Source organism: Platalea leucorodia, assembly GCF_965183815.1.
Source record: "Platalea leucorodia genome assembly, chromosome: 9".
Classification (NCBI taxonomy): domain Eukaryota; kingdom Metazoa; phylum Chordata; class Aves; order Pelecaniformes; family Threskiornithidae; genus Platalea; species Platalea leucorodia.
This window is the reverse complement of record NC_138831.1, coordinates 3,857,001-3,929,089: the sequence shown is the minus strand read 5'-3', so window position 1 is coordinate 3,929,089 and position 72,089 is coordinate 3,857,001. Positions and strand designations below refer to the sequence as shown.

At 41.1% G+C, this 72,089-nt stretch overlaps 1 protein-coding gene across 2 annotated transcripts; it reads right to left on the bottom strand.

The window, feature by feature from the left end:
• Positions 1–30,398: 30,398 nt before the first annotated feature.
• TXNRD3 (thioredoxin reductase 3) lies at positions 30,399–51,380 on the bottom strand. Of its 2 annotated transcripts, XM_082321204.1 has the most exons (16): positions 51,159–51,380; positions 44,307–44,367; positions 42,599–42,708; positions 42,284–42,397; positions 40,324–40,396; positions 39,295–39,414; positions 38,739–38,881; positions 37,194–37,309; positions 36,860–37,085; positions 36,538–36,630; positions 36,010–36,086; positions 34,967–35,123; positions 34,659–34,766; positions 33,631–33,726; positions 31,970–32,104; positions 30,399–31,675 (listed from the first exon to the last, which is right to left on the bottom strand). In XM_082321204.1, the coding sequence occupies exons 1-16, from the start codon at positions 51,279–51,281 to the stop codon at positions 31,613–31,615; spliced, it is 1,815 nt and encodes a 604-aa protein (XP_082177330.1). In that variant the 5' UTR covers positions 51,282–51,380; the 3' UTR covers positions 30,399–31,612. The 2 variants fall into 2 exon arrangements, with proteins under 2 accessions (XP_082177330.1, XP_082177331.1); XM_082321205.1 differs by lacking the exons at positions 42,599–42,708; positions 44,307–44,367.
• Between the last annotated feature and the right edge of the window lie 20,709 nt (positions 51,381–72,089).

Here is a 72,089-nt window from a genome sequence, read left to right as displayed (position 1 = left end):
CTCTTAAAAAATTTGATTTCTGCGTTAAGTTTCCATATCACACACAAATTGAACATTTTTTTGCTGTAAACACTATTGCTGGGAGATGTAATAGTAGCCATGTGCCTTTTCAGAAATACAGGATGCTTTACAAAAGCATAAAAATCTAATTAGATCTTCCCAACAGCATTCAGATTTGTCCTGTTGAATTTGACCCAAATTTCTTTAATACTTTAGAGAATACAGACCTAATATGCCAGTTCTTTGCAGGATAATCTCATGTTTGGCAATACAGATTCTAAGACTCATTTTATTTTGAGGGAGGGAGGGAAAGTCTGTGTTTGTAGTAGAGGATACGATATGAGCTGATGTAACCTGTGGTATTCTCCCAGTTGACTAGCTGAACTAGCTCTGAAATATGCTTTATTTCTGTCTCTGGCATAACAGAGGCATAAGAACTAAATTTGAGCTCTCAATCTTGGTCCTGAGGAGCAGGACAAATGAGGGATGGTTTTGCACCAGGACATGAGCCAAATATAGGCTCCTAAAGCAACACCTACACAGATGAAGTACGCTGCATCTCACGTGATGGAGAGGGACGGGTGCTCTCGTGACTGAGCACAGGTGAGGTGATGCCGGGGTCGGCACTGGTGTACACCGTCCATATCTTCAGTCTTTTAAATCAATATGAACGTTGCCAGTGGAAGGTAAGTGGAGGAGGGTAAAACAACTATGTCTCTGAATTTTTTTTCCTTATTACTCAAACTCTAGAAGCGAGAGCGCTGTATGCTCGAAGTGTTCTGTGACACAGGTATTATTTCTTTCAAAGACCAAGGGGAGGGAGAGAAAGAGACAAAGGAACAGAAAGAGACTGAAGGGTACTACTGAGAGCAGGGAGAAGTGTGTAAGATAACTAAGCCTGAAATGGAGAAGCACATTTCAGTAAAGCGTCACTATTACACAATTTGCTCACTAATTTCTTGCAATCAAAAGAACTGAAAAAATTTTTCCCACACAAAATCCATCCCAAATACTGTTTTACCACAGCAACATTTTTTTAAAAAGCCTATTAATTACTCATGAATCAAATTTCTTCCAATTGGCTATTTAAAATTAGACAACAAAAGTCACGTTAGGTAGATTTCTGTTTGGGGAAAAGTCAGAGGAACTCTTGTTTTAATGTTTCCAGTTGTAGAAGTTGGGCTGGCGACCTTCCTCTCACCCAGTTCTTTTCTGCTCCATTATCGGTTAACCAAATTTGAAAAGAGGAAGAAAGTTAGAGCAATCACCATGATTTACTCAGCCAGGAGCAGAACAGCAACCCATTAAAATTTCTGGCACAAACCTTCCTGTGAACACATTTGCATGTTTATTAGCTAAACTTTGCCTTCTGCAAGCACTCTTGTGAAAAAAACAACAAATCATTAGTACAAAATACAGTAGAAAACACATTTTTAAAGGCCAAAAAAGCTAAAGCGAACAGGAAATCTTTACTGCAAGAAATGTTTAAGAATTGGTTTGCCCTTCTGCAAGCGCTGAGGCCAGATGCCCAAGACACAAATTCTGTTAGAAGACAAGTCTGAGTCTTTGTCTTCAGAATTTGGACTAAAATTTGAAAATCCTAATTTGCAAATTCTAATGTGGATCTTCTCTGTCAAATGGAAATACTCTAAGAAGGAGAAGCAATGCAGTAGGAAGATATGATGCACACACTATGGAAACTAAGCCCAGATTCTGAAAGTTAGAGACATTTCATGATTTTAGATGAAATAACCCTATAAATACAGCTAAACGTTTTGCTGACCTTGGTCAGGTAATAGCTACTGAAGTAACTAGGGAAGAAGCTAAGTAATTAAGGAAGAAAACTCCAAACCTTAATTTGACCCTTTCCTTTTAGTGATTCATTTAATAATATTGATATAATAATATTGAAAATCTGATTTGGAAAAGCAACATACCATGTCATACCACGACTGTCTCTCTTCCTCAGCAGTAAATCACCACCCACCACTTTCAATGGATGAGGGCAGAGGAGAATTATTCACTTGCTTGTTAACAAGTACCATGTTTGTTCTCGTCCTTCTCCAGTGACTTCATGGAGTTTTCTTTAACTAGGAGAGCAAAGATGCTTACAGCCCCTGTCTCCAGGCCAAGCAATTGTTCTAAAGGCTCCCAAGTCACTTAACTGTTGGTGTTGACAGGAAGCTGGACATTTCTGCTCTGACAAGGGCTTTGTTTTAAGGTGTCTCAGTCCCTCGGGGCCAGAGGAGGCCACAGAAATGATCCAAGGGCTGGAACGCCTCTGCTGTGAGGACAGGCTGAGAGAGGTGGGGGTGTTCAGCCTGGAGAAGACAAGGCTGCGGGGAGACCTTATTGCGGCCTTTCAATGCTTAAAGGGGGCTCATAAAGATGGGGACAGACTTTTTAGCAGGGCCAATAGCGACAGGACAAGGGGTGATGGTTTTAAACTAAAAGAGGGTAGATTCAGACTAGGTATAAGGAAAAAATTTTTCATGATGAGGGTGGTGAGACACTGGAAGGGGTTGCCCAGAGAGGTGGTAGATGCCCCATCCTGGAAACATTCAAGGCCAGGCTGGATGGGGCTCTGAGCAACCTGATCTGGTTGAAGATGTCCCTGCCTGTGGCAGGGGGATGGACTGGATGGCCTTTAAAGGTCCCTGCCATCCCAAAGCGTTCTGTGATTCTATGACTCTCTTATGTCCTATCTTACAGGCCTCAAAAGACTGCTAATGGCTATGCACACAAGACTCCTCATTTCAATCTCGTATTTGCATTTTGCAAGAAGACTCTCAGGAAGTTTTGAGATTGCCCCAGGCCAGAGAGGGACCCGATCTATCACATTACAATCAATTTTAACAGAGGCAGGATGACAGTCTCAGCTTTTCTCTGCATGCTCCTGCCAAGATCGTAGTGCCTTCTGTTCTCTCAAAATCAGCTATTAAGACAAATCATATACATAAAAAAAACCCGGTCCTGCCAGCAATGTACTGTACATTTGTATTTCAAATGAATTCCTGTTACAGTCCTAGTGGATGCCATGGTCTTACTTCAGATATTGATTTGGTGGAGCAACAATAAAGCACGCAAACTTCTGGCCTGTATTAATTTGTATTATAACTCTTGGCCCAGTATCAGCTGACAATGGTCTACACCATGTTTTAAATCAATTACCTGAAGTAGTAATTGTCTGTTATCAGTAAGGGGAATTTAATAAACAAGACATACTTGATAAATCAATGCACAGACAAATCCAGACATCAACATATAAATTAATTTACATGACTTTACTAAAATGAGACTACTGGAATTAAAATATTTCAATTCACCAAATTAACATTACCAGTTCTTGTAACTTGGTATGTAAAATACAATTTTTGATCTTTAGACCTTTGCTTCTGGGGAGACAATTAGGTATTATAAGGAGGCTAGGCTGTAAAGCCCAGCCTATTTTCTTTTTTTCAGTAGTGTCTTAATAGAGTCAGTGAAATAAGACGACAAATTATGTTGTTATATCAGCTGAACAGCTTTTGTAATGTACCTCTGTTCCTACATACTTGAAATGTAGTGTTTTAACAACGGACTTTACTCTTCCACTCACCTGTAAATGAGCGCCACTGGAGCAGCAATGAGCACAGTTCTGCTTTCTCACCAGCTAAATCTGTTTCCTCTTCTGTGAAATCACTGCTGTTTTACATCATTGTGAATTAGGTCAGAAACAAGCCCAGCGACTGCTCATTCCAGCTAGTGAAACATATGAAGAGCGGCTGCAATGACAGATCCGTAATAATGCTTCTCATCTTCAGTCAATTAAATTTAGACCACGCAGAACTATAAGAAGTACACAGTGGAAAATTTTGGCAGAGTGACTGGCAAGCTGTAGCAGATCTAACAAACCTGAAGTCTTTTAAATTCATCTTTCCTGTGCACTTTAATCAAACGCTATAAAAAACCCAGCTGAACACAATAAAAATTTAAACAGTGAAGATCATTAAAACAGACACTTCCCGTTACCTCATGGTGACTTGCAGAAAAATCTTATCAATGTAAGATGCTCGTCCCCTATGTTGTAATCATAACTCACCTCGCCAGAAAACAAACAGCACCATAATGTCTGCATTCACTAAACTTGTGTACCAAAGGCAGATACGAGAGGAGACCAAACATGTTTTTATAAGTTACAAAAGAGGACAATTACTCCCACCGAAGGGGATAGGAGCTTTTGGAATGTGCTTTTGGACATAGGAGTGTCTTTTGAGAACTATTGAATGCATCTTCAAATGAAAACCATAAATTAAGTGTAATTATTATTTCTGGCAGCTTGCATGAGAAAAATAAAGCATTTATCCTGTCATTGAGGCTCACGATCTCAGTGCAGTCTCAGGACTTCTGATTTGTTCTTCTGGCACATCCGCACTGCTGTTAACACACACGTCCTTCCGCTTTTTCTCCACCACAATTTTTTTAAAAGTACCTAATTTTCCTTCAAGATTTCGTGGCTAAAATGTTTGTCTGTCCTTTGGCTGTGTTAGTTTTTGACAACTTCCCCAGCAAACCCCATCCCACAGTTGCAATTCTTTGCAAAGAGCATAGATTAACCCCCCCCTCGCTCCCTGCCCAACCACCAGCTCGACAGCAATCATCATACCCAAATTTTTCTCCTCTCCTCCCATCTTTGGCAACAAATCCAGACCCTTATGTCTCTGCCCTGCCTGTATACTAGCTATCTTTTATTATATTTATCCACGTGTTCTGCCTCAGAATTCCTGCCATTTTGTCTGGTCACATCTTTATGCTTGTCAGTCCACCTCGTATGCCCCTGGCTTTGCCTTCGTTAGGTGCATCCCCTGCCCCTTGCCTTTTATTCAATCAGCCCTACAAGACAGATCCTTTCTGTAAAAGCCACAGATGACTACTCTGCAAGATCTGGCTCACTAGTTATAGACTCGACATACATTTATCTGTTTATACAGCGGGTTCCAGAGGGCAGGGGCTTTTCTTCTGCGCCTTGTACGGAGCTTGCCATTTAAAATGCTGCCACTATCAGCCACATTACAATGACATCGGCAGCACCGCTTTGCTGCAATTAGGAGGGAAGCTTGCCAGCAGAGGATGGGGTTTAAACTCTTCTTGACAAAGAAAACAACATTGAAACGATCAGTTAAGTCTCTGTTTACAGAACCCAAAGGGGTATCTAGAAACCCCAGCTCAAACACAGATTGTCTATACAAGTGACATGTCATGTAATGGATGGTTTAGTTTGGCAAACAACCTGAGAGAAGTAAACGTGCTTCTATTAGCTGCAAAATTTTGCCTCATGTGAAACAAAGTGTATGACCTGAATTTAGAGGCAGGTTATTTTTGGAGAGATGGCACCTTTTTTTTTTTGATTTCTTGAAAATATTTTCAAGTATTACATCTGAAACACAGCGACATATATTACCATATTCTGCTTAGAAAAATAAAAAAAAATACTAAGGATGATATTAAAAGCTGGCAACACAAAATATTTACTAACCCACTTTCCTGCAGTATTTTTACTATGAGATCAGTCTGTCAGATAGCACAAAATCCAAGGTAACGTGTTTTTAATCTAGTAAATACATTTTTCAGGAGCAGGTTTTCACAAACCAGCCATCCTCTAATGGCCTCCCTCTAAGGCAGAGCGGACCCACTCTTACCCAGCCGCGACCATGAACCAGCTCATCCCAGCAGACACTCAGCAGGGAAGAAGCAGAGAAAGAGGATGATGGAGTTGTTCAAAGCAAAGGAATTCCTCTGGTGTCCCTGGTCAGTGGAATAACTTTCCAGGTTGTAATATTTGAAATAAAAAGTAGAACGCAAAATCTGTGCCCGGAAGAGGCCAGAAACATGTTTTTCACAGAACAATAATTATTCTTTCTTGGAAGGCAGGCCAGCTACCCTGCAGAGAGAAATAGGGTGAGACTACTCTGATTAGAGAAAACCAGATAAATTTAACATTTTTAGGTTTGACTCTGTATTAGACGACAGAAACAGCAAAAAACTTATGATTTTTTGCATTGTTTCTGACAAAACTTCAGAGGCTTTAATCAGCATTTCCCCCCTCAGGGTTTCTACAAACAGGTTTCATGCAGTATTTCTGGTGGAGTAGGATGCACAAGGTGCTCTGGAAACCTCCACCAGGCACATGCCCCTCAGCAGGCATCAGCAAATGCATCTTAAATCCGTATTTGAGAAACTAAATATAAAACCCCTGTTTTTCAGATCAGCAGCAGATTCTGTTGATAACAAAATAATTCATCCTGTGTGTTGCTTTACCTTTAGATAGCATAATACAGCATATTATGGAAGCTTGGGTTATCATCTCTCCTTTGTATAAGCCTGCTTACATTTACTGCACTGTTAGTTTCCCAGTATATCCTATAAGCCCGAGAACAGGTAGATAGGAGAATCCAGCAGGACTAACGATGTGTAAGACAATTTGAGGCTGTGGTCTGACCTCCTAGTCAGTGTTTTGAGAGAAGGTAGCTTATTAAGAGACCAAAAGCTACATCTTTAAGATAGGGTAATCTGACCTGAATTAAGACAGCCAAATTTAAACATTTTAATCAAGACGTTTACCTCTGATATCAAGTTTCAGAGAGGGTTCTGCATAGGGTTTGCATAAGTTTCGGTCCAACAGGCAAGCTGATGAAAGAGTTTGTATACCTTGATATTATTTCAGGAAAGTATCAAATCAATACATTTTTATATGGGCATATTTCTGATGAAAAAACTTAGAATGTACTCAGTCTCCTTTACCCCCAGGAACACCATCTGAATAGGTCAACTTTCAGCTAAGGTGTTAATTACTTCCTCAATACAAGCTGAAGCCATCTTTCTTTACATGAAGACTGGTTATTTGCTTAATAAAAAAAAAAACCCTACTAATATTTTTAACTGTCATTCTGGTGTTTTAAAGAAAGTCTCACCATCTCCTTGATTGCTTTCAGATCGTATTTGATGAGCAAGCACACAAGTTGCCATTATCTCCACATGGATTGAAACTCATCAACATTGCAAATATCAGTGGTAATACTAGAGATTATTCGAGTCATACATTGACCAGCATTGGACCTAATTCAGCAAAAAAGATGAAATATCTGAAAAATTCTTAAAACTGGAAACCATGCTCCAAGGAGACTCCTTTGTAGCTTATGTCATATAAGTTGTATCTAGACGGATGGAAAAAAATGCATTAGCATACAAGGAATTACCACCGCCAATATTGGTGAGGAAATAATGAAAAGATGATTGGTGTAAATCATTCAGAAATCTTATTACACAATTCTGATCCATATATTAGATTGACTGGCATTCCAGAGCTGAGAAGTACTAAGGTCAGAATTACTCTGGAGCACTGTATTTCTTTTCACATTGTATTGTAAACAGAAAGTGGAATTCTCATCCCACGGGAAATTCCAACATTTTGACATTTATTTTCAGTGCAAATAAAAAACATACTGAGTTGGAATCACTGAAACTCTTATACGCAATAGTATAGGAATATCAAAATAATGTAAATATCATAGAAGTTGAAATGAAAGGAATAAAATGCCAATATAAAATATTTCAACATTGTCAGAAAGAAATAAGGTAAAATTATTCATTTTGATATTTTCCCATCAAATTTAATCTAAATCAATGTATTCACTTAAGATGATTAATTTTTGATGGAATTGCATTGTCTGAATAGAAAAATGTATTTTTTTTCAGCTGGCTCTCATTATTAAAGATTGATCAGATTGTAAAAGCATTGGGAAAAAACCATTAAGAATTCAGCTTTTGCAAACTTATTATATCGAGAGTAATTTTGATTAAAGTTTCACAATCCACAAGAAGGAAAAGCAAATAGTCACAGTAATTGTCAATCACATTCAAAGGACTTACAGGTGGCTCTAAAGTGACTTCACAAAAGATAAGTAACTGAGGTGCTAACATGAAGACGACCATCTGAACGCAAGTTCCGTCTTCTTCCTCTGCAGGTCCTGTGGTTACACACCCTCGGCAGCAGCCCGTGCTTTGGTCACTTCTCCACTGTAATCCTGCATACGATGATTTAGCCCCTCTTTTATACCAGCTTGCCAGTGTCCAATTTACTGTCCTGTCAAGGAGCGGATATGCTTGTGTGTCCAACTTTCCATTTTCTACCATTTCAAATTTCGCTCCTGCACCTTGTTTCTGCGGCCTTACATATCACCTTGCTTCTCCCCCTCTGCTCTCATGGCGATCCCTTCATTCACTTCTCTTTTTCATCATCACTTACCTCCTTCTCTAGCTTTTCTGCTTTCTTACAAAATACTTCACAGAATTTGTGTTGTCACAGATGAAAAAAGTTCTTCCCTCTCCCCAGGAATAATCTCCTAACTCATTGACCTGTCTCTCATCCTACATTAAGCTTAAACACTTCAAGGCTCTTTGGGGAAAAAAACCACATTTATATAAATGGTATGGCTTCAGTAGTATTCAGAAAACAAAGAATAAATGAGCAGAAACTTTTTTCCGCGGGGAAGGCAACTTAATTCTATGCCAAGCTAATTAAAGGAACTCATGAAGATAAGGGATGCCTTCTGTTCAGATGTTGCTATATTTTTTTCTACAGCCTGTACTGCTTGTGTACATACCCTGTACATCCACTCACCAGCTGCAAATGGAGATCAAACCTCAAGTGTTTCAGTGTCCTTAGCTGATTTATTGTAATGGTTCTATCACTAATCCAGCAAAACGATGGTAAAATCAGTTTGAAACAACAGATTATCCTGGAATTGCTAATAAAGCAATAAGGAGGACAAATGAAAGAAATTAGTGTAATGTACTTGCTTGTTAACAAACTTCTGATGCTGTTGTGCATGGAGAAAATCTGGCTTGGAATCGCAGTTGGGCCTTTTCATATGTATTGAACCTTTCCCCATCTCATGCATCACTAAACTTCTTGCAGATGCTCAAGTGACTTACTCAAAGTACTACGAAAAGCCAAAACATCACTGAAAAGTGGCCTGCATTTCCAATTAGAAGCACTAAATTTGGCCCTTGGATGCAGTGGCTTTATGAATGATTTGGTATACTTTCCATACTAGAATCAGTAAATTTAACCTGTTACAGGCTTATGCGAAAGCATTTCTTCCTATATGGTCAGGGTTTCTCTGGTCAAATGTGCCAGTTTCCAAAGTTCTCTCTCAAGGAAGTTTTCTCCTCTCCTTAAGTCCATCTAATTACTCCTAGGTTGCCTTGCCTTGTTCCACCCTAAACAATTCCTGTTGGTATTTATATACCATAATTGTGGACATTTATCACCGGCAGTTCTCTAGGCAGTCTTGTGACTTGGACAGCAGAATGTAACTGGTGTTTAGCATTTGCTTTGCTTTGTGCATTTCCAAAGTGCTAAACAACCATTCATTACCTGCATTTGGCAGCTGCCCAAAAAACGTTAGCTTTTCGAGCCCTTTGTGAGGATGGGAACATTATTAAAGGGGTATTCTCAGAATCCTGGATATACATTTACTCCTGCGGCAATTAAAGTCTTTCTGAATATTTTCAGGCGGCTGAGAGGTGTAATTCCTTCTTCTTCATACCAGGTATGTTGCAGTGTTGCATCTCACCAGCCCTTTTGTGGACAAGCTGAAGGAGCCAGATAGCTATGGTCAGCGTGGTGTTGAATCCAAATGAAGAAGGTGGGCTGAGGGGGTACAGGTATCAGCTTAGGCTCCGGGCTGCCTTCACATGACTATGTGGTTCCAATTAGAGTGACCTCGAATCTGCCTAGAAAATATTAAGCAGGAACATCCATTGCTTACTTCATCCAAACATGCAGTCATGAACCTAGAACCCTTGCAGCAGGGCTGCTGATCATGTGGTAAACTGGAAATGTTCAGCAAAACCTTCAGAAGAAACCTTTAGGTAATCAGTCAGTTTTAGAAGACAAGGTTGCCTAACAACTTAAGACTTTGCATTTTGCAGAAACCATGTAATCTAAGCATATATTTTGTTGTCGGTTTTGAGTGAAATAGTTGAATGCCTTCTCAGGGAAAAGCTGTTCTTGTGTTTTAGTCATTAGAGAATGCCACGGTCTCTGTATATTTCCAGAGATACGAGATAAATCACAAAAGGAGAGAGCTCAGTGATCTATCATTACATTAGGTATTTTTCCCCATAAAAATCACCACCCAGTCTACTGGGTACTGTATTGGGGTAGGAATGGGCTCAGCAGACAAACTGCAAGTCCTGGCACACTCAGTGCTTAAAAAAACAAACCAAGCAGGTAAACAAAAAACAACACAACACACAAGAAAGCACAGAACACCAATAGAGGGCTGGGTGAATGCCTGGAACACTTTTTGGCCTGATGTGTTTTTCTGGTTTCACACTGCTGTCTTCCCATGCCTTGAGTGAAGCGTCATTATGTATTATTACCATTAATAACAATATATAACGACATTGCCATGATCAGCACACCAGAGAGAGGAAAGAAAAATCTAACAGACAATCTTCTCACAAGAACAAATAAGTCTAATAGGCTAAGGCCATGACTAAATTTAGCCTTAATTATAGATGATTTTTAGCGATCAAAGCATGGGCATTTTTCTCCTAGTACAAGCAGCATGGGCAATGCAGCTCTCTCATTTATGTGTTTAAAGGAGTGTGAGTTGTTAACAAAAGAGATCTGTGAAAAAGAGAGGATTTTACCCTGTTAACCTGACGACTCCAAAGATATTTGTATGTCCCTTTAAAAAGCAAAGCCAATGGGGCCAGTGCCTGGAAACAGTGAAAGACCAAAATTCCCAACTATTTGGGACGAGGGAAACTCAGACTTCAAGCACCCAGTAGGAATGAGGAAAAGTGAAAATGTAAACTTGCATTTCACACATCCTAGATGAAATCTTGACCACTGGGCCAGTTTCTTTCTGAGGACAAAATAATAAAAAAATCCATCTTGGACTTGAGGGTTTTTCCTGACAAATTTCAACACAGCTGGTATGCTCGTAGGAAACACTTAAGTTTTGCTAAGTCCATATCTCTTACTGACTGCTAATTTAGTTGAAAAATTTGCATCTCACTTAAGTTAAAATGTCCTTAGTTCCACCTCGGTGTTTTAATTTTATGCTCTGCCATAAACTTCAGTATAACTTTTGGGCAGGCATTTCATTTCCTACATACCCATGCTCTTCCTATGATGCTGTGATTTTCTCTCTCCCTAAACTTTTCGGGAAACGGAGTGTCTGTAATTGCAACTATAAATCATCTCTTCATCTTCACATCTCAGATTGCTACTACAGTAAAGCTCAGGACTACTCAGTACAAGAAAGCAAACATTTCCTGATGCCTGGAGAGATAGTCCTGTTCAGAGTTGTTGGTTTGAATATTATAAAAAGTTTTTAATATGCAACGATCACACAGATTGCACAACGTGACTCCCAGTACCTTTAGAATCCCAATAGGGTCACACCCATTCATCCAGAGCCATGTATAAGTCAGCAGAGTAATAAACTTCCCAACATTCATCTCGTCAAGAAGACGTAGTAAACTTATGTGAACTTCAGCTATGCACACAGCCAAGCATGTGAGAACAACACGCAATGCGTGAATGCCTGTTCACCTGCTGAATCATAACAAACTGACGGTTTTCAATAGCGACCCAGCGCTGCAAAATTAACTGCTATGGTGCAACTTCCTTTATCGATTCTGGATTTGATACTGGCTCCAGCAGGGGGAAGGGTCAGATAACAATTATTTAGGGCTCCACAGAGACCCCACAAAGCTGTGTTAGATAACGCAATGAGTCATTCAATGCACTTGCCCCTTAATCTCTGCCTGGGGCCACCACTAGGCTCCCACTAGCCCTGGCAACTGAATAGGGATTATTACACCTCTGAGTGTATGAGTGCACATGTATATGAGTACATGTATATAAGAAGGAAGAATGATTCTGTTTTTTTTCCTTTTGCTACATAGATAGTTCTCTCACCATTTTCTGGGAGAAAATATTTAAATCAATGGTGTGTCTGAAGAAGAAACTCACAGTACTGTGCAGTACATTTTAAAATAAAGCACTACTAAAAAGAAATGACAAATGATGAAACAGATCTGCCCTGTACTTGCAATCCACTTCTACACACTCATTTTAGTGAAAACAGATGATTTAATAACCTTTTCTTATAAACAGCATTACAGCTCTTACAGAATCCGGTTTGTATTTTGTAATTTCTCACATCCCATCAATACAATTCTTAAGTGGTTTTCAGAGGCAGAGCTAAACTCCGTTGCCCTCTAATACACCTTTACATACCCTCTGAGACTTCTGGTGCTGCAGAGTTATTACTGAGGGCAGAGTATGAATTGCAGTGGGAACTGCCGGGATAAGAGTACAGCATGAAATTTGTCTAGCAGGATTTTCACTGCTGCCCAAGGCACTGTAAGCAATACTGGCCAGATTTAACAGTCCGTGGCTGAATCTGCATGGCTGACTTTTTATTAATAAATCTAGCAGATATAGTAGTTACTGAGAACTAAACACAGATCTCACTAATTGTGCATCAGAACAGAGCCACACTTTAATAATACTTTGTTCTTAATTTACTGAAGAAGTTAGAACAGCAAAGCAACCTCTAAAATCCTGCTCTAAACCAGCTTTCACTTACTTTCTGCCACTCCACTCCTAAGGCAAAGCTACCAGTATTCACCTTGGATTTCTTCTGTTTGAGCAGCTGCATTATGTCTCTCCTCCTTAACTTTCCCTAGATTCACATTCGATTTTAATTTCTTGATCACAGAAGGATAGTAGTGTACTAAAATTCACTAAAGACACATAGGCCATCAAAGCTCTTTATAACTCACCTTTTCCTGCCTATCTTTCATTAAAATGTTAGTCAAGAACTCCATATTCAGCAAGGATTTGGGACAGCCACCTAAGCAGGCTTCAGTACTGTATGTGACTTGAGACAAGATACTTGCATTTTGCCTTTTTTTCAGCTTTTTAAATATAAATGAAAAGACTAACATTACAAAGCTAGATAAGAGAAGAATGGAGTCAGGCTTCCCAATTACTAATGTCTAGCCTAAAAACTGTCTTACTCTCCCAGATAACATATTCTACAACAAAGTAGAAAATAGAAATAATTCTACCTGGAAAGACTTAGAGAAATCCACAGCCTATGTTACTGTAAAATGCAGTGATGAGGGTTTTTTCTGCAAGTTCCTGGTTCCAATCTCTGCTCTGAATCACTGGAAAAGGGATTTGACTCTGATTCTACCGCCCACAGATCCGTATCAGAACCACGAGAACAGAACTATCAGAACCAGAGAGAGCAGACCAACCTGCTCTGGTTTGCTTTGGCAACTTAGCCTCTGGGAAGGAGATGGAGGTTTCTTTACCTCCGATGGTTAATTAAAAGAAGTTTGTCCACCTGTGGAGTGCCTTTGGTTCCTTGGGAATGAAAGATGCAGTTGGACATGCCAGATACTCCATAACACATGAGCTTCTTCTCCACCTGCTCCATGGCACTCCTGAATGTGCCCTGCCAAAAGATCAGAATAACAGCTTTTTGAAATGAAAACCGGACTTTGAAAGACAGCCTATTGCTCAGTGCTTCAGATCTTGATCTATAGGTTTGATACCGTAAACAAAGGGGAGGCACCATGCATAGTTGCAGGCACAAGCAACAGCGCAGGTCACCGTACCGTCCCGTCTTCCTGGGTGTTTCAAAAGGTTTGCACGCTAGCTGTCCAAGGCACCCAGTCACCAGAGACAAACATCGATGGAGTGCTAATCCAAAGTAAGCCTTGGCATTATGGATGAATGACATCTATTAACTGTTGTGCTGATGCTTTAACTGAAATTTTGCAACTCATTGAGCACACCAGTGGAAGTAATGCTTCCCTGGCCAGAATTAGAGCAGTACTGTAGTAAGCTTTTCTGTTGAAAAGGGAGATAAGAACTTCTTACAACAGAAAGAGAGAGCAGAAACTGTAGTCCGTACTGTGAGTGCTGTAACAATTTGTTCTACCTTTTCTATCTTAAATGTGGTCCTTTTTTGTATTTTTCCTCTCTGAGATACAAATGAGATAATGGAATAGTTGCTGTGTATCACTTGGTGATTCCCTAGAAACACATTAGAATAGCCTTTGGTAATTGACTCCACTGCAAAGCAAATGAAAGTATCTAAGAGTCACTATTATATTATACAAGAACCACAGTTTAGCAAGATTGGAATTATTTTATTAGACAGTAAAACATAGTCTATCTGGAAATGCTACCTGTTTTAAAATTCAGTCATTATCCAAAATGGTATTTTCTTTGTTACTTAGGAGATACAATATTTTCAAGGGTCTGAAGAGAAATAAATATTGCTTTTTCTTTTTTTTTTTAGGGAAACTCAAGCTATCTGATTTTCTTCCTTATGACTTGATTGTGGGAGAAATTATAAATTTAGTGTTGAAATAAAATGAAAATAAAACTAATAGGTGTTTGCCTGAGTATTTGCACCAGGTAAGTCTACTGGATGCCTGTGACTGCCGTTCACGCAAATACAGCTCTCTGTGATTAGCAGTATTCCCACAGATGTTTCAGTTTTCTTTTAATGCATCTTCACATAACCTTAAACAAACGCTCCTTACAATACAGAGGGACTCTGAACTTTTAGTGACACTTCTAAATCTCACAGCAATCTATGTAAATAAACAATTACACACTCAATCCTCTTGGCATACACAAATCAGCTATCAGGGTGCTACCTGACAGACAGGGTACTTCAGGAGACAAAACACATATGCTTCCACTAAAAATACAACTCTATTTGTAATATGAGCTAAGTGTTGGATTTAAACTTGAAGCATATTCAGAACACAACTAAAATCCCATTAAAATGGAAATGAATTTTCTGACTCCTATTCTTTTATCAAAACTGTCTTCTTTTCAGTTTCCCTCATCTTCGGCAAAGTTACAATTTAGTATTTGTAGCTTCTTATTTAGTCCAGCAGAATAAGGAGTATTAGCAAGGTGAAAGCTTATATTAATGCATAAGAGCCTGGGTATTTTCAATACTTTTAGGAAGAGAAACACAAGGCTACAACAGCACAGCTTCCTTTATAGTCAAGTCACAGCTTTTACAGAATAACTTCTGTAATGTGAGGTTCAAAAAAAAGGGATGCTAAAGTATTCAGTCAATTTGAGACTCTCAACGCTTCATTTGCCATAAACAGGTTCAGGTAACCGAGCAAGCAAGCAGCAGCAGCATAGAACCAGCAACTCTTCCTTTCCTATTCAAGTGCTCTTTATCTTTATATTCACACTTACCTGTCCCAGGTAAGATGAAATAGTTCTTGCATGTTTAGTCTGTGCTTTACAGGTTATCACCAAGTAGCCTGGAAATTTCAATCCTTTCTCCTGTTCTGCCACATGCTTCTTAGGTGTCTTCAAACTTCTCACTTCTTTTTCCTTAGAAAATTTTTCTAACCTCTTTCTCTCAATACATCATAAATAAAGTAAATAACAGAAGCAGGGGCTTTTCAAGGCCAACAACAGATCAAGCAAGATCGTTTTCAGGATAATTGTGCCTGCTTTAAATGAAGAAGATGCACTAAATGAACTTCAGAAGTCTTTCTGTTTTGGGTTTTTTTGGTTGGGTTTTTTTTGTTTGTTTGGTTGTTTTTTGTTTGTTTTTTTCCTATAGAAGGAAGAGGACCAATATTGACATTGCAACCAAAAGTCACTAAAAACTGTAAGACACCAATATAGATATATCTTATTATCTGCATTCATATATGCACACACCCACCATCATCTAATCTGGTTTCAGCTAGAAATCAGTATTTCTATTTTTTCCTCTGTCGAGAAAGTAAGAAAAAAGAGACAGCTGCACAGGACACCACAGCAGCTAAGGGCAGAAGTTGGAACAAACAGCGTTTTCAACAAGGTGCTGCGCGAAAGGGCAAAAGTAAAACCGCTACCTTGCTGTATAGGGTCTGATGTCCCACAGTATCCGAAGCAAATTGTTCCACTGGGGTAATTGTACAGAAGGTTGATGGTAGGCTGGAGCAAGGACACAGACAAAACTGTCAAATCCTGTCTGGGTGCAGAGGGAAGGCTTTAATCTTAGCCATGAATAAAGGAAAAACAAATAGCAAGGGAAAATTATAATGTAACGCTGAAGTTTCATTAAAGGAAAAGGATTACCTAAACCTATGCTAGCAAGCTTCCATTCAACTAGTCCTCTAGTGAAGAATGGGCCTTGTTATCTTCAAGTGAAGTCGTACAGTTCCACTTCATGCTAAAAACTTGCCCCAGCTGACACACTTAAATGGGTAGCAGCATATACTTTATACATTTTTAAGTACTGGAAAGTATTGGAAACTTTCAAACATTGATAGAAGTGTTGCAGATGATGATGCAGATGATGATGAAAAATCAAATCTAGTCAAAGATGGCTACGAGCTTGCTTTGTTGGTTGGGACCTTTCCCAGGCATTTAATTTGACAAATCTCCTACTCATCCAAAACTTCAGAGCTTTACCCAACCACACCTGTGTTAGGCTCCTTTCTGGAACAAGATCTTTCAGTGTTTTGCAGTTCCCATTAAATCCACAAACCTGTTGTCAGCTCCTAGCACTACTACTCTGCTGGATTTTCCACCTGCATTGTGTGGACTGGATTAGTGACCAACCCAGAACTGGATAAATCCGTTCAAACGCTTGGGTGCTGCAACGAGAACAGCAGCACAGCAGATTCTCCTTTGTCAGGCGTCAGTATTCTTCCACCACATAGGGCTGGAGCGCAGGCACAGCAAAGAAAATCATGAAACAACTGTCAAAGGTAGCTAACATCAATTACAATAGACTGCAGGGTAAATTGCACATGACTCTTTCAAAGCAAATCGCCTTCTCCTGTAAAGAAGCTCTTGTGTCATTTTTAAATTCTAATAATTTGCTGAGAACTCAAGATCAGGAAAAAAACCCCAAAACCCAATTATTTGCTACAGTTGGCCACTGGACTCGGACGCAGCTGTGGTATGGATGGGGCAATTACAATGACATGGCTTTTTCCCCTCCTGTCAGTAGAGATTATACTGCATTAGATGCTATTAAGAGGGTGGAGAGAACTAGAACGCTCCTAAGACAGTGATGTATTGTAGAGCAGGATGAGCTAATTTTAGACCATTTAAGCTCAGAAACTGGCAGCAGTTTTTCTGAGAGCTCAGTTAAGACTAATTTACCTTGAATCGTGTACTGAACTCATCCTGCAGATCACAAAAATGTAAAACTATCGTGTACTTAGAGGATAGAAAAATACTGTGCTAGTTCCTGCAGGTTACATAAAAATGCTTTTAGAAGCGGTAATGCCAAGAGGACATGACTTGCATTTTTAGACTTACGAATGCTCTTCCACGGTAATTAAAAATGACATATCCTATTAAATCACTTAGTACATACCTTAAAGCATATGATGCAGAGGTTTCTTGAAAAAGCCAATTACACAGTATAGCTCTGTACAAGGCCAATGCTTCAAAGCAATTTTCAGATTTTATGAGTTACGTATGTTCAGAAAGGGAGAAGCTTTTTTTTTTACTGCCAAGAAGATACACTGCAAATAAGATACAAGCCTCTTTACTTGATTTTTTTGTTGTTGTTGTGAATTAGAAGTCCATTGCGTATCGTAGCTTCAGCACAAATAGTCACAAATTATTAGGGAGACCTTTTAATGGGAGAGGCCCCTTTTTATACCCAACTTTTGTGTAAGTAAAGCAGCGGTAATGATTAAATGATGGATAGGATGTAGTTTTGGTATTGCTTGCCTATTCCCATCGAAGAACATTACTGCTAGAATTCATGGGCAGGTGAAGCCTCAAGTTTTTGCCATGTAGGTAGATACTGTATTAATCTTACAAGACTGCAGGTTCTGACTGTATATATCATATGAAACATTTAGGTTTCTTTCCGTTATCCCTGTTTAGCCAAGCACTGTTTTGCTCTGCTGACACTTAATGAAAACCAACCCTTGAGTAAGTCTTTCTTCCACAAAGAAATATTTTTCTTTCCTAAATTTGAAACAGTAGCAGTTTTAGAAAAGTAGTACACTGAAAACTCCTGGTTTGTCTGGACAAGGTAGGGTTTTTTTTTCTTCTGTTTCAGAAATACAAGGTACTAACTGTCAGACCAGAGGATACTGTCAACACAAGCCCAAAAGTTAACCTTCACAGCGTTAGGAGAAACGATCAAGTATGGTAAGATTCTTCTTGAAAGGCAGCAGACCTTGCTGGCAGTATGACACCAAACAGTGGGGCTGGAGTCTAGTAAAAACCCACATGCAAATGAGAAACAGAAATAGCGCCAAGATGATCTTTATCTTGTGAGCTGAGAAGGATCAAGTAGAGGTATCTCCCAACTTCAGCACCAAATCCGACCGTAGGAGTTGAAAAGCAGACCTTGTGTTAGCATTTTTAAACTCCTACTGAGCAGGGAGTACATGGCACCTCAAAAAATCCTCCTTTAACACTGAAGTTTGCAAGTTCATTATATAAATATTTTTCCTTAAGGAATCACCTCCTGTCCCTTGAAATTCAACCAAATATTTCATCTCCTCACCAATACCTGTAAAACATCTGCATTGTGTCCTTTGATGTAATCTCACTGCCTCATCCGAGGATTCAAAGATAAACAAAAATGAAGTATTTGGGTGGAAAAGGAGATGTGTGACAGCCTAGATATGTCCATAACACATGCAAACAGCCCTTTTTATTCCAGAATTTTGTTGTTTTTAATAAAAATAATATCAAATCACACAAGTTCAGATTAAATCCCAAGGAAGATAAAGGATACTTCCATCCAATAATTTTCCTGAGAACACCATTAGAAAACAGACAAAGCACCGGATAAAGGAAAAATTAATTTTTGCAATGACAAAAAAAATTAGAAGCTGAAGTTGGCTCTTCGCCAGAGGGCTTTTTAAACCTCTAAAGTAGTTTTAAAAATGCCTAAGACCTTTTTTCCTGCTGAAGATCACAACAAAATCATAGAGTCTTGACATTTTTGTAATGTTCAGCACTGGTTTTGACAGTAACAACCAGATGTTCCTGCTCATTAGCAAATGCAAAGTCTAGGCCAGCCTAAGAGTAAGTTTATCAGGAACACTTCCCCTCAGACATCTGAGAGGCAGAAGTTTATGGGAGAGATTCTTGGGAGATGACAGGCAATTAAAAACATTGACACCTTATTATAAGTGGTTGAGAAGATAATTGAAAAATACAAACATATCTGAGTTAGGGCACACTGAGTTCAATTTGTTGAGCAGCCAAATGCCTTCGCCGCTGAAGCTTAGTAACTTGCTATTGTCCCAGAAAATGAATCCTGGATGTTCTTTTGTAACAGCACTTTTGCAAGGTCAAATGTTAATATACAAAGGAGAAGAATCTGACTTGCTTAGCAGCTGGAGCTGAAGGAGAGGTTCTAGCAACATCCATATTCATAAGAAGTCAACATCATACATCATTTTGATTTCAAGTATTTATAGACTCACAGGAGCTTTATTTCTGAAAATTAAAGGAAAGGCAAATAGACTGAAGATCATTGATTCCAATACCTGCCCCTCCGCCCAGACCCTCTTCAAAAGCCGAGTACAGCTGAAGTGGTCATCTGGCATATGATAGCGGACACTGCTACAATTACATTTAGAATTAAAGCAGATCAATCTAAAAGAATGATAGCTATCTAAAATAGTGTCACTGTTGCCTCGTAAAAATGTGAGGTAGATGAAAAAGTGCAACCCATGGACTTTAGCACATACCCGTTTCATTTCAGGGTCCTTGGAAGAAGACTAGAGTATGATGAACAGGCGCACAAAAGGATGGTACTCCGATGGACCAAACGAGCTGAAATAGCGTATTCCCTGTGCTTTCATAGCAGATGTGACATTGAATAAAAAACAATTAAGTTTCAATATGCTGACAGGAAGCTATGCTCATACACCAGATGTTCATGTGCTGAAGTTGTGTTTTATTTAAAAATAACATTGGTAATACCAGATCTGTGCAAACTACAGTGGAATATGTAACAGCACACTTTAAAAGGCCTTATGATACCCTTTTGTGATGGCAATAGAACTTGCTTCTGTCTCCGTCAATAATTTTTCCCATCTTCCCAAATTCCAGCACAGGACTCCGTAAACTGTTACATGCCAAAATCACCACATGAAAAATAGCTGCAGTGCACAAAATTGTCTGAATCATTACTTGGTCTTTGAAACCAAATATCTTAATTACCAAGAGTCCAATCCACAACTCTCCAAAAGCCATAAAACTATTTTGAACACTCATTCTGTGCTTCAGATAGTAACATCTCAGGAATTTCCAAGGCAAGTCCTCAAATTCCCGGAATATTTGGAAGCATTCACTTTCCAAAGACATAAAACTAACTAACTTGGTTGTATTTTAATAGATTTTAAACCTGGACATTTCTACATACCAAAAAAGATAGCTTTGGTCCAGGATTGAGCATTGTCTGCTTAATGTATTTTTTGAGACTGTATCACTACACTATGGGATAGATAAGGACCGGTATCCCATGTCTGGTTGATCTGAAATGAGAACTGGTTTACAGCTTTTAGGAAAGCCAGACAAAACTGGGGAAGATTTATGAAAACACAGAGTCTCCCACCCTTTTATTGATTCTTAGCTCTCCCAAATTCTGCATAAACAGCCCAAGATATTTGTCTTAAGATGCAAGACATCGTCTTACCTTTATGCCTCTAATTTGTCATAATGAGATCATCTTTAACTAGATTGAATACAATAAGCATCAATACAAGTGACCATGATTTTGTGTAAACAGATCTCTTCATACTCCATATGATATACCTTATTAATCCAAAACCTATGGCCACAAACTATGCCAAAAATTAGAAAAAGGGTGGGTAGATAAGGACCTGAATCCATTGAAGCATTTAATTCATGACAAGGGAACTGCTGAAGTAAGAACATGACTCTGTAAAGACACATTTCCAAAAAGACTTGCTACAACCCTTATTAGAAGCTTGTCTTTACGAGCAGACAAATTGATTATTTAAGAAATACTGTTATATCCACGACCTCCCACCAAGAGTTCAGAATAGCCTAGCATTTCTAATGTTGGCACTGTTAACAGTAGCAATTGTATTTAATTGCCACAGTGAAACTTGAGTTGTTTTCACCCCAGGATCATACAAAGACAATAATATGTGAATCCCAAACCTACACAGTACATCGGTTTCAGTTAGCCCAGACAAGCACACAACGTGCAGTGGTACAGAAAATTCCGTCATGACTCTCACACGCTTTTACTGCTTTCTTTGCCTTCAGACTGTGGACGAGAAAAGCAGCTCCTTTCTTCATCCCTTGTGGTTCCATTATTTTTTCAACATCATGAACTAAGTAAGTTCAACTGAAGTTTAAAGAACCATGTTGTGAGAAACCTTAGATGAATCAGCTGACAAAACATTAACATTACTCTTTACCACAGAAGTAATCCGAGTTTCTCCCCCTTTCTTCAGTTTGCTGGCCTCTGCTTTGGCACAAATGCAGATATGCAAAGCCTTTAGGATAAAACCAGAAACAGAACAGAGAGCAGCAAGACTGGTTAATAGTATTTGTCTCCAAACAGCTATTATTACTTCTAAAAAAACCCAAGAGAAGGCTTTCATCAGAAAGGTTGCAGCTATTTTGCATGATTTTCCTGGCGCCTAAAGGATGCTACAGTCCTACGTACAGGATTCATGGGCTTTCCTTCCATCTATAAATTAATCTTACCTTCAGAGCACACAATACAGAAAAGGAACCACCCCCCACCTCACTGCCAGTCCTAGGTAAGAGATTTTACTTCAAGCAAATGATCTTGTTGCAAAATACACATGCTATTTTTCTGAGGTTGTGTGTCTCACGATGTTGATTTGGTACTTGTTGAAAACCATTTCCTTTTTACCTAAGAAACCAAAAGATCAAAATTCACAAGTTAATGCATTTCAAGTCAGTTTGTGTTCTTTCTGAGCACAAAAGATTACATAAGCATTTTACCTACTATTTTCCTAATTAAAAAAAATAGCCTATGCATCCTTTGCTTTAAAAAATTTGTTTCATTTTATAGCAATTCATTCATAAAGCAGTAAAATATCAAGAATTTGCTGCACTTTTGTTTTAATTAAGGAGACTGGAGTTTTCCCATTGTGGTATCTTCAGGGGGATAACATATGTCTGACAGGTTACAGAAACCTTCGCAGAAACACAGTGGAGAAATAGATAGAAAAAGTGGTCTGGTTTTTTTTTTGTAGAAGTCTAATTCTGTACTCGACCAGGATTTTCCAGTCCTTTTCCTGTCCCTGTTTGGGACTATGGTGTGTGTTAATCCAGACTTGTTACTGTTCCAATAGCAGCCACGAAAAAACACCTTCCTAAGTTTGCTTATGCATTTTGCTCTTGTACAGAAGATTCATTTCAGTACATGCAAACGCAGGGTTTGACAGGGCATCGTTCGGAAACTGGGAAGACAGTAAACACCTCTGTCTTGCTTTAAGTGAGACTAAGATCCAAAATAATCGGCACCCTATGATACGATCTAGCAATCAAGTTAAGACTACTTCATGCAGTTCTGAGATGCCCCGTGGCTTCATAAATCAGTAGCATCTATTCCTTATTCTACACTAATTCTACAAAGCTTTAAACATCAGTGCTATGGACGGAACGAGAGCAGAACATTCCTTCAGGATGTCTTCTGCAGTTCAGAGATACAAGCTGTAGACTTTTCAAACAGACTAATTCTGCCCTCTGCGTCGGCTGCTGAATCTCTGAAGAGAAACAGCTTGGGAGCAAACAAGACTTTTAATGGCTACTTGAGCTCACCTAAGAAAACAAGAAAAACAAAGCAACAGCTGAGGCTGCAGGAGGGCTCCATATAATATTTCATCTTTGCTTAGCCCACTGGCATCCTGATTTTAGTGTAACATAACTCAATGATAGAGAGTATTAGACTACCACTTAGTTTCTTTGCCGGTAGGTAAGAACTCCTCAAATTAAAGGTTATAATCTTTCATGTTGTAATAATTAATGAATACATTTAAAGTATCATCACTCTAATAAAGGATGACTTAGGAAACCACAAGAATAAAAAAAACCAATTTAGTGTAAGAATTACCTTGACATTTTTACATTTCACTTCGAAAACCATTAAGTTTTTAACTGTATGTTACTATTTTTAGGGCTAGCTGGAAAAACGATTGTGATCTTCAGGGTATTAATCATCTACTTACAGCACAGCAGCAGTGAAAAAGCAGCAAGGTGAGCGCTCTGTAGCTTAGCCCACCGAGTCACCAGCGATGGGCAATTCCACAGCGCTGCCTCCGGTAAGGCTGTGAAAAAGGCCACAGCGCTGAGCAAAGAGAGGAACACGGCCCCTCTCTGCTGCATATTGCATTGCTCCACTCCTGACACAAATCAAAAGGCTTTGGAGGACAGCTGCATTTAAATCAGTTCTTTGCCTTATGGCTTCCACTCCCTGCTTTCATTTCCTCTGGCTATTAAATCTCAAAAAAAAAAAAAAAAAAAGAGACCCCAATGAAGCGATGTAACAGATATTTATAGGGGGATGCACAAGCGCGAGCAACTAACCCAGCCTATTTATATTAGGTTTAGAGATGACAAAATGTTTGTTTGTTTGTTTTTTAAATCTCATTTTGTTATACATAAAAATCACTCAAAAAAAAAAATTAGTGGTAACAAGAAGTGTGGAAAAAAAAAAAAAGACAGATTTTAGCAGAATTGAAGAAAACACACACATAAGGGAAGTATGCCCAAACTCTACTCAGGAACTCATTTTACCTTTAGAACTTTTCGAACTTTGATACGTATTGATTTCTCAACATCTGACAAATACAGCTGTCTTTCCTACTGTACTGGAAGGAAGTAACTCAAGGCTCAATTTTCTGCAATTTTTAGGAGCAATCTGTGCTTGCTATCATATGCCACTAGGATGAATTGCAAAGATAGTTTAATTCCTGATTACAAGTACGGATGCTTGGAATAGTGGAGCAACGCACAGGTAGTGTGATACTAAACGTAACAGCTCTGCCCTACTACCACTATTCTGCGGACAGCAGCAGGACCACAGGAAAAGTGCCAAACCATAAAATCCTAGCTCAAAAGCAGTTACTTATTTGTACTTGATATTAGAAAAGGCATTAGGGGCAGAAGCGTAAACTGGGATTGGAGGCAAAAGTGTAAACCTAAGTGCCTGTGGGAAGGACCCGTGTTGGAGAAGTTGGTGAAGGACTGCGTCCCCTGGGAGGGACCCAGCAGGAGGGAGGAGCAGTGGAGACCAAGCCTCACGACCTGAGCACAGCCCCCCATTCCCCATCCCCCTGCGCCACTGGGCGGGGGGCAGAAAATCTGGGAGTGAAGCTGAGCCGGGGAAGTAGGCGGTTTTAGTCTTGATTTCATTTCTCGCTATCTTAGTCTGGTATCAAGGGCAGTAAGTTAGTTTTCCCCAAGTCGAGCCTGTGTTGCCTGGGACAGTAATTGGTGAGTGGTCTCCCTGTCCTTATCTAGACCCATGAACTGCTTTGTTGTGTTTTCTCCCCCTCTGCTGCTGAGGAGGGGAGCGAGAGAGCAGCTTGCTGGGCACTTGGTGGCCAGCCAAAGTCAACCCACCACACCTTGTTTGTAAGAACCTGAATAGGGAAGTCTAGGAATTCAGCTTCCCACAGGGCCCCTAACAAGAGCTAGCACAACAGCTGGCCATCAGCCAGAAACAGGTCCTGTCAGTGACGTTGCTCTTAACACATCTCATTTTACACCTTCAAAATGCCGTGCAAACAGCAACTAATCCTCTCGCTCATGCAATACATGCTTATCCTCGGAGATGTTAAGTAACTAACAGTCACACCATAGATGCAAGACAAAGCGAAGTTCTAACCTTTACTGTCACTGCCCAGATAAGCAAACCCGAGTACAAGACACAAACACGTTTTAAAAGTGTGCATGTCCTGCTGATTGAGGTCAGGATCGGTGAGGTGAACTTAAGCTTCTGCAGAACGTAAACTAAATTAAATGCGAGCACCTCAACAGCAGAATCTTAGGCTTCCTAATTTAGAAACTCAACTCCTTTACTAAAGGGGAGAGACAAATCGGAGCCTGAAGGGAAGGGGCTGCTTAATGGTGCTTCATCCAACATGGGAGGCACTTGGCCTGTTTCCCAAGCTTTTTTTCTCCACCTCCCTGGCCCAGCAGAGACCTTGAACATTATGGAGATGCCAACCTGGCAACTGAGGAGCACCTTTAATCACTTTCAAGAGGAATAATCCTTCTAAAGTTTGTCCCTCAGCCGGCAGGAGGGAGGGCATTGTCAAAGGTCAATAAAACTAACATTCGAGAGCAATAGAAATGCAATGGGGAGATGACCGCTGTAGCTGAAAGCCTGGAAAGTGACAGAGGAGAGGGAAGAGCATTAGGGCAGTTTTGTAGAGGTGTTTGCTCCAGGGAACATATGGCGCCTTGTATTTTAGGGAGAGAGACTAGGAAGATCTCATATCCCACAGGGCAGGCAATAATCTTTGTCAAGGGGGTAGACAGGTAGAAGAACAGAGTGAATCAGGCTGAGGGAAGTTCTGCCTGCAACGGAAGGGAACAGCGCATAGTAAAATCTTGGCTTCCCAGTCCACTCACTTGCTGGTATCACTATCTACACCCAGAAAAGGTGGGATGGAAGGAACAGACACATCACCTGGCAACAAACCCGGCTGATACAGCCCCAGCACAGGGTTTTAACCATAAGGTGGTAGAGCCTCTACTATGATTTTTCTTCCTGCTTGAGGTGAGGGAGAAAATTAAAGATAGGTGAAGAATCCCAGCTGAAGCCAATCCTTCCCACCCCCACCAGTTCCTTCCTCTTCTGCCCAACCTTTGCCAGCACGGGCTCCCTCCCCAGCCAATGCACAATGCCAGCCCAGGACTTCCAATCACCATCAGCAATAGTTCAGACCCCATCGGTGCTCTAAATTGCCCTCCGCCCACAAGCTACACAAGCCCCAAGTCAGAGCATGTCAAAGGGAAGATTACACAAGGAAGTCAGTGCCAGGTTTCCAAGAGTCACATTTCAACAAGGCAGGAAGGTAGTGAACCATGCCAGTATCTACCCACAACTATCAGCCTGTTAAAAGCAAACAGCAACAGTGTCAGGTGTTACTTAAAGGGACTTTCTTGCCCAGACACCCTTAGGCTCACAAAACCTGGGTTCTCAGTCCGTTTAGGCACAACCTACATGCACCCACAGTTAGCAGGCACGCTACTCGGAGCGGCAGAAGCAGGCAAGTTAAATCAATCACAGCTGGGGACGCCGTTGGCAGGGTGTAGTGGGAAAGGGAGACAAAGTTAATTTCTTTGAAGACATAATTCCTTATAGGACATTGTACATACAGAAACCCCGCTACTCTTGTATTTCAGAAAAAGCTAGGAGACTGCAATAAGTCATTTTTAACCAAGTTAACTATAGAAATAACACTTTTGTCCTTTCAGTGGACAAAACAAAGCTGCTAAACTGATTACAAACCTTGTCTATTACAAAGGATATCTTCCAAAAATGCCTTTTTAAGCCAACTTTTTCTATTTAGAAATCAAAGAGTAAAATTTTTAAGATTTTCACCACCATAAGGTTTAGGACGGTAAGCATCATAGGAGTGGAAAGTTATTTAAAGGAAAGCTAGTAGCAAATACTATAGCTCAAAAACCCTCCAAACTCTGCTCTCTCTACTTGAATCTCTAGATAAGACAGTCATTCTTTTCTTCCCTACCCAGATACATCTGCTGCCGACACGTATACAGCTGGTTTTAGTAATTTGATAATCCCTCCCCTTGCAGAGCAAGCACCACAATGCACACACAAACATGTCTTAGTCGTATTTGCTGTCCCAAAAGGAAGTACGAGTGACCAGCAGACCAGTGACACTGGCTCTGCAAAATAAACAAATGGGATTTTCTGTCCTGCCTTCCAGTTAACAAGCAATCAGTGCTGCCTCCCAAACACCTTGTCATTATAACACTTCTGAGCACAGGACTGCTCCTGTTTTTGCCATGCAAAGAAATTATCTTGAAGGAGGGCTGCTATTTTTAAAGGCAGCACTGGAAACTACACAACTTGGCTCCAAATGGTGAGCTCAGATACCTTAATGGAGGTGAAGACGTTCAATCACACACTCACATAACGCACCCCTACTGTGTACCGTCAACTAAAAAAGGTCATTTAAGGAGTTCTTAACCTGTCTCTTCATTTACTTGAATTGCAACCTTGAGAATAGATTATAGCACTGCAAACCCACAAAAAAGTGGTGTGCTTCATTAGATCCACTGTTTATTTTTAGTTAAAACACTTGACCTTTCCTTCCTTTGCTGTTCCCACCTCTTCTAAGGCACATCCAGGAATTTTTCCCTTGCCAATATTTGGGGGAGTCTTGACAAGCGCAAGATTTAAACATACAGGAATTCAAGTTTAGAGCTAAAAAAATTATTTTTCAGTTTTATTTTCTTCCAGTATTTGAGATGTGTTGAAGAAAGGTAAAGACTTCAAGTTTTTGTCAAAAGCCACTCCAAGGGGAATAGTGAGAATCTGAAGCCTTACTTAGTACAGTTATACAGGAAAAGTCTTTCATACCTTATTCTGGCATTTCAAGGCTTATTACAGAATATTCAGCTCCCTCTTTTGTCTCTGACTTTTCCCCACAGTTCTTGCACAGGCCAACGAGCTGCTCGTGTTACTCAAGACAAACTACAGTGCTCAAAATATAATTAAAATTCATGCTATGTGGAAAGCCATCTACTAATTTGATGATTAAGCGTCTTCCATGTTTACAATAACTATAATCATAACCACTCCTAGACCAGGAAAGGATAAATTTCACCAATAAGTTAAAAAAACCACACAGCTTTGCTGTTTATCCACTGTTTCAAGAGCTACAGTTCAGATAGAGTGCCATAATTATCAGTGATCGAGACAAAATACTGCTTCAGCTAACAGCAGATTCAGTAAGCAACTAAGTATTTTCAACTGCAGCCTATAAAGGTTCCTGGTATTACAGTATGAATAAATATCAGAGTATTTTAAGGACACAGAACACCCCTTCAGAATTTCGTGAACAACATTTATGACAACAGAATTGTAAACACAGCATTTTGCCTTTTATGCCACTGCTTGAGTGTCTGTACTACCCAAACTCACTAACGATTTGGAGCAAATGAGTTTCAGGACAAGGTTATCTGTTCCTTGTCAGCTAGAGGGGAGATTGTTTGAGAGAATTCTAAACCTGGTTAGACCTGCACTGAATCTCCATCAAAGCAAGCTTGAAAACTGAAGACAAACATAAGCAGATATTCATTTAAATGCTACTTATGTAGCTTAACAATCAAAGGCTCTCCCTGTAGTTTTAAGTGTCTACTCTTGTCACTTAAGCAAACAAATACATACAGAGAAAGTGCTAGCGCTTACTACCTGCAGTTACTTGGCCTATAGAGGATGATTTAATCAGCTTGTGTAAACTGATGCCTGTTTCTCACAGTTCTGCTGTCAAGCTAACAACCCAGCTGTTACACCCCGTTGCACCGCGATGTACATCATTCCCCGAGGTTTCCTGTCAGAGGGCAGACCAGCAAAACCTGCAGAAATCACAAGGTAATGAAACAGGCAAAAGTTGTCTCAAAGCCTTTTCAGAGCTACATCAGGAAATTCTCCCCACGCTTGGCCACTATACCAGACCTGTAATTTTTTAAAATTTATTTTCAGTTTTATAAATAATGCATTACTAAGATACAAGCAGCTTGAAAGGTGCTGGGCAAAAGAGGGCTTTGAGAATGAGGGACAATATGGCCCCAGTTCTTGGGAGAACTGACAACTTGAGCATTTAGGGTCACATAAAACAGCCAGACCCCAGGTGTAGAATACTTAAGAAAAGATACTCTAGAAGACACTGAAGCAGGAAGCCTTTCTACTTATTTAACTCAGTCACAGACCAAACAAAAAAGATTGGAAAAACAATGTCAGACTCTACATTCAGGGGTACTTAGTTGCTGTTACAGGTTTTAACTTCACAGATTCTACCTTTTTCTCTAACACCTACTGTCAAGCTTAAAATTTTGGCTTTTAACTATATCTTGTTATCATGGCACCTTTTATTTTACATGTGAGCCTACTGAAACACAAGCAACATGTTCACTTAAAATATTGCTCTTGCTATTACCTACTTATTGTGTATTTTAACTGGAGAGTTTACAGCTTAAAAGATTAACTGTATAGAGTGCTCAATACTTGTAAAGTATCACTTAGAAAGAGCTGACAGCCTGGGCAAGTTTGACTTAAGGAACCCCTGCAATTACCACAGTTACAGATATGCAAGTGGTAATTATTGATCAATTAACTTGAACCTGCCAATCAAATCTGAATTTGAAATAGAACTCAATTACTGCTTACTAATAGGAAATTCAGGAAGTTACCATTGACTTGATTTGTTTCCTTCTTCACTTCCTCTACAGCACAGCTACACAAGGTAAACCTTGCCATTACCAGTCAGTTCCTCATGATATAAAGCCTTCTGAATGCTTTATTGTTTACTAAGTGTCATTTCAGCTGTTTAGATAGTGCAAAGTCTGTAACCTTACCTGCTACTAGCTGTCCACCCTCATCTGCCCTGACTTTAAAACAGCTCAGAGGAGTCTCTGGTTCATCCATTTTAACTTCACTTCTACACTACTATTATGCCTATCAAACTGTGACACCTGACCTGTTAAGAGGCAAACTTTCAGGCAGGCAAGGTTTTGGCAGTGCCACTCCTGAGGTCACTACTGCAGAAGTGATAGCAAGCAGGTGGCTCTATCGAATATTTCTATGAGCTACCAGAACAAGTAACTCCCCAGAACTCTGCAGCAAAGCAACACCAGAACCTCAGTAAGTGTTCCCATTGTCAAGTGAAAATATTTTGCAGTACTGCTAGGCACCTGCAGCAAAACCTCCAGGTCTCCAAGAATTATTAAATTTGAACACCAGCAACATTTGTTGCTAACACTCTAGCTAGATTCTGCTGAGCATCTTTCAGCTATGTTGCAGTTAAACACTACAACATGTGTATTTAAGATCTTCTGGAGTATCCAGAAGTGGTAAAAAATTCTTCTCTCAGTTTGAACAGAGAGAATTCTGCATAATGAAATAGAAGCGCGTTAGACTTCTCGAGCAAGCCCCCAGATGTGGTAAGAAAACTTGTTTCTCCATTTGAAAGATTACAGCATGCACAAGTCTACAGAGGTTTTAGTATTGCATGTGATAAACAATATAATTGAAGCACAATAAAATCTCAAGTATGCAGTAACATAAACCATGAGGTCAGACACCACAAAGTGTTGTATGTGTTGTTTATTGAACTTCAAATTCCATGGTACATCATAGATTAAATAGTTAAAAACTGTTTGTTTACTATCATACAATGTTCAGAAGAGTCTTTCAAAACATCTATTTGGACAAAACTAAGAGCCAAATTCAAGCACAATCCCCCCAGAGCAGAATGCTAGGGGTGGAAGAAAAAACTTGAGAGTACTGACTGTACATGACACTACACAAAGCGTGACAGCACACCAAGTCATTGTTCTCTGCTGCAACACATGCTTCAAAGAGAAATTCTATACAACACTTATTACCATCGTGGGCAGGCACCTACTATTTCAGCGGGACAGATTACTCTGACCCTGCTCCTCCAAGACTTCAATACTCCACATAAGAGTACAGACTTGCAGTTCCAGGTTCTGTGATGTTTTACATTACAGAGCTGAAACCAGATTTGAGACTACTAGCACTAACTATAGTCATAAACAGCAAGAGCAAATTGACAAGGTCTTGCACTTATGCTCTTCAACCCTGACACACAAGATGCCTACATCTGAAATTTTTACCTTGAAGACATTACGCCACCTGAGGTCAAACAACGTGAGCAACCACAATGTCTTAGATTACTTCGACATTTTAGACTGGTTGAAGTGGGAGACTAGTGCTTGAACTGCGCTGCTCAACATTGCATCCTATTTGTGCCATCTTGCCTCAACGGAATATACAATTAACTAAAACAAAATACATGAAAGATAAATCAGTCAACTGTAAACTGTTGGCAAGAATAATTCAATTATATATTTGTCCTCTATCTCAGGCATTTGTACAAGACACTGAAGCCTAGAAGCATTAGCTTTAATTTGTGCAACTTAAGAATTTCCTTCAGGAGCTCAGTCATCTGACCAGACGAAGGGATCTCCCAACCTTGCATGGCAGCCATCAGTCGTAGCTCACCTCACAATAAGGTTCCGAGCCAGAACATCAAAAAAGCACCGTAGTGCTGATACCAAACAAAGTCAGGATTTACAGTTCAAGATTTCCCTGCTGTATTACTGTTTCCATTTGCAACGCTACTTACTGAGGAAGCCTCACAAAGGCACCACTCCCAGCTGCAGTACATACACTGGTATTGATGCAAATGTTTATTTTGCTGCAAAGCAGTTGGATGTATTAGGGCTTCCACAGAACCAAGCGTGTACAACATGAAAACATGTAAAACAGCAGGTTTAACCTCAGCAGCCCCTTTGAGTGATGTCTTGTCCTGAAGATTTTGTAATATCCATTGTAGTGAACACCTGCAAGACAGCAACAGAACAGCTTATTTACTGTTGCTCTGTATCATCCTCCACATGGCTATCAGTCTCCTCTTGTAAAGTAACAATACTAAATTCCTTTGAACTGTTACAGTGGAAAACAAGTTGCAGTGCACAACTGACACATTTTCTATCACATGTCAATCTCTTATGGTTAGAAGTTAAGCAAATACTAAATAAATCTCATAAAATACATTGTAGTATTCTTTCCTTGCATCTAGGTAACCATCTCCAAAAACAGGTTTTAAATCAAGCTGTGCCCTCCCCATCCCTTACCTCTCCACAAGTCGGATGGATACCAATTGTTTCATCAAGTAATTCTTTGGTGAGACCACATTTTATTGCAGCAGCAAAACCTTGGGTAATTTCACCAGCATTAGGTCCAAGAACATGAAATCCTATCACACGATTCTTTAAGACAGGTGAGAACAAAACAGGAGTTAGTACTAGGTAAAGTTTAACAAAAGCTCTGGTATGTAATGCCCGCTACACTAAAAATTGCATGTTACACAAGCAGGTCAGTAGCAGAGTCTTTAACAAAAAATGAACTACTCCAAAGAAAGTAGTTCTGCAGTTCTTTTCAGTCCATTACAGCAGAATGAAACAAGTTTTAAAATGAATTAGTTTTAAAATCATTGCACAGCACTAATTCAAAGATACTGCCTAAAACTAAACAGATTCTAGTTTTGCCAGCTGTTTTTATGATTTTATAGATATACATTATGTCTAGTATGTTCAGATTTAGAATTATTTTTCTACACTGAAATTAGGTCAGATAGAGGACCTGTTTATATTGTTTGTTAAAAATCTGATACTGAAGAGCTTCACTGGCTGTTCCCTTCCTTCCCAAGCAGTTAACAAGAAAGAAAATGAAAACATTATAGGCTTGAATTTTGAGCAAGCTGCCTCTGTAGCAAGACCTAGAGTGATGGCAGTAGGCTATAAAAACAAGTTAAAATAGGTGTGGTTTGTTTCAATTTGTTTCATTAATTGGTTTATCAAGAGGGATACAAAAAAATGTTTTGAAACATTTTCCCAGGATCTTCCCATACTTTCAGAAATGTCCTAGCCCAGGTCTGGCCATGATTTGCAAGATAGGATACAAATTCCTCATATTATGAGTGATTTAAATGCACTATTTACCTTACATTCTCCTCCAGCATCCTAGGAAAAAACCTTTCATAGAAAGCTAAACAGAGTCCCTCCTTCCGTTGTGTTCTTTTCGTTTGGATTATTTCCAATGAGGCTCTAACAAAAGTAGAGCTTTGAGCCTTTCTGCAGTCTTTGCGAAAGGGTTAGGTGGACTAATATGGAAGAGTAAGCTTACTTCCTCTGAGCTTAAAAGCCATGCTATTTCATCATATCATTCCTTCTCTCCAAAGTAATCTTGAACACCAAAAATCTTCCTTTGTTTGTCTGTTCTTCCAGAGAGTTTTGGGGAAAAATACCAGACAGCATTGACGCTTATTTTTTGCAACAAGAATCACCGATCACTAGAAATTCCCATTTCTCATCACTCAGTTTTCTAGGACCAACCACATTTTCCAAGTTTCTATTAAACAGACAAAACTCTGCACTTTGCAAAGGGCAAAAAACACAGGGTCCAGAAACCTAAAGCAAGACACCGGATAGTACAGTTACTCAAAACTCACTTGGAAGAAAAACCTTGGTGAATTTCTTCACAAATCTATCCTTAAGTTGGAACTCAGGATGAAGTTTCATAACATATAAAGCTATCACTTGCTCAAACAGCTGTTATACCAAAAAACCCCAAACAAATCAGCTCCCTCCAAATTGATTTGACCTCTTAAAACAAATACTTATGTTAACAGAATGGGTAGAGCTGGCCTCAGGCAGGCCAAATAGAAGATACTAGTCTTTTGGCTGGTCTAATTTCAAGAATACACTCAGTATATCCATTCCAGTTTGCTACTTACGTTGTCATGTTTACTGCAGATAATCTTTGCATAGCAAGTATTGTTATCTCTGCCTGGTACTGTCCATTCAAGTGGCCAGAACAGACTGTGATAAACCTGGGAGGATGACAAGAAAAAGAGCATTAGAATTTGATGAATTAATTCAGTCAGACATGATTCTAATTTTTAATGTCTTTACAAATTGGTGGTTTGACATTTAACCCATTAGATTTTCCCAACATATACTAGACAAGACAGTGATTTTTGTTGTGGCGTGTTGTCCCTCCACACCCCCCAGCCCAAGCAGTCCATCCTCCAAAAGTCAGCAGAGGAAGACTTGACTCAAACCATGCACCCCTGAGTTAAACACTTGATTAGAACAGCAACAGCTATAAGACGTAGCATTTTCAGACCATACTTTCAGAAAGAGAACTGCTTTAGCAGTACAAAATTAATATTTAGTTACTATAAGTTTAAACCTATTCTGCAAAACAGTTAACAGTACAAGCCAAATAATGCCAAGTGTATTTGAAAGATGTAAGGAGCTAAACACAAGGCATGCAAACAGCTTTAATGAAACTCTTCAGAGAAGTGCAGAAGCTGGAAATTACCATAAAACAGGGAAGTTATACCTTCTATAGCCATAAGAAAAGGTCAGGAAGAAATTAATTCCCAATTCAAGTACAGTGAATAAGCAGAAAATAGACAGTTCATCCCAGGAGTCTGGTATACTTATACAGCAGTCAGTCTTTAATTAACGACAACAGCAAAACACCACCTACAGCTTTGCAACCTGAGTTTGGCCTCCTGAAGTCAAATGCTTGTCGGCAGCATGCAAATAGCTACGCACAACTCCAACATTGTCAAGTCCAGTCCTGGATTTCTGGGAGTCCAATACCTTGTTAGCCAGATGACAATACTTCCACGATCAAAGACCTATCTAGCTAACCTTCTCATCTTGTTCTAACACTATGCTTTGAGTGTAAAGCAGCAAGGCCCAAGAAAAACATTCTCAAGCTAGAAGTTAAACAAGTCTTGAGCGCTCTCACCTCCAAGTTTTGCTTTCCGTATTCTTCTACGGCTCTTTCTTCAGCTAACCCACAGCTGCCATACTCTAAAGGAGTAAACACTGTCGTTGGTACATTGATATAGTCACACTAAAAATAAAAAACAAAATTGATATTTAGACTATGCAAGTTCTATACAGTACATAACAGGAAAAGTTGTATTAGCACTTTTTTTTTTTTTACAAAACACTTGCAGTGCCCACAGTCAAGTGGACATATCAAATCATGTTATTGCAATTTTGAGGCAAAAAGCACAGAAATAAGTTGAAGTTGTATTCTTAGAGCTTTACCTTTGTGGAACTACCACCATAAAGCCTGCGGGCTAGCAGTTTTCCTGCTTGAATGGCAACTGGAGTAAGTTCAAGCTTTCCCTCCAATATATCTCCAATAGCATAGACATAAGGCACATTGGTTTGCTCTTCATCATTTACAGGTACTTTCCCATTCCTTTAAAACAAACAGGAAAGAGACTAGAGTTCAGTATCATAACCCTCCTCAGAGCTCAGCAAAAAACAGAGGAGAGAAGATCTGCTACAAAGATGTTATTCTGACTACTGAGCACATGTTATTAAATCTGCTTATGCCTTTTTTACTTCAACTGCAAACTTTTCGGAGCATCAATTATCTCCAACTCTGACACATGGCTGAAGTCAGTATTCAGTGGGCCAGTTTTGACCTGAGCAACAGTGCGTGTCTGATGACAATGAAGTTACTCAGACATCTTTGGATTTATGGTCTTTTACTTTATCATTATACAGCTTGCAATGTACATTTTCCCCTATGGGGAAAAAGAGCTGCAATATCACTCACATGTTTAAGTAAGTTGGCTTAGTAAGTTGTTAGCTGCTGCAACCTGATCTTAATTTTTCTTTCTCCTGAGCGACATAATCCTGACTCTTCCTTTGCACCAATTTTGCACTGACACCAGGGAGAAACAAGAAAAGTTGAATCTGTAGGAAGCAAGTAGCTTGCTGCCTCTTTAAATCCCTAGATTAACTTGCCACATGAGCTGAATAAAACGTTTAATTTAACAGAATATTAAACTGTAGTTCCTAAGTAAATTAAGCAAATATATTAAATCTATTCCTTAAGCACAGTGGCCAACCAGTAGGTATTAACTCATTCAGAATAGTTCTTTTATGAAATACATATTAAAGAAATGAAGTTAATGGACAACTGTACTCAAATCCAGAAGAGAAAAAGTTATAAAGGTTCACATAATTGCCAGGTGTAAGAGTGAGGATTTAAAAAAAAAAAGCATCAGTATCATTAGATATTGTTAAAGAGGTAAATCATTGCATTCAGTGGTTTAAGGGAGTTGAGCAATACTCACTTCTCATTGATTTTGACACCAATTGTCTCTAAACCAATACTTCTGGTACATGCATCACGACCAACAGCTATCAAAACCTAAAAAACCAAAATTAAATGCAATAATTTTATGCAAGAAAAGCATAATCAGCATAGCACTTCCTTTGGTCTTTTTCTGAAAACAACGTGAAGCATACAATTGAAGTGACTTTTCCAAAAATTTTTTGAAAGAGCCACCAACAATTCAGGCTCCTCCATGTGCAACTTTTCAGAGATGCACAGCCAAATACTAATATCGGAACAAAAATAGAAGCAACAACACTGTTCATATGAACTAAATTCTAGGCACATAAAGTTTCACCCATTCTGCTGACAGGGCTCAACTGAAGATGAATATTGAATTTTCATGTATTTTTTTCTGCCAGTAATTTATGTGAACAATTTTTCAAGCAAGATTTCCTTTTACTTTTTTCCTGAGCAACTTCTAAAGTATTTTAATACATTTTCATGTGCTGCTATATTCGGTTATTTCAAATCCAGAAACACTTACGGTGTTATATTCTTCTTCAAAGATTTCTGGTCCCTCAGTAGACTTCGCTGTCACTTTTAGCCTTCCAGGCATGCCTTCCTCCAGCTGTTCAACCTGTATAAATATTTGTAAGCTTAGAATGACCTTAAGCAGCAGAGCTCACTTACATTGTCACTTCAAACCTTGACCTACTAATCTGTCATTCAGCAGTACAAAAAAGCTTAATCTCATAAAATATTTATTCCTGTACAGAGCCAAAGCTTTCCCAGACAGCACATGCATACTACGTGTGCTGTTTAAAATAATTTTGCATGGAGGGAAGAAACCTAAAGAAAGCACTTGCCTGAATAGGTACAAACTTCCTGATGAACTTCACGCCGTGTGTTTCCATGTGAGCACCTACTTTTTCTGCCATTTCTTGGTCAAAGCCCCGAAGGAGTATGGAACGCACCATCACTGTGACATCTAGACCTAGACCAGCAAGAAATCCTGCACACTCTAGAGCCACATAGGAAGCACCCACAACTAGAGTTTTGCCAGGGCAGTAAGGCAGGGAGAAGAGGTCATCGCTAAAAAGAAAAGAAGTGTAAGTTACAAGGTTCTTTCAACACAAGTTTGTTTGTCTTTGCAAACACTAGAGAGGACAAAGTTCAGTCTATTACGCCTCTTCATCTCACCTTGTAATACAGTATTCTTTATCTCCAGGGATACCCAGATATCTAGGCCTTTCTCCTGTTGCCAGGACAAAAGTCTCTGCTGTGTGATAGGTTACTTGTCCTTTTCTATTAGTTGCCTGTTTATAGAGACACAGTTAAAGTCTTTATCATAGGAACAGGTTTCAAGATAAAATAAAAAAATTATGTAATCCTCCCCTCAAATATTGTGGATATGTTTAAGAATCAAGAACAAGCAGTTTCAAACAAGAACTAATGCATTTAGAGAAGCCATGCAGGTCACTGAAGAATAACAGGTTTAAATCACAAACTATCAGGCTTTTCTCACGTTAGTTACTGCACTTAAAATCATTTACTCTTTGAATCCTGCCCATTTCAACTACTCATTTACACTGAATTGTTCATAACAACTTTACTTTCAAGTTATAAAAAGCCACAGCAAATTAAGCCCCCCCCCCGCCCCCCACTTCCAATAAAAGGCCAACACAATGTTAGTGACAGAATAACATCAATTCGTTCTTAGGCTAATGTAGAAATTAAAAAAAAAGTATCTAGTTTCATGATTTCAGAGGGCCTGAGACTCAACCTTAAATGAATTCAAACTAATTTGACCTCTAGAGGCCCTTGGTCTTGGGAAATTTCATCTTGCCAATGCACCTCTCTCAAAATCTGACCTTCATTCTTGCTCTTTAGTTATTTTCCAACACAGATGAAGGGGAAACATCTTCCCCATCGAGTCATCAGGTAATGCAGGTTGGAAGGGATCTCAGGAGGTCATCTACTCCAACCTCCTACTGAAAGTCTTTCTGTTCTACTTCATTTATAGACTAAGGACACTTAAGTAGATGACCTGCATACCTGGACACCAGAACAGTTGGTAGATGAGGTAAGCTGAGCATACTACTACTGTCTTTTCAGTGCTAGACTCTTGGTTTGAAACACATAGTTCAGCCTTCATAAATTCATACTGAAAACAGACGGTTACACCCACCGAACCAAACAGTTGTCTTCAGTATGCAGTTCTTCTAAGTTAACCTTGCTACAATATGATCACTTACAGCAAGATTGCCAGCACATGTTTTGTCTTGCAAAACTGACAATTTAATTCTTATGCTGATACAGCATAAGGTTCTAGCAGCGCTGTTACGCAAGTGCTTAATCTGAATTTAATTTCAATAGTTTTTATACTTTAGTATGAAGATTTTCCAAGTGGCAAAATTGTACAGCTAAAGCTTTTCTTCCCCCCCAGCTGCTGACCTCAGTCATGAAGTTAGCAACTGAGACCACCTTACTCTGTTCATGCAAGACAGAAGCATACAGATATCCACAGCACTCTTACCTAACAGTTGCTAGGTTTGCAAACGCTGTGGCCTGTACTAAAGTACAATATTAATTTGAATCAATAACTTATTTCACAAATGAGTTTTTAACTTCAGTTGACTTATGTTGGCAACATCAAGATGAAGCCTTTTCCTTGCTGAATTTTAAAAGGCAATTTTAGGACATGAGTTTTCCCTCCCAACTGAATGTTTTAAACACAGCGCATACCTTAATTTTGTGTGGTTCAATGAATTCTCCGTAAGAATTGAGGTATGTCACAGACTTCTCTCTTAAGGACACTCGATACCCCCAGTTTAAAGAACCAATGTAGTTTTGAATTGCTTCTACCATGACCTCCCAGTTGTGTTTAACTGAAACAAGACATGAATTTCACATTTAAAGAAATCAAAGTGTAATGAACCCTTAAAAGAAAACTTAAGTTTTATTCATTGTACATCATGCTAAGAAAACATCATTACCATCAGTAATGAGGATACGTATTAAAGTCTTGTTCTATTATGCCAATATTTACCTGACTCATTACTATCTGAAGTAAGCTCATTCTAGAACTTCTTTCATTTAATTCAGATAATATAGGGAACAAAACACAATTAGCTTTCAATCCTAAAGGTTTTTATGACTCAAGAAGTAGGATGCCTTTGATTCACTTAAGAAAACTACTGAACTCTGCCTCTAGTTTACTAAGTCCAAAGTACAAGAATAATCTTAAGCTCAGAGTTTCATCTGTACACTGTCTCGGTCTGTCCTCTGTGTTCTTACTAACCTTGTTCTTCATACTGCCACCCGTATTTCCTGGAATCTTGGAGTGCCTGACCCAGAAGTGCTGCTTGATGCATTAGCTTCTTAGGAATGCAGCCTACATTTACACATGTGCCACCAAGTCCTAAGATGGAAAGAATCATGTTATTACCTGCGTGAACAGGATATTTATCCTTTTGCTATCATGTGTTTTCTATAATCACCCATATATCAGTTGGTGATGCTTGCTATAGCCACACAAGTAACATGAAATTTCTGTTGTAAGAGACATTTTAAAATACAATGAACACACTAAGCTTACAAGCTTGCATTCAGTTGAAGAGGTTGCTTGACTCATTGAACCAAGAAGGGTACAGTGTGTTGTCTTAAACACAGACCCAGGATACCTACTCCAGAGTGCTTCAGATTGTAGTCAGATACTACAATCTGACTTACTACTTGCAAGTAAGCAAGGCAAAAAGCCCAAAGTTCCTAGAGTTTAGTATCACCTGTTATATGGAATTTGAAATATGTATTTGTTTGAAATCTTAGCTATGAAAGCACATTCATACCTCGACTCAGTAAAACTAGACCAATGAAGTTCCTTACTCATTCTCAATTGCCAATAGCATTAATAAGGTCAGACAGCAGCTGTCTTTAATTAAGGAAAGGTGAGGCATGCATAGCCATACAGTCACACTGTTCTAGAGGCAGCCTAGATCAATTGTCCAAGAAATAGAATCAGATGAACTAAAAGGCAAAAAAACCCCCGCAAACATGAGAATGAACATGCACACACCCCCCATCCGGACACAATTTGAAAGTGAACAGAACTAGAACAACGTTTGACAAAGAACTGAGTTAGCAATGCACAAAACGGAAATAACTGTCCAGAAAAGCAGGCGTGCCAGGAAGACAACTCCTTTGTTATCTGTGTTCCAGAATTACAGGAATTCAGCCACAATTTCTAAGAATACAAATCCATAATATCTAACAATGCAGTACATATCACTGGCACTCAAACATCATAAAATCCAAGTTAACAGAACCTTACCCCAGGAGGTTCCGAGAGGCGTTGGAACAACATAATCTAATACCATTACTTTCTTTCCCAAGGTAGCAGCTTCCTATAAAAGACAGAGAGACAAGTCAGAATTACTGAACTTTTGCCTGACCAAGAAAGCCTGTTCACTCATTTACGGTCACGATATACTTAGCACTAATAGAAGGCTCTTTTGGTAGTTAGTCTCACTATCATATATGGCTCTTCTACCTCCTTCACCAGACAAAAATTCAAATCCCTCAAAAACTGTTACTTTCTTCCAAACTTTGAGTGGATGCATATGTTCAATGCTGCATCCATATCATCCTACACTGTCAAAAGCCATGATCTGAAGAGGGTATGAGATGGGCTTATCAGCCTATGATCCTCTACCACCTCACCCAAAGAACTATTTATGCCGTTAGCTCTCCTTTTCTCTCAGGACTGACTTGGCATGTTCATGAATGAATAAAAAAAGTGATGTTAATAAACTGCAGACAGTTCAATGGAGGACCACCAAGACGCTCGGGGGCTGGAGCACATGCCCTATGAGAAGGGTGAGGGAACTTGACACATTTAGCCTGGAGAAAAGATGGATTCGGAGGGGACCCAGCAGCAACTTTCCAACACCTATGAGGAGGTCATGACTGTGTCAGGCTCTTCACACTGGCGAGTAGTGGAGGGACAAAAGACAATGGCCGTAAGTTGAAACGAGAGTGTTTCAGACCGGATATAAGGAACTTTCACACTGTGAGGACACTCAAACAGTGAAACACAGCTTCCCAGAAAGGCTGTGCCATCTCCACCCCTGGCTATTTTCAAGACCCAAATGGATGACGTCCTGCATAATCTTGTTTGACCTCACGGTTGACCCTTCTTGGTGCAGGAGCTTAGACTAGACATCTTCCTAATGTCCATTCCAACCTGAATAGTCCTATGATACTCTATCCAAGGAATTACCAGGCACTTGATTGAAGCTACCCATTGTTTGATCTTTCAAGGGCTTGGATCAAACCTTTAGGTGCCTCAAATCTGTTTAAGAATTTCTGCACAGTTACTGCAGTCCTGGCTCAAACAAGGTTTAGAGTTACCCAGCTATCTTGTGTTCTGTAAATACCTGACCTTTCCCACTCTGAACAGTTTGGTAATTATCAGCAAGTTTATAACTGATGTCCCAGAAAGCACTCTGAGGAAGGATCTGGAGCATGCTAAAAATGTCCAACTGGCTAACTGAAGAATTCAACTGTCACCTTCTCCTGCCTGCCTTATGTTTATCTGGTGAAAGTTACATGCTTAACTGTACTGTTGTACAACAATCACCAAGGCTGTCAAAAATAACATCACCATGCCCAAACCATAAACTGGCAGTTAGGATACCTGGCTGAGAGGCGGGAAGTGTGTGTTCAAATCCCTCAGGCAGAAAACTGAATCCATACCTTGGGTCCTGAGGCACTCTGAACAACAGCTAATTGTGTAAGAGGTACACAATCTCTATTACCATTTCTGAAAAAGCAGCTAGAAAGAGAACTAAACAGTGAATTGGTTCCTTAAGAGAACAGCTGAAAGCACTTCATTTTAGATGACTCGTGGTCCTGAATCCTGAACAGTCAGAACTACTTCAAGAGTAGCCTTTAAGTTTTCCAGATTACTGTTTGGAAGTGTTAAAGTGCCTGTGTACTACACGTGAAGAGGAGATACTTAAAAAACTTTTTGTTCCACCCTCAGCCAGGAACCTAAAACCTATTATTAGGATAGAGACCTGAATAGGCACTGGCCAGAATACTAGTCCACAGAGACAACAATCTCCTGAGTGAGCACATTACTAGACCACTACTGATTCATTAATTAACAAGTTGAATGGTAATAATCATCAAAATATAGACTGTTTTGTACTATTGTGATTAATAGAGAGACTAACTTTGGAAGAAGTTTCATATACAGCCTGCTCTTTAATGCAATTTTCACGTCATACCTTGGAACATGCAAGTCCACCGGAGCCACCACCAATAACAATAAGGTCATAATCATAGGGTTCTATATCTTTGCTATCCCCAAGAAGTTTCTGCAGTGATCCATCATGATAAGCCTGGGGAAGGGGGGGGGGCGGGGGGAGAAAAAAAAAAAATCAAATTACCACACACATTTCTGAGTAAACAAAAGCTGAATGACATTGCTTTCTCTGACCTAGATCACCCAGTCTAACGTCACACAAAATTTAATTATGATCAAACAGCAAATTCACTCAGTAGTCTTGTCTACTTCCAGCTGATTTTTAAAGAAAAGTTACCTGGTAAGTTGAATCACAGCCACCTATGTGAGTTCCATTCACAAATACATTAGGCACTGTCCTCTGATTAGTTAGCTCTGCTAACACTTGCTGAATACTGGGTCCATCAGCTAAGAATAAAAGAAACAGGTACATATAGAACAATTTTCAATAAGGAAGCTTTTAAAACAACCTGAAGTATTAAAGGTTTGGACTGCAATGTACTGTAGGCCTGCCAAGAAAACAATTCTATTATAAGCATCACATTTGTAGACTTCCTGAACATAAGCAAGTCTTCAGAAACTGCTTCTCAAAAGAGCATGCTTAAACACCAGGGATAAATTGGTGCTTCAAGCCATAATTCTACTGAATGGAGTAAAGTTGAAGTAATAGAATTTAGTCCTTGTATTTCCTGGATTCTTACCAGTCTCTTCCTGACAGTGTCACGCTTGGTACTACAGAAAAATTCTTTTCCAGATATCACAGGAGATCATACAGACAGCTTTTCTTTCATGAGAATTGTCTGGTTTTAGAGTACGTTCTGTGTAAGTGCACATAGTTTTACCTAGCAGCTTTGTATTATGAGCATATGGGGACGGGAAGAATGAACCTGCTCTTCTACTTATCCTAAAGCTACCTTCATACTTTTTCTACCCACCACACTGTCTTAAACCTTCCAGTTTTAAGATCATCATTGCCTGACCTGACCTGTCATCTGAATCATCAGCACCTACACACAGGCTCAAGTTGGATCTCTCAGCAGTTTGTCCAGCAGTAAATGTAGGAATGAGAATTTACAGTAATCACTTTGACTGAAATCTTTTTACTCTAAGACCATATCTATTTAGTATCAGTAATCAGAGCAATTGCAAGGGAAATACATTATTAATTAGGAGTAATTCCAGAAAAAAGTGACTGTGCATTGTACTTTGCATATCTTGGGCTATAATTAGTTCACAGCATCACAACTTTAATAAAAAGTAAAAATAAGTACGAAGAGATGCTATGGATCAATAAATACGTACATTTTTCCCAAACGCTGTTTAAGCACAAACACTTCAAAAAAGCATTAGAACTTTAAGAAAGCATTGGAAACTAAGTTTTGTACAGAAAAAAATCGATGATAATACACATTCAACAGCTTACCAACAATGCAATTAAGAGTTTACTAAGAACTATGTTAGAAACTACTTGTTCTTAAAACTACATTAAAAACTACATGCATTATGGACATATATGCAGAAGGCACTATACATGTACTAAAAACTAAAGCAGCTTTGGCTTTAAAAAACCCCTCAAACCAGCAACAGCCAAGGTACTGGAATTTACCCTTCTTTCCAATGACTCAGCAACTTCCCCTAGGAAGGTCACCCATATACCAAGTCAAACATTAACAATTCATCTAAAGCCACAAAACAACCTGAGGTAGGAAAAAATACCACAGGCTTTTTCCCGAAAGGCAGAGCTCCTCAGAGGGAAATCAGATCTCACATCCTCTATCAGTTGATGATTTGTACAGAAAGAGTCAAAGCCTTCAGTTATATTAAAAACACATCCTGTATTAAAATCTCCATTAAAGCCTAATTGATTTTATCTCTGAATATATTAAGATTTATTTTAATGGTTTTATATATCCTCCAATTAGTTCAAGACAGCTTAGGGAGTCACGCACAGTCACCTGTTTTTAGTTACAATAAGCAGCATGCGATAGATTTTTTCTTCTACTTACCAGTTACATCAAGCTCCAAAGCATAGTACTCCACACGCATAGAGCGGAAGAGTTCTTTCACCTACAACAGAAACAATACCAGTGCAAAGCTTTCACAAGATCTGATACACAGCTCAGGGTAAAACTTGATTGTTGCACATACACAGGTAACTTTAAAGGCTCATTTATTATGCTTCGAGGGCCTAACTCTACATGCCTTTGGTAAAGTTTGGCACTACTTCTATGTTTTGCATGTTCCTCACTTAAAGCTAGGCTATTTAACAGCATGCAGATTAAGCATCCCACATCGCAGCAATCTTCCAATACAAGTTTCATTACTTTAAGAAAAAGTTTCTATATACAATTTGCTTAGCTGCAGACTTCTCCATCCCTGACAGATACCAAAAGCCACGAGAATAACTGCCATATGGAAAAACATCAAGAGATGAAGTAGCAGCCAGATTCCTTGATAGTACTAAAGAAAGAAAGAAAAAAGGGAGTAGAGGACAACATGCAAAACATTGTCAAGTAAATGCAAAAAAAGATACATTATAAAAAGCTGCAGGTAACACCCTCCAAGTGTACTCAGCACTAGGACAGCTCATGCCTACCAGCCCTGCCTTCGCTTTTGGTTGCTGTACTTCAGAAAAGTTATAGAACAAGCAGAGAACAATTACTCTAAGGAATCAATGTGTTGGGTTTAACATAAAGAAAAGACAGGAAAAGAAATAACTGTGTTTAAATAAATAATTGACTACCTCAAGGAAGAACAGAAGTGGTGGTGGATGGAGTAAGAACTAATGGTCTTGAACTGCATCAAGAGATTGAGATTAGACTTTAGGAAAAGCTTTTCCTAATAGCGAGACACTGGAACATATTGCCTAGGTAGATAACAATCTTCATCAGCGAGTGGCTTCAAAGTACATTTCTAAAGTATCTGAACTACTGCTTCCCCTACCCTGAGCCAGGGGACAAGACTAGATGATCTCTTGAATTTTTTTCCAGCTCTGATTTTTGGTTTGCTATTTAACAACATCTGCCTCAGCCTCCAAGGATCAGGCAGGAGCAGTTCTAACTTGTTTGTCATTGTTTTACTAAATCAGTCATATCTTGCTTGTGAAATATTAAGAGAGTTAATACCAGAATGTAACAGTTACATTTTTTAACCTTTTAAATTGCTATTCTTCTCCATTAAGCAGGAGAAGCATTCTAAAGATGCTTGGTCATTAGAAGGCTGCTTTTCTCCTGCATTGCCATGAATAAACTCAGATACAGTGTCATTGGAACATGTCCTAGAAACATGGTTAATGCATCCAGAAGTCAGCAATAAATTTAAAAGTTGGGGGGGTGGGGGGAAAAAGAGAGCTCTATATATGAGCCTAGTCTTAAAAGAAAAAAAAAAAACCATCCTAAATGACAACTTAGTGGAGATTCTCCCCAGCCTGGACAGAGTTCTGGGTGTTCTTCTAACATCAGTTCTGGATGGACAGAGTGTACCATTACCAAATTCAAATCAGGTACCGTCTTAGAACTGAGATTTTTTTTTTTATGGTAACACCTATTTGTAAAACTGACAGTATTCAAATTGTGAACTGTCCTTCCAGTTGGACAATGACATACCTCACAGCCCAGGAGGCAGTATTACATCTGGCAGTATTTACTCCTTTGAAATACAATTTGCAGACCTACTCGTGCAAATACATACTGTAAGGCAATAGGTAAGATATTTGCTTTTAATCATAACTGCCTTGATGTGAAAACAGCTCTAGCAAGAAGCACTAAATGTCTGTGTGATGGATCCACTTGCCAGCATGGAGTCTGAACAATGAAGCACACTAAGTTGCTGCCAACTCAGAAGAAATCTTTTACAACCAGCTTTCTGATGAACCTCAAATTTATTGACAGCAGCTCACTAAGAGTATGTTGAGTCACATCTAATAAGCTTAAAGATGTCAAACACACGATTAATAAAATGTTTTTAATGTTGCTGTGATGCATGCTGTTGCTATGCCAAATGCTGAGTATTCCAGTGCTTTTTACTGCAGTTTCAGCTTTATGCACACAAACATAAAGCTTTTGTATTCTGTACCAAATACAGGGCAAGTTTCTTACCACATCATGTATCAACCGTAATATAAAAATATAAGTTCTGCTTGTATAATTGATTACATAAATTATTCTGTAATTGTAGAACTAATGTTGTGAGGGACCTTTGGAGGTCATCTGATCCAACTCCCTGCTCAAAGCAAGGCCAGATGTGAAGTTTGATCAAATTGCTCAAGCACTGTCACTCCAGTTCTGAATATCTACAAGGACAGAGACCATAACCTCTTTGGGCTGTTCCAGTGTTTGTCTACCCTCACAGTAAAGAATTTTCATTTTCTCACTGGAGTATCTCTTGTTGCAACTTGTACTTATTGGCCCTTGTTATTTCACTCTGCAACTCTGAAAAGAGCCTGGTTGTCTTCCCACTTGGTAGCTGCGGACAGCAACTAAAATCTCTCCTTAGCCTTTTCAAGGTTGAACAAACTGAGCTCCTTCTTCACACATCCTGTGCTACCATCCTCTATAACCATCTAGGTGGCCCTAAAAACTTTTGTCCTGAGCTCCCCATTACCTTCAGGCTTGCTTACTGGAATGACTATGGACTGAATGAAAGGGAAACGGCAGTGGAACTGTTCCAGACCTCCCGCTCTGCAATGGCTGTTAGTTACAAAGCCCTAGCTGAATGCCATGAAAGATCTAAAAAGCAAAGCTTAAAGGGATTGCTGCTATGAAGTGGTAAGCTAAGAATCTGGAGGGAAGTCACAAAATTAGCTACTTGGCTGCTGGTTTAGTTTGCAGCAAAGCAGGAGAGTAACAGGCAAGTTTTCAATAGTGGTTTGTTTTTTTTTTTTTTTTTAAAACTTGCTAAAACATTGCAACAGAAGCTAGCAGGGTGAAGACAGGACAGAGAACATCAGTAGAACAAGAAAGGATTACACTGAAGAAAGGACGGATTTAAGACAGTGCATTTAGGCAACCTTTATTCTCTACTGAAGATACAGAGTAGAGAAAAAAAAATCAGACAAACGTCAGCATCCTAATTAGAAGTAGCCATTGCACTTTATTCTTATGAATAGATCATGCTTGTGTTGTGCTAGTGAAACAGAAAGGAAGAAAAGTAACAAGTATATGATCAGAGTTACGAAATCTTCAATCGAGGCAAGAGATGATAGATTATTTCAGTTTGGAAAAGAAAATGATTAGGAGGAGTAGACAGATAACATACACTAATCATGAGTAATATCTAGATAAGGTGAAGAGGAAATGATTTCTGAGAAATACTCACCGGAGCAAACAGCAACAACTGCATTTACCAGAAAACAATTTGGAAATGAAAAGGAAGTAAACCTCCATACAATACATAAACTGGAGAACTTACTGCCACCTGACATCGTAAAAGCCAAAATTAAAAGGAAATCAAAAGAGCTATTCGACCAACTAATGAAAGGAAGATCCACTGAAAACTTTTAACTCAATAGAACTAATACAAATTCAGGTCAAGAAACCTTGAGCCTCACAGTGCTGGAAACTTCAGCAGTATACTGGGAAATTTCCTTCCTTATACCCCGATCCTACAAATGTCATTTCCCCAACAAGTGTCTGGGACAGGATACTAGGCTGCATGGTCACAGATACAACCATTTACTTCCCTTCCGACCAATGCAATGGCGTTGTTTACCTGCTAAACCCTTCCAGTTTTCACAAAAAGAGAGAGAGACTAGAAACATTTCCAGATATTACTAAACAGCAGGTAATTTCTCTGAAACTGAGAAATTGGTCTAACACTTTAGAAAACTCTTCTTGGAGATGCTTTCTGTCACTAAGGTAGCTCAGCAGGCTTGAAATAAGCTTCATACAGTAAAGTTCAGTAATAATGGTATGTCCTATATCTGCTGTTTCATGTATCAGCTAACATTCTATAACAGCTACAGCTGAATTGACCAGAAACCCCTGGGGATACAGAATGTAATTGGCAATAGCATAACATATAACTAGAATAACCGGCAACTTCTACGCAACCACAGTTGTTGCTCTTAAAATAATTTCAACATATCACAGTGTTCAGACTTGGCAATTTTTCATGCTAAAAAACTATGGGTTTTTTTTATGCATTTCTATCTTAATATTAATCTTTTCAGGGTGGTAAGAAATTAAAGAACAATCAAGTCAAGTTATGACAAGGAAGTCATTCTAATACCACTCTCTCTCCACTACTGCCTTGCTACAGCACTTGAGCAATAAATCACGTTTGCAGAAAAAGAACTGCACAATTGCCTAGTCATGCTACTAGCTAAACTGAACAGAATTAACTACTTAATTCATTTAGAGATTGTATTTGCAGTGCTTTTCCGTAGGAAAGCACAATCTTAATTTTCTTCCAGCATGGTTACATCCATTTGAAATGGAAGAATTCTTCCCACTCCCCAAATTAGGTCCTTTTAGAGCATGAGTGTTCTCTGCGCTAGTGCTAAACATCATCAGTTTTTCAATTAATCCTACCAAAGCACATTGCTAACAACCATCCACAGTAAAAGACACAGTGCACACTATTCATATCCGTCTGTCTTTAAGAACTTAAAACTATGTGATTACAGGCTAAGTACCCAAGCTGTAACTACACTTCTAAATTATATCCACTTCATTAATTCTACAAACTAGATCAGCAAGCAAGAGTGCTGCATTACCCACTGTTCTCCCATTCCTTTCACTATTTTCTAAGTCCTCGGTGGGAGGAGTTGTTAATACTCATACTGTTGCAGATATTACTTTGTTTTATCACTTGATGTCTCATGAGTGGCTTCCTTCTCTCATAAGCTTTCTTCTCCTAATTGTTCCTCTGCAATATATACCTCTTCCACGTGTTTTCTTCATTATACTACCCTTTCCCTTCTGTTTCAAACAGGAAAGTAAGGCAAGGAAATCCGCCTACTAGAGCAATCAGCTCTTCCCCCCCTCTCCAAGTTTATCACCTGTTCCTTCACAAAGATTCATACAGGGCCTTTCAGCTCTGCCTCCTAGAAGGGGCCACGAGAGAGGGCCTTCCTACTCACGACATTCACTGTTCCCCTTTCCAAGACAATAAAGGCAATATTCCTCACATCTCATTGTTTCCCTGAAGCAAGTAAACATGCCTAATGGAGAAGCTCTGAACAAATGCAGGAAAGAACATTAATCTGGAATTTAATTACTGGACTACAATCAAGTCTATTTTTCCCTTAAGCTCCTTGTGCTAGTCTAGCCCCACTGCAATACCAGAAACAGATGAAGGAAAAGGTTGCAAGGTTTAAAAAGTTACTGTGCTGTTGTACGATCTCAAAAACACTGGACTGAGTACCATGCGTATCAACACTTGAGCAATCACAATCACTAAAAGCACACAGAGCAATAGAGGCACAACTAAGTATTTCTCAATGGACAGAAGTCCTCAACAAAAAGATTTCTCCTCAACAGAAGAGAACATTTTTGCCAACAGGACTAGACTTGAGCAAGACTCCAACCCTACCATTACTTCACTTGCTAAAACTTCCATTGAATAAGTTGATACGTAAGCAAATTTTAGAAGGATCTGAGCTACCTATTATGCTATACTATCTTTCTGCCAAAACATTCTTGGAGAGAAAGCACTGGTTTTGCTTATCCTCTCATACACAGAAGCTTCCTTTCCCAAAACCTCAATTAAGTTACAAGTGAGATAGGATATATTCATTTAAGTTTTCTACAACAGGGTCATAATACCTCCTCCCTCACAAGAGCCACTGGAACCAAACCTAACCTACACACAGGAGGGCAGCTTCTGAGTGTTCTCCTGGTTGTCAATTCCTTTGAGGAACACCAGGACTTGATCCCACAGTTCCATTTATGTTTTTTCCACCGTGGCCACACCAAATGTGGTATTATGAGGTTTAACTAACATTTCATAACATGCTCTTTGTAAACATCCAAGAATCACAATGCACACAAACACCCAGATTCTGTGTGGGCTATGACTATAGTGTCTTGGTATCATAAAACTCTAATGAAGAGCCTGTTTTTCTTTAATGGCTCTGGCTCACTAGTTACAGCTACCCTGTGATATTGATGCAAAACCAGAGCCAGATAGATATTTTTCTCTAAGCATCACAATTAATAATTTTTCATTGTTTTATTTAAACACACATTACAGCTAGCATTTAGAACTTACACTCTTGCTATATAGTCAACCTTCTCCCTCAAATTTCAAAACCAGCGAAAAACTTAACTTATCCTTCCCCGGGAATGCAACTTTGTCCAAGTTGAATACCAACACGGTGCTCGAACTTTCAGTAAGAGAGCAACACCACCAGCACCCTGACCTTCAAGTAACAGATACAAAAGCCGTTTAGCTGAGGAGCAGGCACACCGAGCACAACTTCTCACACATTCACCTACGCCTTCACTCACGTGGCAAAGGGAAAGAACTACTAAGGATGCCAGTTAGGATCTCTGCCTCATTTCAAGCCTGATAAGGGGGTTTCCAAAGGGTGGAACCTGGTGCTTAACTTAACTGGACTGTTTAAATCCAAGGGTGCCGTCACAAGAAGCGGCATCCCCACAGTGTCTGCTTTCCAACCCTTTTCCGCTTGCGCGCTTCCCTCCGGCCGGGGCGGGCCGCCAGCCCTGCGAGCGGCCGCCCTCAGGGCAGATGTCTCTCGCCTCGCACGGGGGCCGCGCCAGGCCTGCCTCCTCCTCACGGAGAGAGCCCTTCCGCCCAGCCCTCGCCGGGACGGCGAGAGGAGGGAGGCGGCTCCGAGAGGGTGAGGAGAGGGCCCGCGGGGGAGCGCGCCGAGGTAACTCCCGCCGCCGCCTCACCTTATTGCAATAGGGGCAATAGCTCTTGCTGAAGATCATGACGCGGTGCGAGGCGATGAGGGTCCGCACACGGAGCTTCAGCCCGTCCCAGTCCGGGAGCTTGGTCTGGCCCGGCGGCGGCATGGCGGGGCCGGCGGCTGAGGCGGCGAGCGACCGGCTGGCTACAACCACCCAGCGCGCGCCCTCCTCGCTCAACGACAGCAGCGCGCGCCCAACGCCCGCACTGACCCTCAGCCTCACCCCGCCCCTTCCGGAGCGAGAAGGGTGACGAGTCGGGCCGACCTATCCGCAGGGAAAGGGGGGGGCAAAATACCAAAGAGCGCTTCCTGCCCCTTCTTTCAGCCACACGCGCTATGACTTATTGTAAAAGAATAAAAACAGGGTTTACATCACGGGTGAAAGCGTAACTATTTACCTAAAGGGGATGTATAGAGGGATAAACGTGCATTTTTTTTAAGCCACCCCTTCCCTCTGAGAGGAGGTGTGGAATAACCCCAGAGGCGGGAGAGGAGAGGGCGCATGCGCAGGGGGCGCCGCGCTGACTGGGCGGCGGGAGGGCGGCGCCGGCCGGGGCCGGGGCCGGGGCCGGGGCCGGGGCCTCCTGTGGCCGCCCACAGCGCCCGCTCATCCCGCGGCGCCTTCAGAGCCTGGGGAGGGCAAGTAGTTCCGGCGGGGAGCAACTGGAAGGGACAGGCGGGAGCTGGCGCAGGGGTCCTTGGCCTTTCCCGCGCCTCCTGTCTCACCTCACGGACCGTCCGGCCCCGAGGCGGCCGCGATCGCCCTGTGTCCCGGAGTGGAACAAATACCCGGCTTTTCCCCCCCTCGTTGCCCTATAGTTAAGGCAAAGTCTTGGGGGGAAGCTGCCTTTTACGGGGGAGGGCAGCTTTCCCCCATCTGCCTTCACCTGCTGCTTGCATCTCTTATGCACAAGGAGGAGAACAGGGATACAGGTGGAGCTGCTATAATAAAATGGATTATGGCTTGAGAACACGTTAGCCAAGACAGCAGAAAGAAACTCCCTTTTCTTTCACGTGACACGGTTAAAGGAAGGGGATGCCGAAGCATCTGGTACTGCTTATCGTTACACACATCTCTGATTAGATGAATTATTCTCTTCTCAAGAATCATAGTAATAGTCGGGACTGAAAGGTGGAGGGGGATGTCCTGGCCTAGCGGTGGAAAGAGGCTGACGGGCATGGAGCAGGAGGAATCCTGCCTGGTTATTCCCCTGCTTTGGTGGGGTTTTGGCTGGGGAATGGCAGGCTGCGTCCTGAGGTCCCAAGAACCTGGTCATCTCCCTGCAGAGCCAGCCAGCGTTTGCCAATTGCAGCAGCAATTTTCTGTAAACAGTCATAAGGGGTTGCCCTGGTTTAATATCTAAGAACTTCACTAACGTTACTAAATCGAACTCTGCAAGCTTCTGAGTGACAGGGATTATTTTCAATAGGTGAGGAAAGAACAGAGACAGCGATTTAGTAAGGTTCAATAGGAAGTTTGTAACAAAGCAGGTAATAAAGTCCAGTGCTCCCTCCCACGCCTGCCACAGACCAGCCCTACTGCTATGTACTAATGCTAAAAATAATCACGTATAAAAGCTGTAATGCCACCAGTGATGAAAATGGGCCTGGTGGGAAACAACGGAATTACCTGGCTTAATTCCTTTTGATCACATGTATCTGTGGTGTTCACTGCCCAGTAAGCTTGAAAAAATATATACTACATTTATTCGAATGTTGGCGATGAAAGAGTTGTAGACTGGGTGTTTCTACACTCCCCACAGAGAAAAACAAATCTAAGTTTTGCAGCCTCTTATTTCAGTATCAGCACGTAGGAAACCGGTACCTGCCGCTACTAAGGTTTGACATAACATGCAGGGGCCAGAAGGAGTCACTCTACTTTGTTCACAGTCCGACCAAAGCTGCTTGTTTGGTTCCCAGCTTTGGCTAATTGTTCTCCCTCCTTCTCAGCCCCCTTTTTCCTGATGAGAAACATCGGTTACCCTTAGTATTCTTACAGGAATTAATGTTGCAAGCTCAAGGGTTTGTGTCGCTGTCTGAAGGTTGGTGGGTTTTTGTATTGAACTTGGCACCCATCAGCTCCAGAAAGGTCAGAGAATGTAATAAATATTCAAAATACCTTTTTCTGTTGAAACGCTCAACACTGATGGCAGTGTGCCAAGTCCCATGAGGAATAAATGTCCAAGGCAAATTGTCACTTGAGGGTTTTTTCCCCTTCTGTGCTCTCTCTGCTGTTCGTTATTATTATCACTGTTACCTTAGATAGAGCAAGAATGGAGCAATGGGTTTAAACTAAAGAAGGGTAGATTCAGACTAGATGTAAGGAAGACATTTTTCACGATGAGGGTGGTGAAACCCTGGCACAGGTTGCCCAGAGAGGTGGTCGATGCCCCATCCCTGGAAACGTTCAAGGTCAGGTTGGACGGGGCTCTGACAACCTGATGTAGTTGAAGATGTCCCTGCTCATGGCAGAGGGGTTGGACGAGATGACCTTTACAGGTCCCTTCCAACCCAAACCATTCCATGATCCTATGATTCTATGAAGAAGGGATGAGGGGGCCAATGTCAACTTGCAACACAAATGGGTGATTTGGAAGCACTACAGTGGCCGTATCTTGCTTAGATTTCCTTTCCTCAAAGCTGGAGTGGAGGAGAGAGCAGGGAGGTAAGGTCTTGCCATGTTGGCAGTTGCTGTTCATAGTTGAGAGGAAAGGATTGAACTCTGGAGAAAGAAGAGGTAAGATGACTGCTCAGTTCTAGAGAGAAAGGGACCGCCGCATTAGTATCCTGCCCGTGCACCTCAATGGCTTATAGTAGCTCTGATTATTGTTAACAGTACGGGCCCTGAATCTGTCTTCTGTGGGTTTTTTTCTCCCTCAGAATACCACATCATATTCAGCTCTCCAAATCTCACTCTTCAGGTGTGCTGGGGGTAGATCTAAGGGGTTGACCAGAGCTCTTTGGGCAACCATTCCACTCACTAGGAGACTATGTCGAAATATTTGAAACAGCAGAAGTGGTGTAAACATTTCTGAATGAAGTGGTTTGCAAGAAGAGATTTTGAGGAAGGGGCAAGTGGCTTGTGGGAAGAACCAGGGAACTGTTTTAAATGTCGTAGTGTGAAAGACTTGTTTAATAAAGGTTTAAGCATGCTTGAACTGTGGCTTCCTGCAGGCCAGTCAGCAGCTATACAAAGAGCTTATAGGATGGTTGTAAACTTCCCCACCTTCCACATGAAAGGCCTTGGTCTGCTTTCTCGAATATAAACGGAGAGAATAAAAGCAACTGGTCTCATTAAGACCGTCCTCTCCTATGCATTACTCACCTTACTCTGAGGATTAGTAAAAACCAAACCACATAAAATAGTTCTTAATGATGTAGCATAATGTTCCATGGGAAGGCATTGAGGTAGAAACTGGTAGGGGAGGTTTATGAATAGAATAGAATAGAATAGAATAGAATAGAATAGAATAGAATAGAATAGAATAGAATAGAAGATGCATCTTTGCCGCAGCTCTTGCACAGGACTAGAGGGCTCTTAGCATTGTAAAGGTCTGATCCCATCTTTAAAAGTGTAAAGCTACACACCGTTCTGAAAAACATGGAGTAAGACGGTCTCTGCCATAACAAAGGCTCCAAAAGACAAATTGACGCAGACGGCAGATGTTGGAAGCATTTCTAAATGAAGTTCTTTGCAAGAAGATATTTGGAGGAAGGAGCAAATGGCTGGTAGAGAAGAACCAGGGAACTCTTTTAAACATAACAATGTGAAAGTCTTTAGCCATCCTTTTGTCTAAAATCAAATTCACGTGTCATAAGCCAGGAGACAGCCAAGGTCCTTAGCCACGAGCATGGTTACATCCTTTGTCAACACTAACAACGGAGAGTTAATGGAGACTGAGCCACGCTGGAGGCTACTGAAAACCTGATTTGATAGCCAGCCATTTGGGTGACATGCAGATGGCCTGCAGCTCAGAGTTTATGGATTAGTGTTCATGGCAAATGATGTCAAAAGCCTTCTGGCACGTGCACAAGTTTTGGCACCATTAAGCATATTGCCATCAGCTCGTTGGAGTGCTGATGGTGCACATAATACAGAGTGTGTACTAACCCTGTGCTCCAAGCCTGAGATTGGGAGAGTCTTCCAGATCATAAGAGACTTTGGCCAGGGAGGGAGGGGGAAGAGCTTAGGGAAGAAGGAAGTATAATCTTCCTTCCCACAATCTGGGAAGAAAGATTATTCTTCCTTCACTGAAGAAAGAGGAAAATAAGCTCTTCAGCTGAATAGCAGCACTCTCCAGGAAGGCCTGGGCATAGCAGTAACTTCTGTTAGCAGTGGTAGTGCTAAAATACAGTGAGCATACACACAGCAGAGGGCAATCACATCTTCATTGTTGTAAAGATTCAACATCCCACCCAGAAAAGCTTGTCTGGACAGTGGCGGAGCATTGAAATGAGCCCTCAATGTTAGCTGCTATTGAGAAGTCAATGGGGGGAGCTCAAGACCCACCAGGAATAATTTTTCTTCAAGATCTTGAATAAATAGCGAGAAGCTGTTGTGCTCCTTTTTAAAGGGCGTTAGAAACAAGGCAGCTAAAAAGAAATAATCAAAGTGGAAGAGTTAGGACCTGCATCTGTTAATGATGTACACATGTCTTTTTTCCACGGAAAACTCATGCTTGTGAAGTCGTAAAAGCCGGAGTGGGTGCTTTATGTTTGCTTTTCTGGTCTTGCAAACCATCTGCTAGTTTATGCCTGCAAATGAGAGACGGCTGTAGATCTGCTTTTCTGCAGACGTGATGCTGGTGGTCCTCTGTTTCAAAATTTGTCCCTGGGAGTCTGCTGAATATGTCTCATCTAATCTTACCCATCACGCTTTCAGTCTAAAGTGTATGATGGTTAGTGTCCCTTGAACAGTGTTTAATTTTGATTAATATCATTATTATAACTTGCTAAGGTGAGCATGAGGTTTTCTGAATGCATCGTAATTAGATTGCCAGCATTCAGGCTCAGGGATGTCTCCTCCCATAGGCACAGGGCACAAGGTTTGTTGATGATGTTATATGTATTTTACAATAAACAGTGGTATAGAGAGTGCCAGGTCTTCTTCCTCAGGTGGCTGCAGCGAGAGGGAACGCAATGAAGCTGTCAGGCTCCCAGGATTCGTGCAGACCAGGGTCTCCCTTTGCCCAGGTGAAGCTTTGATGAAGTCAGAGAGACTCAGGCTGGATCTAAACCTGCAGAATAATGGCCTCCACAGTGCAATTGTGTTAAGTGCTGCAAGCCAGAAGCTTTTCTAGGGCTGACGGAAAGTGTTGGTGCTCAGCTGCTTTACAGGATGAGCTCTTTATTTGTATGCTTTAACGAACGGCATGGCGTCCGTCTCCCGTGCACCGAAGTCACCTTTCCACGCTAAGTTTCTTATGAGGGCTTTTTCAAAGAAAAAGGAAAAGAAAAGAAATGTAGAGATAAAGGATAAAAAAGTCTTTAATCTTTTAGAAATATGGGAACTTGGCTGTATTTCTAAGCAAAACTAGTTCCTTTAAGTAGTCATATGCTGCTCATTTCCCAGGAGAGTATTTTAATGAAGGTTGTTTTTTTTTTTTAAAATTCTAGTCAGCTTTAGGAAGACAACTCTTTTGCACTTGTAATGCAGGGGTCTTGGCCTGGGGTCTACTCCCCTTTACGTTCCTCGCTTCCAGTGAAATTCCTAGTGTCTTGATCTGTCCACTGTGACTGTGCTCTTCTCCACTTGACAAGAGACGGTCAGAAGCATCACAGGTTTATATTTCAGAACAGGGAATATTCAAATGTTTCCTACAGTTTCTTTAGCTAGACCAATTTATTTTATCCTGCAGCTGCACAGGAATGCTCAGCAGGGAGGTCAGATAATAAATTCAAAAGCACAGATTTCTACATTGCCTTTTGTCATAGATTTATTATCAAGTGTGTCTCTTAAAATCTATTTACATGGTTTTTCCTTTAAGTAATTAAATACTGTGCTGAACAGAGCAGGGATTCTCCCAGTTTTTTACCCTCGGGGTAGCTGCATCAGACAGAGATCTTTCTGTGCATCCAGATTCCCACCCTGTTTGTAGTTGCCCTCTCAGTTTTTTCTTCCACTCTGCAGACAAGCAGGCTGGACATCTTTGAATCCTCGGAGTTGAGAGCTCTGCCCTTTGTGCCTTACGGTTCACACATACTGTGGTCTCTGCTGATCAGAATAGTGTTGCTAACTGCATATGTCAAAAGAAGCCATCCTTTTAGGATTTTCACTGCTTCAGTGGAGTGAGTTGATTCTTAGTAGTGGCTGATGCTGACGAGGACAAGCTGTTGGCTGAACTTCTGGATGCATTCAAGGTTTCGCATCTGCTAAGTAGGGTGGTTCCTTCAGTAAAAAACGGTCCCGCCCAAGAGGCTCATAATATTTCCTGCTCCTGGGTGGTGATCTCAAGGAGCAATCTTTCTTGTGGTTTTTTGGTGCTTCCAGGCCTGGCTGGGACCCAGGAAGATGCAGGAAGCACAAGAGAAGGTATTGTGGAAAGGAGAAGACATAACAGTCCTGCATTTTCTAAAGGTTTAGAGATGGATGAAGCTCAGATTTCAGGGAAGAATCAAATAAACCCATATTTGTGCTGGTATAGATTTCGTGGCCTTGCTAGATAACAGCATAACCCGGACACAAACCCAGACTATTGTCAAATCTCGGCATTTCAAGACACGTCTCTCAATTTTTGTTTTGCTTAAAACAGTGATGGGGAGAGAAACTCTACCTTCTTTTTCAGCTTCTGTTGCAAACGATGGCTTGGAAACATGGGTCTGACAATCTCAAATATCAGGACAACTGTGCAAAGAATTAAACATTTCTTAATGGCACAATTTTAGAGCCAATCTGATGATTTTTGTACACTTTGGTGGCAAGACTCAACAGCTGGCTCTTGAGAGATTGTCATCTGATTGACTCTTGATTCAGTTTGCAGGCAGTCCCTATTTTTCTAGCAGGTTAACCCAGAAACCGGAATGAAAGATTCCCAAACACTGGTGTTTGATCGGGTCTGAACATAGTCTTTTGGAGTATCTGAAATGTTTTTGTTCTGCAGCCACAGCACCAGCAGGGTGCTGCTTTAAAATCCTAATGCCTGTGCACTCCCTGGAGTCCCGGTGTTCAGAGGTACCTTACATTGCCAAGACAATATTCACAGTATGTCTAGCTAATTTTAAATTATTGACTTTATCATTGGTGAATCTGTGAAGGAAAGCCTTAGCACTGTTCAGTGAAGGCCTAAAATCCAAATCAAAGCAAATGCATGTATTGATTTTAATTAACTGAGCCCAAAGTGATAGTAGCTCAAAGTAAGAATTGCTGAAGTGCTGTCGTTGGCCTTGAAGTTTCCCAAGGCTGCCTTGTGTTTGTCCTTCTCTTCTGCAGTAATCCCCTGGAATGTCAACACCTAGCACTGCAGTCAAAATGAAGAGTAGGATGAAAGAAATTACTCCTCCCAAGCCCGTCGTTCTCTCCTGAGGTGGTGCTGCTCGCAGCCAGCTCTGTTTGATGCAGATTACACGGCATCCGTGTAGATGTCCGTCTCCGCAGAGAGCATGGTGTTTGGTCTTGCCAATCTTGCGTGTCCCTGGTTTTGTTCACGTAGTTCTTGTAAGTGTTTTGTCACAGGAGGATGTGGTGGATGGGGGTGAGGGTGGTGGGAGGGACAAAGCAACAAGAGTATAGCAACTAGTTATTTAACTTAAATAATTGGGTTTGGAGCTCTGCTTGGAGAGGAGGGACAGGCGGGCTAAAGCATGGAGCTGCTAGCACTTCTGCACTCCCTACTTGATTTTTCAATTGCTTTTGCTCTCCCTCATACGGAATCCATTTTGTTATTTTGACTTCTCTCTGGCTAAAGTGTTTTATGTAGTACCTTGGATGTTACTGAGTCATTGATAAGTACTAACAAACCATCTGCTTATCTCAATTTGAGCCAGAGGATAGGCTGCAAAGCATGGCAGGTTTTTTTTTTTTTTTCTCCTTTTAATATGTCAGAGAAAAATGCAGCAGAGGGCACTGTGTTGTTAGGTTTCAGGGGAACATTTACTGAATTGCACTGCGTGGCTGGGAGTAGCCTCCTTCTGAATGCCTGTACAACTAAATAACAGAATATTAAAAGCACTTCCTCTGAACATGAGGGTTTTAGGGTTTAGAAAGCAGTCTTTTTTATGCTGTAAGGACTTGGCTGTTTTAATTTTTAGAGTACCTGGGAAGTGCTAGCATCAGGATCTTTTTCTATTATGTATAGGATCTGAAAGACAGCCTCATTAAAGGAGCAGCGTAGAACACAGATGACATCGAGTAGGCAGGCTACCTATAATAGTATCATGTTTTGTCATTTATAATAGATACTTCTTCCAAACCTTTGGGATTCCCACAGCACTTGGCAAATTAAATATTTGAATGTTGTTAAAGGGAAGCTTGCTCAAGGAGACCGTGCAGCTGTGAACTGGGACGTGGATGCCATTGCAGGAAGAGGTGGGGTGCTGAAATTTTGTCTGAAGAGAGTCCCCATTCACACAAAGCCTGTCATGGGACATTTTTAAGTGTCTCTTCACTAAATATGGCCTTGTGTAAGGCATGATTGGAGAGAGCTGGATACGGTAAATAACACGCAGTGTTTTCACAGCACTGAGCTCTGCCACACGGCTCATCGCACAGCAAGCTGTGTGCAGCCCCCTTTACCTTCGACTGATGGCTGAAGGTGAATCTGATGCATCTGGAAATGGAGTCCATGGTTTTAAGAGGCCCTGTTTGTTCAGGCTGGAGCCTGGCGGTGCAAAGCCATCTCCCCATGCCAGCCTTTGCTGTTAAGATAATGTTGAAGATAATGTTATGATAATTAATTCTAGATGCTTCAGGTCAGTGGTGAAGGTTTCTCTGGCGGATAGGGACTCTGCTGGGATAAATACTGTAATTCCCTGAGCTTCCTCTGGAGCAGGGGTTTGGTCTCACAGACTACACCCCCACACAGTGAAGCATAAACCCACAAAAGAGGCTCATGAGGTCAACTAGGTTGTTCTTGTGCTTGAAGTTAAACATGAGCTTAGATACATGATAATAGGCTATGTTTTATTTAATTTGTAAAGCTAGATTACTGGAACAGGGAAAGAGACCCAAGGAGGAGGATGGACTTCTCTGACACCGTGCTGTCAAGGGACTGCCAACATGGCAGGATGTGCTAAGCCTGAGGAGCCGGCAGAGCCCTGGAGAATGCAGCTTGATCTCATGGGAGCAAGGAGTTCAGTCTGTCCTGTTTTGGGTCAAAATCAGGATGTCCCATTTCAGTGTAAGTTGGTGACCTTTCCTATGGGTTATCAAGGGAAATGGGAAGTGGAGAAGCAGCTATAAAAATGAACAGCCTTAAAATCTCCAAAAATTAGAAGTGGAATGAAAGGAACGAGCGGAAAGCCTTCCCCTCTCCCCATCACATAAATGATGTTCTTATCCTAGTAATGGTGACAGGAGGTGGTCAGATGGCATTATTTAGCTGAATGGCCCGTGTCTCCATGTGTGCTCAGATAAAGTTCAAAATGACCTTTAAAAAAATCCATTTTTAAAGATTCTTTTTTACTTCAGAAAGGTCCAACTTTAGTAGCTTAAATTTAATTTTGTTCTTGAGGGACCTGGCTGTGGGGAGGGAAGGCAGTGCTAGAGATGCTCACAGTAAACTAATAGCAGGTAAAATGTCATTTTAAAAAAGTGAGTGGAAAGCATGTGTCATCGCAAAGAGGAAATTAATGAATTCTCTTCCCCTAATTCCTTTTCTCAGGTTTGATTTCTGATGTCTTTTCTTCTGGCTGCCACTGCCTCTGCTTATGTTAACACAAACTTATTAGCTGGCTCATTGGTTAGACTGAACCCAAGGTCACAAGAACAGGGACGCCGTAGCGGTCAGCTGCACACACTTACAGGCATAGTCATGGGAACACAAGCGTCTCCAGCTCTAGAAACACGCAGCTCACAGGACAATCCCCATTGCGCCTCAGTAAGCACAGACTGTGTTTTTTTTCCTGTAGATCTCCAGCAACAGAAGGCTAAATTGACTGCAAGCACTTCACAGCTGTACCCCATAAGGAACAACAGTGACATATAAGCACCAGCAGACATGTTGTACAAGACCAGGGACTTCATCACTTCTTAAGAAGCAGTAGTTGCTCTCCTTAGTTCCCATGCTAAGGAAATTGGTCTTCAGGTTAGTAGTGATGCAAGGTGAAGGCGACATTGCAGGGAAGCCCTTGCTGGGACTGACTGGATGAGGCATTCTGGCACTGGCCTGTTGCACAGGAGTGGAGCCACCTGTTTGACCCTGAGTTGGTCTTTGCTTTCATGGAAATTTTATTTTGAGCTCCTTTCAGTGTTTGTTGCTCTTATGTAGAACACAGATAATAGTTGTGCCAGTTTGTCCCAGTAAGAATTATAAAATGCATCATTGTGGCAGCTGGTAAGCAACCAAAGGAGTGGGCAAATGTCTGTTGCAACCAACAGAAGAAAAAGGCCATCTGAGTCATTGGGGTGAGCAAAAAAAACGCGTGGAGTTATCATTACTGTCCATAGAAAAAACATCCATCTCATGCTTCCTCTTGCTGCTTGGAGGATCCTGGCTGGATGCTAGGAACAGCTCAGCACCTTCCTTCTCTGAATTTGGGATTTCTCATAAAATGTGTCCACTGGATGATACCACGCTGAGACTCCTTTCCCCACAGCACATGGACCTCCTGGTCTGAGCATTTCTAATGTCAACCAAAGACTGGTTGCTGAGCCTCACAGGCCACTTTTATTTTTCTGCACTTGAAGTATCCAGCTGCCTGGTGAAGTGAAGCTGGAATTAGCTGTGCTGGCAGCTTTGGTTTGGCTTGTCCTTTGGTTAAGCTGCCGACAAGCTAATTCACACTGCTTTGTTTTCCCTGGAGATCCTCTCCTGGGCTTGTTGGGAAGAACAAAAGAGATCGGGCTGGGGATGGACAGCCAAGACTAGCCATGTGTAAGAACAAAACGGACAGGCCAATATGGGAAGGTTGTGCAGGTTTGGCTGGATCTTCTGCTGCCCTGGGTTGGAGGCATAAGCAGCTCACTGTGGACTGATGGCTACATGGTGCTTTGGATGAATTTTTGCCCGTAGTCTCCTCTCTGTCTGGATCTGACTGCAGGATGATGCCTGATGGCTTGGTTGTATTGGCAAGGGAGCAGCCTGGCCCCTTCCCTCAGCCCTGGTGTGTCTCAGAGATAATGTCCGACAGGAGATCCAATTAGAAGCTTGACTGGCTAACCAGAAACAGCAACTGGAGGCTGAAGTTGGTGTGCCTGCTGTGGATAAAATAGAAAACTCTACCTGCAAATCCATCTAAAGACTGCGATTGGAGATTATTGTATCTTGTTTCTTTATTGCTAAGGAATAGCCTATCTGCTTCTAGGCCTCTGATGCAATGACTCATTAACAGGAGTCCTGTAACTCTTCATTTTTTCTCTTCCTGCCACCAAACACAGTAGATCTCCCTCTAACAGCAGTTTGTGTTGGAGCTAATTCTCTGCTGAGCCATTATTATGGCAAACAAGGAATTCAAATATAATCCCATTGGCCTCTCTCTGCAGGAAGAACTTGGACCTTGACGTATTGCCTTCCTCGGAACATGGGCAAGCGCAACTTTTCTTTGCATTATGTAGCTGAGAGTCTGGGCTGTCTGAATGACCCCAGGCAGATAGTCAAAGATGACTTTAAAGGCTGGATAATGTATTTCACAACTGCATAATCCTGCAGTAGCCTGGGGGTTTAGAGTTGTTTTGTACTGTTTTTGATGTAGGGCTTATTTTAGGTTTTATGAGGAGACGTTGCTTTCTTAACTAACACCGCAGTAGCTTACGAGCTGTTCTGCAGAGGACCCATTTGCTTTAGGCTCTCCGCATACAAACCAGTACTTTTGGGGGGGCTATGTTCAGACATGCGCATGGGTGGAGGCATGCTGGCCTACGGACGTAAATGTACCCCTGCACATACATGCAGTTACTGTAGTGAAACTGCCACATGAAGAAAGATGTGTATCTTCTAATGTCAGATTTATGTATATGCGCAAACCTGTGTTCATACATGCAGAGAGAGAACTGCCTGTCCTCAGGCACGTACACAGAGGCATGTGTCTATAGGGAGATGTGCAGAAACAGAGTCATAAATGCACTTCAATTAAGAGGCATCTTTTTATAATATTTGTTCATGTAATGGTCGTGCACGTATTATTGCCTGCATCCTGACTCTACCCCTCTCAAGTGACAGTTTCAACTTAGCCTCAGAACACATGAACTAGTGATGAAATCTAGAGAAAAAACATAGGGCTGTAACATAAGAGAACATTGTAGGAGTCCATTTTGAGCTATTTTCCTCTCCCTTTTCCCCCAAACCCTTCTAGTCTAGTCATAAAAGGTGCTCCTCCTGTTTTTCTCCTCCAACATCTTTCCTTAAAACTTTAATAAGTAATCAGGTGTGATCAATGCCAGCTACTACTCTCCTGCTCCTCCGCTTGCCGTTCTAGTGCAGAGCAATTCTGTAAAAACGACCTCCTGGGGATCCTGCATTGATTTATTCTCAGCTGATCTGAAACTTCAGCCATTTTCCTTCTCGCATTGTCCCTGGTAGCGCCTATTCTGGAAACAGAAGGATGCTGCAAAGGCACCTGCTGGTGTGTGATCCGGATCTGAAGCCTGGGACAGCCTCTCTGGTGACATGGGTGCCGCAGGGCTGACAGCTCAGGTGTAGGCAGGGAACAGAGAGGGAGACTCAAAGGGAGCACCTAAATGTTCCCTTTTTTGCATCTATTTGCAAGCCATGAGTAAAAAGGCACCATATGTTTTCCTGCCGCCAGAGCTCACAAGGGAAGTGGTATGAAATAAGGAGTGAGTTAGGAAGGTAAAGCTCTCTTCACCCATTCTCAGTAAGTACAGGAGTTTCGCCACTGTGGTATGAGAGACGGAGCACAAGGGTGGCTGTACGAGGTCATATCAAATAACCGTCTAACCCGGGTCTGCGGCAGTGGCCAGTAATGGGGGGGTCTGGAAAGAGAGAATAGGGAAGATGGGTAGAGTGGCCCTCTGCTGCTGCTTCTCCCCAGCAGCCGACGAGCTGCAGTTCAAGGGACAATCTTGGAGCTAGCCTATGTGCTCATGGAGGAACTTTGCAATCAAGCTGGGTTTGCTGCCCTGGTGTGAAGCTAGAACAAAGCAAAGAGAGCTCAGAGGCACACGGCAGCCCTAGGGAGGCCAAAGCAGGAGTTCAGACTACGATCCTCCCTGTGCTGCAAACGCAGATGCAAATAGCATGCGGTAAAGTATGTCGGTCTCTCAAACTGGAAGCTCAGGAGCAATTAGCCCACCTGCACCGTCCTTGCCTTTTTCCCCATTTAGAGAAAGGAAACTCAGGGACTGTAGACCTATGCTCATGGTGCCAGTGTTGACCCTCTCTTCTTTCTAGCTGAGACAGATGAAAGAAAGGAGGGTTTGGATGCAATGAAAAAGGACCAGAAATCTGGTAACTGACAACGGTGACAACTCTCCCTCTGCCAAATCAAAGGGCTTTGGGTTAAAGCCTTGACATCAGGGCTCTATAAGATACATAGGATCACGAGATACATAAGGTTAACAGAAGGTTAAAGCCCCGAGTATCAGAATGCCTGTGTTTTCAGCACATCTGTGTTTTCAGTTTGGATTAAGTGCTATGGCACCCTTTGATACAGGAGTCACCTTACAGCCTGCCTGTAGCTGTAACCAACAGAGGCTTCTTCTCTTTGCTCCCTCTCTCTTCCCTTTTGTACACAGCCCATTGCATCACTGGAGTAGGATGAGGATGGGGAAACCCTCCGACCCCAGTGTGCAGCCTCCCTTCATCTGGGAGAATAAAATCTGCTTTTCCCCTCAAGCAATTATAAGCGATAGCTATTTTGCTATTCAAGGATCGTGATTTCAACACTCGAGGGGTTAATGCACCAGGGAGGCAGCTGATGCTTTCATGCCGGTATGCTGTATCAAACAGCACAGTTTCCAGGAAGATGAATATCCGTAACCAAGTAGCACAGCAGAGCCCAAAGCCTGTTCAAAAGAATTCTTTTTGATGATCTGGTTTTATTACTTTCAATGAACTGGAGTCTCCAAGGTACCAGTGAATAAGGGATGCTGTAAAGCGGCATCTTGTATACATGTTTCAAGCTGCGTCTGCTGGTGCTAAAAAGGATGAAAGAGAAACTGCTTAGCAATGACCCTAGGGCCTAAACCCAGCTCAAGCTTCCACGGGGCATTTGCTGAGACAAAAAGAAGATCTTAACCATTTGCACTGGGACATGACAACCGGGACGCAGCCTACATCATTCACTTTCCCTACTGGGAAAACTAATCCATTTCCAGGACAGAGCATGAGGCATGTGTTATATGTTTCATAAAAGCTCTTTGCCAACTGGAAAAAAAAAAATGAAATGTCAAATCAGGAACAGGTAGATGTGAATTATGGGGCTCTGTGCTATCTGGAGAACCTAGGTGTTTTAATAATACGCTATGTGAGACACTGTACTGGTCAGAAACCCTCTACAGAAATATAGTGCTTAAATTCACCATTCTTGTTTTGTCTCTACATAATATGTGGATTTGAGTGTAAAGCACAGCTTGGACCGTGGGTACGTGGACCCACCTGGGAATGTGGTTCAACATGATCCCCACCAGACACGTGAAGGGAGTCAAAAAAGAGTGAAACCTGATCAAAATCATCAGAAGGAGCACCCAATCTTGGTTTCTTCTTTAGGCACCACCTTGCCATTTCTGTAACAGCACTAATGAGAAATTTTATAGCTGTAGACTGGAGCTCAGCTTCTAAATGGACAGGGGCTGAACTGTACAGAAGCCCAGACTGTTTGAAAGTCCCCTTATCATTAAAGGACGTCAGCTAGTGCCCTTTCTTCCTAAGCTCTGCGTATACCATTATAACAATATTAGCCTGTGCATTGCCTCTCAGTGCTTTCGCTTTGGAATTCAAATCATGTGTATGTTTTATAAAAGGCTCTCTAGTGTGAGCCTCAGAAATACATATGCACTCTCCAACTGTGTGGGTTTTCTCTTTCCTGCCTAGTGCACAAATTACTCATTGTAACATGATAAATGAATGGGACTGTGTAACCCTCTTTATAGTTTACAGTTTTTATAGTGCTTTGCCACCATATGTTATAAATTCATGAAGCAGTTGTAGCGTGTAACAGGTTTTTCTGTTTGTTTATTTAGTTATTTGCTAATTCTTACAGCTGTATATACATATATGGATGTGTGTGTAAATATATATAGATATTTGTCTGGTGGGCTGAAGCCTAGGAGAAAAGATCAGCTGCATCTGGAGAGCACTTGAGGGGCAGAAAACAAGAAGGATAAAACTATTGCCTTGATATCTGGTGAGAAGTGAGGAGACTGAATAGAAAGTCACTTCACAGGGAAAATTCACATTTCATGGTCTGCAACATTTTGGGGCAATTGCTGCTAAAATCAGCAATATTGTACAGTCAAGGAAATACGAAATATAAAATTGCATTGTGAAAAGCCTGGGGAATCTTCATGTGATCCTGTAGCTGGCAGACAGGGAACAGAAGTTGTGAAGCAAGGAATGAGGAAAAACACAGCTTTTCATAAACTTCTGGGATTTCTGATAAGCCCTGTCACGGGATCCTCCGTGCTGCTCCTCCCGAGGAGTGGAAGTCACGGGGAAGCAGCTAAAAGGAGTGGCTGAGGGGCAGAGCACCTGCATTCCCAGGTATAGATGTGGAGACATCTTCTGCTTCAACCTGCAGCGCAATAGGCTACCCTAAACCACCTGTAGAGCTCGATAAACCTCTGTGTGGTGCAACGACAGGAGGAGCAAACCTAGCTGGCCCTTCGGTGGGGGTATGTTGGGAAGGGGCTGTTTGTGAACTGGGCTTTCTTCTCGTGTATTATCGTGTTCCTCTTCCTTCTCTCTTGTGACTTCTCCCCAAGTACTGTTTGGTTAGGCCTATCTGTTTGATTCATCAGCTGTGAATAGGGAATTATATTCACCGAGTACCCAGACAGGTTGATTTAATTTCCCCACATTTCCTGGTGGGAAATCAAGCTGGTGTTTTAGTGGAAATCCCTCGACATTAAGCCTACTTGCAGTCAAGGCCCGACAGAAGGAATACATATAACTGCCTATATATCTATATCTGTGTAAGCATGCATTTTTTTCATATATACAAACACAGCTACATGCATAGGTGTATATGTGTGTGACCATGTGTATTTATTCTCTGCCTGGCCAGTTTCAGTATCTTTCTTAGCAATTCCCCTAGCATTCCCATGTGTCTCACTGTTTAACAGAGTTGGACAGGACGTGTTTACACTTTATTTAAGAAACACTGTAAAAACAAGAGGATCTTAATCATCACTAACCATGGTAGCTGCAAATTAAATATCTGAGCTCTTGGAAGCTCCTTCATCATAAATATCCTACGTGTCTCTAAGAGGGGGACCTAAGGGATCACTGCTAGTTCTGCCTGAGAGAGATTGTTAGGAGGACATATAGCATAAGTAAACTGGAATAATGTCTATAATGATGGATCTGGTGCTTCTAATAAGAATAGTTCCTAGTATTTGTATGTCTTATTTTACCTATATCATATATATTTCCCATGTAGAAAACAACTTTAAGGCACTCTTTAAAGCTGTAAGTCGAAGTGAGGACAGCAAGAGGGAATTGGGGAGAATATACGGGAAGGGGTCAGACAGGATGGAGGATAGAGGCTGTTATAAAATAACAAGAATAATTTGCAGTATCCTTTCTCTGGCCACACCAGATCAACCATGGGACCCTTTTGTCTGGTAGCAATTACAACATAGCTGATGATTCAGAGAAAGAAAACTAGCTTAATTAGTAGTTTCATTAAGCCAATTTTCTAATAGCTCAGACTGAAGGAAAATTCTTTCTTTGCTCTCCTAGAAGGGTAAATTATGATGAGTATTTTCCCATCAGGCTGTTTTATTTACCTACTGATGTTATGTTTGTGTGTATATGCTGGAAGAAAGCTAAACCTAAGCTCTGGGTCCAATGCTACTGAATTTTGACAGATGGAAGATTTATACCCTGTCTTGGAGTGCAAACTTGGCTTCACCGTTGCACTGACAGGCTGAAGAGATGTCTCCATAGGTCTAATAAGAACCATACTTCATCTGAAGAGTGTGATTTCCAGCCCTTGATTTTACATCAGAGGTGCCAGGTACTCAGCCCCTCCTGGAAGTCAGACCATTAGGCTCCTAAGCAAGGCTTTAGAGGGCTTGCTTCAGCCTTCTGCTTTTGAAATAACGAAATGCAGATTGTCTTATTTGCCTGCATAAGGATTTAATTGAAAAAAATGTTCACGGTAAGCTGCAGACCTACAAGCTGTGGGTATTAGCTTCATCAAGACAATTCAGGCCAGTAACACCTTGTTCACTGCAGACGCTCCTATAAGTGTGCATAAACTACACTCAACGTAGAGCTAAACTGCGTCTCCAGAGAGGCTGGGGGTTACACTGGTGCTCCAGTGTGGAGTTAGGAAATGGACAACAACAGTTGGGAATTTTTAAAAAGAAACATGCAAGACTGCTTTAGCCATCTGGAGAAGCAACCTTTCTTCATATTATGCAAATGCTTTGCAAGTTTTGGGGTTTTTTTTTGTAGGCAGTTGGGGAGGATATGGAGGAACTTTAGCTCATACAGTTGACATAGCAGCTCCTCGGCTTGCACTTTTCCCAAAATACAAGGAAATGACTCGTTTGCTCTATAAAGGGTCACCGTCTCCCAGATATTTTTGTTCAGAGATGTTATCCACCAGCAGCAATACAGCACCCAGTCTGCACCAGGGGAAGCTGGCATTGAGGTCCTGGGTGATTGTGTGCCTGTGAGTGCATGTGAGTGCTGGCAGAGGGGAGAGAGGAAGGAACTCGCTCTTAAAGAAGCTTAGAGAAAAAGGAGATGATAAAAAATAAATCAACTGTCTCATTCCTTTCTCTATGAATTGATTGAGAAAGATTAAACAATTTATTGAATCATTGCCAATCCAACGAAGCATTTACCAGCACAGCCCAAAGAGATCCTTAGAATAACAATGGAGATTCCTCAGCTCTGATAGGACTTGCAAGGGTCAGGGCTATTCTGAAAAGTGGTCTTGAAGGCAAGATCTGAGTTGTGCTTTTGCCTGAGGAGGGGTGATGGGCACACCTTGTCCTTCCTCACTAGTAAAATAAGTGTTTGCAGTGCTGCAGGATTTCACAACTGCCTTCTGCTTGGGATGTAATCTGATGGTGAGACCCAGGGGGACACAGTTGTTCTGTGGTCAGTGAGATAAGCATTTGGTTATATGATGTTGGTGTGTTGCAGAGGCTGGTCTGGAACCAGCCCCACTGGTGGTTGTGTTGGGTCTCTGAGCTGTGCTAAGGAATTTAGCTGGGCAGTCTCTTTGCACAGGTATCTCTAGTCTTATTTACACGCAGGCTTCATGGGGCCATCTCATCACCCTGCTTGGCTCTGTCTCCATTTATTCACTGAACGAAGGTAGGACCTAGCCCTCACTCCTCTGCTCCAAAGACATTCACATCCCCTGTCTCTAGACAGCCCTTCATCTAAAGACACACTTGGCAGTGCTCCTCCTCTTTTCTTTGTTCCTCGTTTTACTTCAGCCAGATCAGGATTTCAGGGTAACGTCTTGGAAACAAGAACAAAATAGAAATGGACATGACTTGCGATATTTGCAGATCTTAGATCTAGATGCTCCAATTGTAATTAATCTAGCCTAAGGTCCTGTTTGAGCTAGAGAATGTCATTCAGTAATTCCTGAAGAATTCCTTTGATTGCTTTGATGTTATTTGACTTCCCCTTTGGCAAGTCATGGTCTCCTGTAAGATTCAATCTCACAATTACCTGAACTCCCACTGTTAAGTATGAAATAGTCCTAACTCCCATGGAGTCTTTTGAAATCAGCTCCGGGCAAGATCAAGCCACAAGTCTATTCTCTCTCCTCCCCTCCTCCTCTCCTGCACATCCAGTTTTGTTGTTGTGAAGTCCTGCCTTTAAGAGTCGCTGGGTACCACATTTGTACTGCTGTCTGCCCCCCTCCAACACCTCCAAGGTGAACCTGTGTTCAAATGGCAGATCCTGTATTGTAAAATGTCATATGCCGAGGACACCGAATGCCATGAACAGATGAAATGAAGCTGATGTTGGTAGTACATGCAAATTCAGCCAAAGACCCACATCCCAAACTGCCATGTAAATCCACACTGACACCTGTAGGCACATGCCCTTGGTTTAGGATCTTAAATACGTCAGAGAAGGTGACTGCCAGGCATTGACTTCTGGATCTGATTTACAAGGAAAATTTGCACCGCAGTGGCATAACCTTTTCATTGCCTTTGCTCTGAGCAGAGAAATGGATTGTTTTAGACAACCTAGGACATATTTCCAGGACTGCAAGTGATAAACTGAGACACAACTGGCCACTAGCAGAACCACAGTTTCTCCCTGTGCACCTGCTCTTAAACCCTCTCTAACGGCAAGAGAAAATGGGGTTGCTTCAGCTCTCAGGTTTGTGTAGTCAACAGAAAGAATCAGGTTGGGCTAAAAGAGTGATGTGGGACTTAAGAAATCTTGGTTTCCCATCAAGGCTGCTCAAATGATTCAGTGTATGGCTATGGGCACTTGCAGCTCAATAATCAAACTGCTACAAAACGTGGACTTTGAGTCTGGTGGGGCATGGCCATGAGATAGGTTTATTGTGCTCTTCCCGTCTGCTGCAGAAGGACATGGTCAGGGTCTGACCACATCCATCCCTGTGGCCGTGTGTCCATGTGAAGGTTTCTCAAGGTTTCTGCCTCCTTCTCTGTGCCTGGGTGGAGTAGCTCCTATCATAATAAAGATTAGGAAGGCAAAGAGCTTTATGCTGTACCAGGCAGCATCAGTGGCAGGTGGGCTCAGACCTTCTTCCTATCCCTGGGGAGATCTGTGCTATTTATCTCATTCTGAATCTCTGTCTTAATATCTGCAGCTTCTTGTTTCAAATGATTAGTGATCTGATGACTGGCATTAACAGTGATTAAGAGAAACTCTGCAGAGGAAGAAATGCTGACTGTGTATACACTATCTGAACTGGGCCAGTCAGTAAGTAGACTCAAGAGAGATTTATTCTGCATCACTCTCAGCCCTAGAAGAATGATGGTAAACTCTATCCCTGCTTTATGAAGCCTCTTATGGCACCCCACTGCTAGATTCAACAAACCATTTTGCATATATTTACTGTCTTCCTAGCCCATAAAAGCTGGCTCTCCTTTATTAACTACGGTTTACTGCCACTCTCAGCAGAAGCAAATAATAATGGAAATGAAACTGTACTCATTTTGAAGACCCCAGTATACTTCCAGATGTTGTTCACGTTGGCAGTGTCTTGTCAAACTGTAATTGCATGTATTGTGATTACAAAATAGTTAATCATAGATTCATAAAATCATAGAATGGTTTGGGTTGGAAGGGACCTTAAAGATCATCTACTTCCACCCCCCCTGCCATAGTCAAGGACACCTTGAACTAGACCAGGTTGCTCAAAGCCCCATCCAACCTGGCCTTGAACACTCCCAGGGATGCAGCATCCACAGCTTCTCTGGGCAACCTGTTCCAGTGCCTCACCACCCACATAGTGAAGCATTTCTTCCTTAGATCTAATCTAAATCTACCCTCTTTCAGTTTAAAGCCATTACCTCTTGTCCTATCACTGCATGCCCTTGTAAAAAGCCCCTCTCCAGCTTTCTTGTAGGCCCCCTTCAGGTACTGAAGGCCGCAATAAGGTCTCCCTGGAGCCTTCTCTTCTC

Excerpts from the sequence above, each read along its gene's own strand:
- TXNRD3 (XM_082321204.1), bottom strand. The coding sequence starts at position 51,281 with ATGCCGCCGCCGGGCCAGACCAAGCTCCCGGACTGGGACGGGCTGAAG. Across the intron at positions 42,398-42,598 it reads GCTGTGATTCAACTTACCAG|GCTTATCATGATGGATCACT; the intron begins GTAACTTTTCTT and ends CCCCTTCCCCAG. Across the intron at positions 34,767-34,966 it reads ATGGTGGTAGTTCCACAAAG|TGTGACTATATCAATGTACC; the intron begins GTAAAGCTCTAA and ends TTTTATTTTTAG.